The 72089-nt window shown below is 42.6% G+C and overlaps 1 protein-coding gene across 1 annotated transcript; it reads left to right on the top strand.

Moving 5' to 3' along the window:
• The first annotated feature begins 15485 nt into the window (after positions 1–15485).
• Positions 15486–52431, top strand: PKDCC (protein kinase domain containing, cytoplasmic). Its single transcript, XM_030447286.1, has 7 exons — positions 15486–16550; positions 30582–30704; positions 33641–33912; positions 37414–37493; positions 38370–38477; positions 48241–48414; positions 51152–52431. Exons 1-7 carry the CDS (start codon positions 15882–15884, stop codon positions 51235–51237), a joined length of 1512 nt encoding a protein of 503 aa, XP_030303146.1. The 5' UTR covers positions 15486–15881; the 3' UTR covers positions 51238–52431.
• The last annotated feature ends 19658 nt before the right edge of the window (positions 52432–72089 follow it).

Here is a 72089-nt window from a genome sequence, read left to right as displayed (position 1 = left end):
ACCCTTTAAATTGTCCTTTAAAAGTAATGGCATACTTCAAAGCTCCTTGTGGGGTTTAAGGGTTTTATTTGCCTAGGACAATGGCACACCTTCTGCAAAAAAGCTGTAATCCAAATCCTCAGCTTGGTTCTGCCAATTTGTCAGATGTTGACTGCTAAATTTGTGAAGGCTGCTTGATGTTGAGTGCTAAGTATGTGGCCTGCATGTATGTCTATCAACATGTTAGTCAGGAAATTAATATGGAGAGCCCCTGTATTCCTGATGTTTCTGCAAAGTTTGATACACAGCTCACATTTTGCGACTTCACTCATATATTATAAGCACATATAATGAATGCAAATCTAAGGAAAGATTATATTAAAAATAACTGCAAATGGAATAAACAGTCCACACATAAACACAATGCAGTCATACTTTAACCCTTCACCACAACTAGCTGTGAGAATAATAATTTGCCAACTTTTAAACAGGACTGTGAGCATGGACACCATTCAGAACTAGCTTTGCTTTCAGAGATTATGAAATAATGTGAAATTAATTGCAATTACGGTTCAAGGTTATTTGACATTGTGTTTTCCAGTACTATCCTAGTTCAGATACCTTTTCTTGTTGATTAATGTCTTACCCGAGAACACGTCCTTTTGCCTCTTGCCTTTAAGGAATTCCATATATTGCAAGTTGACTTACTGAAGAATGAACTTTTGATCAGTACTTTTATGGATAACAATATCAGCTTTTGAATAATTTAAATTCATTGAGGATACCTTTATAAAGTTACAATGGGTTTCTTTTAAATAATGGACTTATGGGATAGGGACCGTCTCCTTCCATGAGTCACACAGCATCTGGCTGGATGGACCCATAAGCTTTCAGGCTCCACAAACTATGTGGCTATATTAATTAGATGTGATTGCAAGATCTCAACTTCAACTCACACACAACTAGCTCTTACTGCTTATTAATTATGTGCTTTAAAGTTTTACTCTTGTAATACAAAAGTCATCCCTGGGAGAACATTGCTGAGCATGCTCGATGAAGGTACAATCTGCTCTTCTTTAAAATAAACCACGTATAAAGTTGCTTAAGTGTTCTTACAGAAGACTTCTGGTAGGATTAAAAGTGAACATAGAGCAATGGAAAAAATATTCTTCATTAGAAGGGGTTATATTTAAACCTCTCAATTGGACTGATATTTTTTTCCTTTTAACTCAAACTTGAGTCAGCTGTTGAATGGAGCTCATAGATAATTTCTTGTCAGGACCTATCAAAAAAACCTGAGGTCACTAAGGAATGTTGAGCATGAAATTTTCATTGCTTTCTGTATTGTGTTTTTACTGTGTCTAAAAAACAGAATTCACATATAAGTGTACTTAGCCACTTTCTAGGAGAATTAGTTTCATTTAAGCTCGTGGTCAGTAATGAGTCTGGAAACTAAACCATTAATTTTAATGCAGTAAGTGCATGTATACATTAAATTTTATTGCTTTGTCTGAATTTCAAAGGGTGAAAGTAGGGCAATTTCAGGCCAGTGTAAAATCGCAGGTGCCTGTACTTTAGTCTTAAGAAAGAGGAAGCTCTTAAGAAAGAAGAGCTCAGTGTTTCAAACTTCCAGTCCTGCATGTCACTGAAATAAATTTCAGTACTCTGTGTTACTGAAATAAACCAGAAAGGTCTCAGGAAAATTTGGATCAAGATTTTGGATTATATCATATATGTGTGAGGATCCTTTCACCTAAAGATCTGTCATCTGTAAAGTATTTGACAGACTTGACAGTGTCCTACCACTGCAATTAGTTACAACACAGATTTCAGGAGTCTTGAAACTTGCTACCCAAGCTAGATAAATGCAAAGATCTATTGAGCCAACTATAAATGCATTAAAGAAAGCATAATAATAAGAGCACAACTGAAGCCAAGAATATTTCCATGTTTTCAAAGGCTTCCAAACATTTTATAAGCCATATGATCATATGTGGAGTCAAGGCATCGCATTTCAAGTCCAAGTCAGACGTTCAGCTGTAACTTTGAATGTATGGTTTGGAATCAAACACAATATTTTCACATTACTTGAGTTTAGACTTTCTTTGTGTTTTTATGTTCCTGTTCAAAAGAAAGGAAATCCCCGATACCAAGACAAGTAATCTGTGTTCTGAGCCAATAAATCCTCAGGGAATTTGAAGCAGGTAGATTGTGAGAGGCCCTTTTAGGAGTCTGAAAAGCAATGGGTGACATTACATGGATCCTAATGAGAGCTGCAGGTGTTCAGCTTTTAGGACAAGGTCATTTCCCATGTGTTGGCACAATGACAAGGATAGAAGTTTGAATGGTTCTTCTGATTCACAACTCAGTAATATATACTCTTTAACTGAAAATGGCTGAAAATATACCTTTGGAATGCTCTCTGTGCCCTACACACTGCAGCCAAGTCTCAGCATCATTAAAATAATGGATGCAAATAAGAACCTGCTAGCCAGTAATAGACAACAGCTCCTTTCCCAACCCTCATCTTTTGGTTACATGCTTCATAGAGATCTTCTGTGTCTTCGTTGCCATTTTGACTGCAGGAAAAAACCAACAAACTGAACCAAATAGCAGTGCCAATGTATGCCTTTGTATTTAATTTTAACAAGAAAAATTATGCAGGTGGAGACCAGAGAGGCTGAGATGTCTCTTTCTGCCTTCTGGGAAAGCACAGCTTTGGCAACATGTTCAGCAGTGGGCCACACCTAAAACACCATCTGAAATCACCTAAACTTCCTTGCTTGTCTCTTGACCTCTGTTTGTAATGTCACAGCCAAATAATTCCATAAAAATTCCCTTGAATAAACATGCAAATAAGACCAAGTATTTAAGTTTCAAATGAATCGTCACTGAGGGTTCAAGCTGTCAATAGGACCAGCACAGGAAAATGTTTTTATTAGACCTGAAAGTCTTTAAGGGGATGTATGAGAAGAAAGGCTGGTATCAGGGGACCAGTAATCTAGAAGGCTTTTAATTCTGCTTTGCAAACATGAATGATTTTGAGTGCTGAATGAAGAAGCAAGCTACAGAACCATGTGTTTAAACTACAGCTGGCTGGAATACTATATGCCTGAAGGCAACATTTTTAAGTTCAAAGGTAAACATTTGGTTTTTTATAGAGAAAATTAGTTATACAGCATATTTGATTTAGTATACCGCTACCTAGTCCAACTTGTAATTGAAATGTATTAAAAAAATAACCCTACTTCCACTGACAGTATGCAGTTTCCTAGAGAGCCACATGCTTGCTAGTAAACATCACTCCTCTGAGCCAGGTCTAGAAGACAGAGGTCAGAACTTCTATAACTTAATATTTTTCAAGGCACCCTAAAGACTTCCTCTTACCTCCCCATGTAAATTGTTTACAGCCTGCTCCAAAGAGCAACTCCCTTGCAGGACTTTGACCATGCCTGTAAACTGATAAAAAACTTCTCCCTGGAAAGTTCCCCTGGTGAACCTTGCCATAATATTTTATTGTCTTTGATCCTAAGTGTATACACAGGGATCCTTTCTGGTGAAAATGCAGGCAATAAATAACACTGTGCAAGGAGAAGTCTATACATTAAACCTTATTAAGGAGTGATGGTGGCATTCCATAATTCCTCTTGCTGTTGGATTCAAAGGGTAAAGGGAGCTTTCTAATGCTGCTCCAAACACCAGCACACACTGATCCACAGAGCTGTTACATAGCTTTTGCATGTGATTTTGGACGTTTTAGTATGTCCTACTTAGATTTTGTTTCTTCTAATTGTGGGGGTTTTTGGTAAACTTTTTGAAAGTGAAGAAAACCTACACTGTACAATGCAGTATTGAGAGCCATGTGTTCCACAGTACAGAAAGATATGTTATGATTCTTATCTTTGTGAGATTGTGAAAAAATAGTTCTTTGTCCTCAAACTCATTTAAAAGTTATTTCATAAAGAACTTGAAACTATTATCAATATTTACAAAAGAAATGCTTGAGAGCTGAGTTATGTGTTTTGAAATTCACAGAAGGCTCAGTGCATTGAAGCAAAAATATACGTGATAGGAAGTATAGCTGACATTTTCCAAATATAAAAACCAGATGATGGAAGGTTTAATTTCTATGAATTGGAGCAGTAGCTGAGAGCCTACTAATCTCGCAGGAGCACTTTCAGCCCATTGGGGTGCTCAAAGAATATAACATTCTCAGCATTTCTGGAAAAGCAGTTGAGATCAATGTAGTTTTCCTAGGTTGAATGGTCATTCCAGTCTTTGACTTCAATTTGAGGACTAAAACATTTTTAAAGTTTAATTTTGGGATTTTTTTATTGTGGTGTTGTTGTTACTGTTGTTGTGGGGTTTTGAGTCTTTGAGGCTCAGCTGGCCTTGCAGAGCACTGGTGTACCTTTCCCCTAGGTCAGTCAGTCAGGGAATTTACTTTCCTAAAGCTGACATCAGCAGGTTGGCTTTTAAATCCACCTTCTGTGTTTTTAAGAGATAAGTGTGCCCCAGCTGCTGGAAATGTTTTTGCTGTATGTCACTGCTTCTTCTGTTCATCATTTAAGGAGGGACTAATTCTCAATTATCTTAGCACCTGAATAAACCCACCAGAGTACGGAATAATTTTGTAATAGTTTTTAATATATAGCTCATCATGAGTAGTTGTGATGGAGGGAATCCCATCTTGTACCATCCTGCCAGCGTACTGCAGAAGGGACAAAGGGAAAAAGTCTGGTCAGGCAGCACAGGGATTCAGGTATGTCTGTCTCCTGGATCACAGGGCAATCCTAAGGACCAGGTTACATGATGAAGTAGCAGTACAGAGCCTCAGCCTCTCCTCTTTCACAGAAGCCACCTACCCAGGGGTGGCTGAATCCCAAGTGCAGAGATAACTTTTTTCAGCCTTAAGCCAGGAGCCTATTTCTATCCTGTGCTCTGTACTTGCTGATGAGCTTAAGTAGCTCTTTTGTCATCCTCACAGTTGTCCTGACCCTCATCTGTAGTCAGTTCTCCCTCTTGGCATGCTCAGGCTCTTCCAGTGCATAATTTGAGGGTAAAAGTCCTCTGACTGACACTGTAAAGTTGGCTGTTGAGATGCCGAGGTGCCTCTTCTACGTTCATAGCCCCAAGAACATTTCTCTGGTCTTACTCACACCAGTGGCAATCAAAAGAAAGAGATCAATACTGAATCATGGTGGAGTTGGAATTAGGACCAGAAATACTAAGCACTATGTTGAGCAGTAATAACAGTCAAGGGTGTGAGCCCTGCACGTGCACAGTGATGCCCTGTTGTCCATGTATTTACTATTGCTGCAGGAATATTTATGTCTGAAAAGTCTCACTTAGGGTCCACATACAAAAATATTCAATTACCAAAAATAGTTATGTGAGTAGCTATGTATTCAATGAAACAAAAGAATTCTGAGCATGTGTTTTGAAAGACTAGCAGGTGGTTGGGTTTTTACACACAATACAGTGTTGATAGCATGTTTTTTCATCATGAATGTCCTAACCTGCTCATGCTGCCAGGGCTATACATTTCCTACACTATAACAACAGTTCATAAAAAAATATTCAGGCAAAAGACAAAGCAAACAAACACACACCTATTTTGTCATTATCAATTACACTCCAGAGACTTTAAACCTGTGCTTTAGCAGGCTTGTAGATGGCCTGACTGTTATGAAGATATGTCAAAAGGGCCATAGACTAGATGCATCAACCAGTGTCACTGAAGAAGGTGGTAGCCTGACTATCAAGTGCTAGTTTTCCCAGAAGTTTCTGACTCAGTGAATATACACTAAGACTGAGCTTTAAGCAGTAGATGGATGAGATCTAATCCATACATCTGGAAACAGCCTGTGTATCACAGAGAATATGTGCAGAGTGGGCTGCTCTTATATTTGTCCCATGTGTTTGCTTTTATTTGATTTTGTATTTGGGTGGGAAAGGGGAAGAGGAAATTCTCTGACATTTTCACATGCCTTTTTTTTAAACCAACTCTGAGAAACAATTCAAATATCTTGTCTATTCAAACAAGAGGCTGTAAAGAGGCCTGGCATCTTTTGTGGGTGCAGTCTTGGGTAGGAAGTACCACATTCCCATCTCTAGGAACCACTATTGCAATTAACCTGCCAGCGTCCTTGGAGGTGGATACCAAAGGCACAGGAATAAATTACAGATCCAGGCCTTCCTCTTTGGGAACAGCTAGGTCACAAGAAATCATCTTCTGAGGACAAAATACTTTGCTCCTAATCCTTTCCATTATTCTGTGATGTAGGAACAACTAGGTTCAGAAACCATCTTTCTGTACATCTTCAGTCTGGTCCCTGCATTTCTGATTTTAATCAAAAATTGTTTAGGCCCCTTAAAAAACTACTAGTGCTGCAAAGGATTTTATGGCCTGGCAAAATACCCACATCAGTGTTTTCTATAACCACGGATAAAGGCTCACAGCTCCTAAAGTTTTTCGAGGCTATGGAAACAGAGGAATAAAAAGAAAAACATTGGTGGTGATTAACTATGTATGGATTTAAAAATAAATGCCATCCTTTGGTAATTGTTCTGGGAGCCAGGAGAAAAGAAATTCCAGCTCTGGCCTTCTGGAAGGGGCTTGGTGGCTGCAGCTGGTCACTGAAGTGCTCAGAAGCCTGGAGGAGGAGGAAGAGGGCAGGGTTGAGAAAGTGCCATTTTCTCTGCTGGTGGAAGAGAAGCCAAAGTAATGACTCAGGGGACTTATTGCAAAGAGGGAAAAGGGGGTGTGCTGCAGGAAGAAGGCTCAGTGGTAAAGATGGGAAAGATAAGAAGACCAGGAGCAGAGCTTGCGCCCTATGGGCACAGGGAAGGCAGCAGCTGCACCTTCCAGGACACAGGGTCAGTGAGGCAGGCAGAGAAATGCCAAGGATCTGCCTCAGCAGTTTGACATCAAATACTTGAGTTATAGTCTTGCTGTAATGCTGCAGCTGCCCAGAGCCATGAGTTGCCCCATACTCTGACCCCTACTCTGACCAAACTCTGAAGTTTTTCTTTGGGTGGCATAGAGAAAAGTGATGCTGCTAATGGTAAAATATACCAATTTAAAACTCTCAATCCCAAGCCATTCAATGTTTGCATGACTGCACTGTATATTTGTGTGGTATCATACTTATTGCAAACATTACCTTGGTGCTACCTGAACATTTTGCTTCCCACAGTAACTCAGTAATCCATGGCCAGATAGGATTGTACCCCAAGCTCAGCAGCATATAGAGGATGCACCACTGCCCCATAATGTAGTTCCTTTATGACCTGATCCTTGGCAAAACCCCTGGTTACCTGTAGAGGGTGGCTAGACCCCTGCTGCTGAAGCTGTTCCTTCACTTCTGAGCAGGTTCTCACTTGACATCAATTCACAAATGAAGCCTAGTCACACCTGGAGCCCATCCCCCTGCATTAACTTTCAGATCATGGGAAAAAAAAAAAAAGAAAAAAAAAAAAGTAAGAATCCCAAGAGTGCCCACAAGCCATGAAGAGCTTGAATTGAACTACAGATGTGGGGAAAAGTCAAGCTGGTGTGATTCACTGAGAGGAGAGATCCCTGGATTCTCTCCTGGGTTAGGATCAGTGGGAAGTTATTTCCCTGTCACACTCTGACATCCTACTTTCCACTGAGACTGTGACACCTTCCAGTTCTTTTTGGGAACATAGCCCCCTGAGTGGCACTGGCACCCACCTACTCCTCCGGGGTCCTGATGCCAGGGACATGGGGCATTTCTAATGTAATATAAATCATCAGATGAAAGGAAGGATTTAAGAACAATTTGCTTGGTAGCTGGTACTTCAAAATACTTTACAAGTCATATCAAGAGGATTTTTAAAAATCTTTCTTTATGAGTCGCTTTATTTTCCAGAAGAGTATCCTTGGAAATGACCCACTGGTTAAAAACAAAACAGTAATAAATCTCTGAGAAAAACAATCATCTGAATTTCCATGAATGTCATTACCTTCAAAAGCCACTGGAGCCTGCACTGTGTTTGGGTGGCACAGTGACAGATTGGCACTGGTACTGCAGATGGAACAGTTGGAGCAGAGGGCTGGCAGCAATGAGAAAACACAAAGATACCATCAAACATCATCCACAGAGCTGGTAAGAACATTTGTCTGTGCACCAGACTCAAAGAAATCACTTGCCATGTGAGTTCAGTTCTGCTCCAGGTCATGATGCTACAGTTGACATCAAGGTGGTCCAGCAAGACATAGGCACACCTCGAGAGTGCAGCCAGTGGGGAGAAAAAGCCACAGAGCTAAACAACTCACCTAAACAAATCATCCAGAAGCTCAGTGTCAGGAAGGTCAGGCAGCTGCCAGTGCTTTTACCTTGTTAAGCACTAGATGATGCAACTATTATTTGCATATAGACATTTGCACCCCAGCTGTGCTGGTAGGTTTTGTTTTTTCAGGTGCCAGGCAGCACCCAGGAGCTTATGTTCTCAGACTAAGCTTGCTCAGACTAAGGACTTGAGGCTTGCTGCCATGTCACTCTCATCAGACCAAACACATAATTTTTGAAGTGCCTGTAAGAGGTGACCTAAAGCCATTGGCATGTCCTTAGGGAGGGATCAGCCATGGGAACTCACAGCAGCTTTTTCAAACAATTAGTAGAGTTCACAGGGATACTATGTATTGACAGCCTGATGGAGGGGACTGCCGTGTAGGAGTTCATTCTTTCCTCCTGGCATAACAAACTAGGGGAGCTGGGGAGCAACTGGGAGAAGTGGAAAGCGACTTGAGATGCTGGATGGCTGCACTCAAAAGTGTTGTGGTCAACACGTCCAGGTGGAGACCAGTGATGGGTAATGTTCCTCTGGGCTGGGACCACTGGTGTTTAACAGGGACAGTGAGATTGAGTGCCCCCTCAGAAATTTTACCAACACCAAGCAGTGCAGTGAGATCAACATGATGGAGGAAATGGAGGCCATCCAGAGGGACCTTAAAAATCTTGAGCAGTGGCCCTGTGCAACTACAAGAAGTTAAACAAAGCCAAGTACAGGGTCCTGCACATGGATCAGGGTGATCTCAAGCATAAATACAAGATGGGTGGAGAATGGATTGAGAAACAGCCCTGCAGAGAAAGACTTGTGGGCACTGGTTGACAAGAAGCTCAACATGAGCCAACAGTGTGAATTTGCAGCCCAGAAAGCCAACCATATCCTGGGCTGCATCAAAAGAAGCATGGCCATCAGGTCAAGGGAGAAGATTCTCTCCCTCAACTCTGCTCTCATAAGATCCCACTTGAAGTCCTGTGTCCAGTTCTGGAGTCATCAGTAGAGCAAGGATACACAACTCTTGGACAGAGTCCAGAGGAGGATCATAAAGATAATCAGAGGGCTGGAGCACCTCTGCTAGGAAGACACACTGAGACAGTTGGCATAGTTCTGCCTGGAGAAGAGGAGGCTCCAGGGAGACCTTGTAGTGGTGTTTCAGTACCTGAAGGGGCTACAGGAAAGCTGGGGAGGGACTTTTAAAAAGGACATATAGCAATAGGGAAAAGGGGAACAGTTTCAAACTGGAAGAGGTAGATTTAGATTAGGTATTAGGAAGAAATTCTCCCCTTTGATGGTAGTGAGACCCTGGCACTGGTTGCCCATAGAAGCTGTAGATGCCCCCTCTCTGAAAGTGTTCAAGGCCAGGCTGGATGGGGCTTTGAGCAGCCTGGTGTAGTGGGAAGTCTCCTGGTCCATGGCAGGGAGGGGGTTGGAACTAGATGATCTTTAAAGTTCCTTCCAACCCAAACCATTACGTGATTCTATGATTGGAAACATCAGCCTGTCCACAGCTTACCTTCCCCTCACCTTTGTAGAGATGTGGGATGGCCTCTGCCAGGAGTAGTGGGAGCACTGCTGTAAGATTTGAAGGCATGTTCCAAGCTGTCCTCATACTTCTGCACATAGTCCTGCCATTTTGTTACATTCTTCTGAAGTTGTTCCTGACCTAAGCTAAGTACTTTTCTACTGACATCAACATTTGACACTTCACTATTCACCCCCAGGTTATTAATAAAGTATCAAACAATATTGGTCTGCATCTGCTCTTTAGGGCACCTCATTATTAATCTCTTTCCCTACTAGAATTGGCCATTTATTCCATACTCATTTATAACCAGATTTTAATCCATGACAGGACTTTACCTCTCACTTTGTGGTTACCAAGTTTCCTTAACAGTTTCTTCTATGGGTGTTTATCAAAAGGCTTTTACATGTCCAAATAAATTACATCCTCTGGTTGTTCCTTACCCACTATTTTATTAACTCTTAAAAGTGTAAAAGGTCTGACTGGAAAGATTTATTCTTATAGCAGCTCTATTACTTTTTTTCCTGAGCTTGAGACTTGGTATTTCCCTGCAGATTGTAAAATATTTAGAGCAGCAGCTCCCTGCATCTTGTGGCTTGCAGCAGCAGCAGATATATTGCCAGTGTTTAATTAGAAATAAAAGTGAATGTAACACACCACTGACTTTCTCAGTTGCTTCTTTGTAATGAAGTTAAGCTAATGTAAAATTTCCATGAGCTTGTCTGTTTGTATAAATATTTACAGGGTCTTTATCACAGCAGAACCAGATTTACACACACATTAATGGAGCTCTCCTTGTAACTCCTCTCTGATAGATGGAAGCTTTAATCCTAACTGCCTGAAGAATCAGGACACACTGACATCTGGCACATAAACCCCAAACTCTTAGGCTTTGAGAATACAGTTTAAAACAGGAGATAAAACACCTTCACCCACTTAGAGATGCTGTATTCACCAAAAGAAAAAAAATATGCAAGGATCATCACAATTCACAAATGTAATAAAAAAGGCACAGTGCCCCAGCATCTCCTCCCAAGTTCCCTAAGCCCCTTTTTCCCTTTGGAAAAATGCAGAGCACCACAGGTAGTCCAAGCCTTTCCTTTTTCCCAGACTGTCTGTGCTTGCAGGTTTTTGCTGGCTCTGCTAGTGACCATTTATTTTGGACTCACACCACACATCCAATGTTTCATTATGCATTTTTTGCTCCAGCCTGAACTAATACAATTGGCTGCATCTCAGCTTGCTTCAAATATATGAGGGAGTGGATTTCCTGAGAGAAAAAGAAAAAAAAATCTTGCTTAAAGTAGAAAGCACTACAAAGATTTTTCATGTAAAAGAAAACTTACAAAAAGCTACAAAATATGGCTACAAAATATACATGTGTAAGAGCTCACCACCAGCCCGATTATCCCTGAGGAAAAAGAAGGTTTCCACTCTGCCCTGAAAGCTGACAAGACCTTGGCAAAGCAGGGAATGACAGAGAGGTTGGATATGGAGAAGCCCTCAGTGAAAAAGGCATGGAGAACGTGGACTCGGGTTTTCAAGGGACTTCTGGCCTCATGGCTGAGGCTGAGCTTTCCAAAAAAACCTCTCCTTCCACACAAGCAGCCAGAACAGGTGGCCAGGAATTTAAAAGATTATTAAATCCTTTCAAAATAAATTAACTCCTAAGTGTCAAATGGGAGCGATGTGAGCACAGAGGACTTCTGCAAGAACATATTTCACCAGCAGAAGCTCCAGAACATCCATAAACATGTTTCCAGTTGATGTTTTTAAGTGAGATCTTGAAAATGTGGAGTTCGTTTTGGGAGGCCTTGATTTGAAATTCCCTGAGACCAAAGGTGGGACTCACTTGAAGATGCCTGCTTGTGGGTCTAAAATCAGGGATAGCTGTGTTTAGCTTGGCAAATTTCATTGACTCCCTGTGCCACTGGATGAGCACAGAGGGGGATCAAGAGCACAGGGTCTTGATGTTGCTCCGGGGTGGGTTTGGATGCAAACTCCCAAACCTCTTTCCCACTGCTCATTTCTGAAACACAAGCTTTGCCTCCGGGACGGCCATCGCTCCTGCAGCCAACAGCACGATTTCCCCAAGGTACAGTCAATATATTGCCACGACCTTAATCTTTTTTTTTTTTTTTTTTTTTTTTTTTTTTTTTTTTTTTTCCCGTGTTTGATCCCTCAGCTTTAGCAATATTGATAGAAATAGGGACTGTGAAGATCAAATAAAGAGCAGCCTGTTGCATATGAAAAAATACCCTTCGGTCCTCAGTCTCTCCACGGTGATTCAGCTTTTCCAACTGCGCTGCCGAGATAAAAGGCTCGCATGTGAGCAGAAGTGTTACCAACGTCTGTAATGTTTTCAGCGCACCGTCTTGAAAAAAAAAAGAAAACAAAAAAACAACCAACAAAAAAACCAACAACAACAACAACAAAAAATAACCCATAACCAAAAACCAAAACCAATTTTGGCTGCGGGAGCAGATGTGGTCTACTCCTAAATCTCCTTCAGCGACGGGGAGACCGGGGGGTCCGGGTGGAAGTACAGGAATTTTTTTGCTCCGTTTTCACGCCTACACGGGCTGTTTGCTGTTCGCCACAGCTCATGTGTTTACGTTAGTCGGTAGTTGTGTTTGTGCACCCGTGTTGGTTTTCCTGGCAGCACGCTGCAAGGAGGCTGGCAGCCGCTTCTCGCCCGGCCGGGCCGGGCTGCACAGAGCCGGGCCGCCCGCCCGCCTCGCCCCGGCACCCCCGCCCTAATCAGTGGCAGACCTCGGGCGCGGGGTAATTAGAAACATGGAAGGGTCTTTCTGTCTTTTGAAATCTGTCTCTCAACATCAAAGTGTTCCGCGCAAGTCGTCTTCCAGAGGTCGGCTCTCATATCTAAATGAGTGATGTATTTCATGGTATCTGTCGGGAGGGATATAATGAAGAAAACCGGCTCTGAGATGGGGCATGATGTGAAAAACAGGTGGCCCATTTTAATGGGTTGCGGAGCATCTGTTTTGCAGTCCGGTTGTGTACCCGTGAACCGCGCAAACAAGGCGGGCGCGTTGCTTCCGCAGGCGTGCAACATCCGCGGCTCCAGGCGCTGCCCGAACCGAAGCGGCGCGTTTCTGGGGAGATGGAAAGGAGAAGGCAGAAGAAGCGCTGCCCTCCTTAAATCCCTGCTTCTTCACGGTGACAAGCAAAACCCGACATCCCCCCAACCCCCCTCATTTCTCTGTAGACCCTTTCCTTCCCCTCCTGCAAGAAACGCGGACACTGCCTCCACCTCGCGGAGATGCACCCATCCCCCTCCCCAAACACACCCTCTCCCCCAAAGCATCCAGGGGGGCAAGGTGCCGTGCGATGTACTTGCCAATGCAAGCTTCCCCCTCTCTCCCCTCTGACCCTCAGCCTGCCCCAGGGCTCCCTTCACCATCCCTCTACTCCCCCCGCATTCCCCCCTTCCCCCTCGGGGACCCTCCACTATCGTGGCGGGCACGGCCCAACGGAGGAACCGGCTTCCCCCTCCAAGAGGCCGATGGCCTCAGGTCGCCCCCGGTTTGGCCCGTAAGAAATATTCCGCTGAGATCACACCACTTTGCTGGTAACATTTCCAGCGCCTCCTCCTCCCTAGGCTTGCGCAACGGTCCGACTTTATTCTGACTCCATCAGTGCAGTAATAGAAAGTGTTGGCTAACATCAAGCAAGCCATAAATCCAGCCGTGCCTGCGCGTTTCAAGTGCTCACGGTCAAATCACCGTGATTTCCCCGGGGGCGGGGGGGGGGGGGGCGCGCAGCGCGGCGGGCTCGGGAAGCGCGCACTGGATAACGCTTCTGCGGTGACTTGACCGCACTGTGCGACAGAAAATGACCGGCTGGATACCGGGGTCTCCTCGGGAGCTCTCTGCCTTGCCGGGGGGAGGTCTGGTGCTTTCAGATCTACCAGCCCTACTGTGGAACGGCAATCCGAGCAAGGGTGTGGGGGGGAAACCCCCTTCAAAGGGTGAGGGCTCTAGGTGTCCCTACAGCTTTGGAGACACATTTCATATCGTCATGATCTCGCTTTGCTAAAAAAGTTATCCCTGCCTGCACCCCTGTCCTGATATACACCCGTGAAATCCCACTAAGCACAGCAGGAACAGGGGCTGGCTCGGGAAGTTGGCAACAAAACTGGCCGGGCACAGCTGAAAGTCTGCTGCTCCCCCTAGATAAGAACAGAAATTATTTTTTTGGGGGGGGAAGGCCCTCAATCCCCACAAAACTCTAAAACCAAAAAGACCGATGCCCACTGCCAACCCCCTCCAGAGGAAAGAAAAAAAAAAAAAAAAAAAAAAAGACAACGAAACTCAAGAACCAATCCCCCAGGATTCAAAATTTATAAAAGCTGCTCAACGCCCAAGACGAAGTTCCCTCCCACCCCCGCCGGCGGGGCAAGTGGCACCGCCCCGGCGGGCGTAGCGGGATCCGCGCCGGGGAGCGGAGCGGCTGCGCAGCAATGCGCAGCGGGGCTGAGGAGTATGTTGCGCCTTGGAGCCTGCTGCTCCGCCGGGCACAACCCTCCTCCCTGTGTTATTTTTATTTTAATTTGTGGTTACGCACCCCCCGTTATTTTTATGTGGTGCTTAGTGCCAGGCTGCAGGAGGCCCACGGAGAAGAGGTGTCCGGTGCAGGGCCATGGGTGTGCTGTGCGGCCGGTGGCTGCGGAGGGCTCTCGAGGGACAGTGACAGTAAGGGTGGCTGGGGGAGGCGATGAGTATCCCACAGCTCCTCCGGAGGCTGCTCTCACTGTCCGGCCCCCGACCACTGGCCCGTGGGTCCGGGCTCTGGTGATGAGCTACTCCGACCTCCGCTTTTTGCCGGCGCTGGAAGAAGCGCTGACAATTCCAACAGGCTGGCTCCCAGGAGCCGCCCGTGATTCCTCTTTCTTTTATTTTCTTTCTTTCTTTTAGTTTTTATTTATTTATTTATTTAGTCCGTGTGTCCGATGTATATTACCGAAATAGCTCGTCCCTTTCCCTTATTGGAAATGATTTCCCGCTTCTATCGTGGTGAACTTTGCCTCGTCTGACTCTTTACGGCTATTCTCTTGTTGATGGGCTTTCCTTTGTGGAAGTTTCGCGGGCTGATTGTATTTGTTAATTAGTTGCTAACAGCATCGTAATGCGGGCTTGATGGATAGCCATGTCTTTAGCACTCACCCCTGCAAGTCACATTTCCAACAGGGTAGAGGCTACCCCATGCCGAGACTGTGATTTGTGTCTGCAGTCTCGTGTGCGGGACACGCACCCCCAGCCCCCTCCGCCGCTTCCCTGCCTAGCCCTCCTCCGCTCCAGCGCTGGGACAGAGAATGACATCGGTAACCCCTCTCCTTTTTGTGGCTACGTGGGTGTTTGTGTTTCCCCCTCGACCTCTCCCCGCGGCTGCCGAGAACAGAGCATCCCGCACAAATCGCGAACACGGGTGGGAAGGACCACAGGCGCATAGTTTCCCCCCTCCCCTGGCGGCAGCACCACTGACCCTGTCCCCCCCGCCCCGCAGCCCCAGCCACGGGAACAGCGGAGCCCATCGGAGGGGTCCGCCCGCTCGCTCCGCCCCGCCCCGCGCCTTCCCCGCCGGGGGCTCGGCCGAGCCTGGGAGATGTAGTCCCGGCTCCCGGGCTGGCCGGCGGGGCTTCGGCGGGGGACTACGTTTCCCAGGCCCCCCTGCTGCTCGCCCGGGCCGCGGGAAGGGCTGGGCTGTCAATCAGTGCGCGTCGGCGGGGGCAGCGAGCCGGGGTTCCCCCCCCCGCCCTCCTTCGCGTCCTGATAATAATAAGTGCTTCAGAGGCTTAAAAGCAGGGAGGCAAGTGTCATGCGGGTGCGTCGTAAGGGGCTGACCTCCGGCTGAGCTCCGGGGTCCGCTCTGCTGCCGGCTCAGCCCGGGGGAAAAAAAAAAAAAGGGGGGGGGAAAAAGAAAAAAAGGAAAAAAAAAAAAAAAAAAAAAAAAGAAAAGAAAAAAGAAGAAGGCAAAAAGCTTCGGAGCTGTTTCCCGAGGAAGGGGCAAGAGGAGAAAGGCTGGACAAGCCGGCAGCGAAGTGGCGATGAGGCGCAGGAAGACGGCGGTAGCGGTCAGCTGCTGCCTTGCCTTCCTCTTGGGCACCCTACTCAACCTCCTCTTCATCCCCGGCTCCGAGCAACCGCCGCCGCCCCACGACGGGGCGCCCCCATCCCCACCCGGCGCCCCCTTCGACCCCCCGGAGGAGGAGGGCGGCGGCGGCCGGGCCGCCTTGGCGCGGCAGATCCGCGAACGCTACGAGGAGGTGCTGCGCTACCGGCAGCACCGGGCGGCGGCGGCGGGGCGGCGGCCGCTGCGGCCACGGGAGCGGCGCCTGATGGACCTGGCGCCGCCCCGCACCTCGGCGGAGCAGCCGCGGCCGCGGGGCCGAGCGGTGGCGGCGGAGGAGGCGGCGGGGCCGCGGGCTGGCGCCTCGGCCGAGCTTTCGCTGGAGCCGCCGCTGCTGGGCTGTCGCGACATCCGCAATGTCAGCGGGGTGCAGTACTTGGGCTCGGGGTACACGAAGGCGGTCTACAAGGCGGTTCTCAACCGCACGCTGTCCGTGGCGCTGAAGGCGGTGGATTTCGGCGGGCACGACATCGCCCACTGCGTGCGGCAGTTCTCCGTCCTGGGAGACTGCTACCGCCTGGCCGCCTACAAGATCGTCAAGGAGATGATCCTGCTGCAGCGGCTGCGCCACGCCAACGTCCTACAGGTACGCGCGGTCCCGCGCGGGTGGGCGCGGAGCTCCGTCACGGCGAGACGGGTGGGTCGCGCCGGGTGTTCGCCGCGTTCTGGGCCCCGCTGCGGCCAACCTGTCGGCGCTACCGCCGCCTGGCCGAGGGTGAGCGGGGGGAGCTGACGTTGCCAGTGCCGTGGAGCTCCCGAGGGTTTTTACTCCCTCTCTTTGGGGAGCTGCAGCCCCGTCCAGAGGTGCGGGGGGGGCCGGCGGTTCTTACACAGGGGTCCCTGCGGGCATGGCGGCTCCTAAGCCCCCCGGTCCCACCGCGGCTCCCCGGGGAGGCTGAAGGCGCGCCGATGGGCGCTTTCCTCTGGCAGCCGCGTACCATCAACAGTGTTAACCCCCGCCGGCAAGTGATTCTCCTGGCCCGGGACAAGGCGGAGGGAGTGTGCGGCATGTGGGGCATTGCCCTCGGCCCCCCGGTTCAGGGTTGACCTGACCGTGGTCCTCCCGCTGTGGCTGGCTTTGCGGCTTGCTTTCTGATCGTTCTTCGTAAATAACAGAGGTGATGAAGGGGTCGAGGGAGAGGGTTTAGGGAGGACTGGGGGATTGCTGCGGGCACCCTGGAGAGACGGAGGCAGAGGGGGCACAGGCGGGCGCGGGCGCAGTCTCTTGGACGGCGGTGTGTGGGGCACGGTCAGCCCCTAGCACCCGGGTCAGCCCCCGCAGAAATCCCGGGGGGACGGGCCGAGGGTTAGTCCTGTGAATCAGTGCGCTCACACCGCCACACTTGCCAGGAGAGCTGTGTAGTAGGACTGTTACACATCAGCATGACTCTCAACGGGTCCATTTGGATGTAAATGCTGGTATGGAAATTCCTATTGCGTTTCGCATTGCATGAGCGTTGCAGTAGAATAAAAAATGAACATTAGACCAGACGGTCTCACAGTAGGTGCTTTTTGAACTGAATCGAGTAAAGGAGTTTTGTGTTTCTGCAGCAGCAGCAGCAGCCGCAGGAGTACCAGCTCCCACACGAGAACTTCAGATCCTAGCGATCAAAGCTCTCGAGTTTCTGTTCAAAGAAAGGGTAATCATGATTTATCCACGACAAGAAAGTAGATATTAAAATTCCTTCCTTCCTTCCTTCCTTCCTTCCTTCCTTCCTTCCTTCCTTCCTTCCTTCCTTCCTTCCTTCCTTCCTTCCTTCCTTCCTTCCTTCCTTCCTTCCTTCCTTCCTTCCTTCCTTCCTTCCTTCCTTCCTTCCTTCCTTCCTTCCCTTTTCTTTCCCCAGTGGTGCCAACTGTAATAAATAAGGAGAACATCATCCAGCAGGTTACAAAGAGTTGTGCTCCTAGTGAAGATGTTTCTCTTCTTGTTGCTGTGATGGATTCTTGTTTGGAAACCCCTGCTTGGGTGCAGCCATCCTTAGTGATTGAGTTGACAGCAGGAGATACACCCTAAAGTTGTAAATGCGGAGGGGATTTCCCAACCCCGCCTCGTTTTTCTTGCTCTAGTGGAAGCGAACTGGCCAGGTTGATCTCGAGGCGTGCGTTTTTAAATTGGCAAATAATTTCGGTAGGCACTAGTGTTTCTTTCCAGTGTTACTCGTATGTCGTTTTCTGCTCTGTAAACATTAATCCGTAAATAGATCGCTCAGCCCACTAAATGGATTTACTACGTTGTCTGTGAAGGGTCCCCAGCAGCAGCCGGTGATATTTCCGCGTGTGTGGGCAGGGACCCTCCGGCCGCGGGCGGGCAGCGCTGCTGGATCTGCCCAGAGCACCGCTGCCTCTGCAGCACACCTTAGGGTAGCCACAGTAATTCACTTCTCCCTGTTGTGGTGTCAGGTGGAGTCTGGAGGGGGTAGCAAAGGCGAGGTGTGGGGTGTCCTTTGGCGAGGGGAGTCGGGGCTGGAGCAGCCGGATGAGGGACAGGCGCTTCCACTGGTGCCGAGAGGAGAAACGCACCCAGCCCCCGTGCTGGGAAAATGCTCTCATGGGCAAAAATCCCTCCTGTTAATTAGAGTTACATATTTACATGCCACCCAATTAAAAAATAGTTTACACTTAAATCGGAACCATGTTATTTTCGGTTTCGTTCAGATTTTGTCGTCGCGCTTTCTTTTGTCTGTCCTCCCGGCTCCATCAGCCGCTGGCAGAGCTGCCGGGCTGAGAGCAGAAGAGCCCTGAGCCCCCATCAGCATCGACCTTTTTGTTTAACATATTTCATTCTAGAGTCGAACAGGGCGAGGTTACTGCGGCGAGAATGAGGGCTAATGTTTGATAGAACATTACCTTGAAAGGAGACTATAAAAATCGACCTGACAGGCTTTATCTAGGCACGGTCGGGGCAGTTCTGTGGGCCAGGAATAGATCTGTGGTGTCACGCTGGAGTCGTAAAACCGGTACAGAAAATGGGCACCAGCCACCAACATGAAATTTATTGATTATGTCTCTATTACAATCTCAAAGGCAGTGGGATCTATCGACGTCAAGACTCATTTTTAACTTGTTTTCATCGGAAGCCGGCCCAGAGCTTAGAAATTCACTGTCCAGGGGTTGCAGCCGAGGGAGAGGAAATCGGTTCAAAAACCAACATCTCCTCCCTTCTCTTCTGGTTTTTGACAGGCGCTTTAGCTTCCAACACAGCAATCGGAAACATACTGCTTACAGATGCCACAGGCACTGCGACACACACTGGGGCAGCAAAGGCTTTCCTTGCCTTTCTTCCTTTTTTTTTTTTTTTTTTTTTTCCCCTCCTCTTTTTCCTGGGGCTCCTTTTTTCCCCTCACTCCCTACCCTGCTGTGGCTCCCAAATACGAGCCGGCTGCTATATATAGCTGGAAGGACATGTCACCCTCTTGCCACCCTGCTGTGCTGGGGGAGGGCAGGGCTGGCGGGCAGCCTGCAGCAGCCCTGGCTCCGGGCAGGACGAGGGGTGCCGATGGTGTTTGGGACAGTGTGGGGACGTTTTTTTTTTGTTTGTTTTTGTTTTTTTCCCTTGTGGGGAGGGATTAAACAAACCTGGGACCTGTCCACTCGGGCCACCGTGGGCACGTGGCCCGCGTGGATGGGTCCCCTGCTCTGGTCAGGGGCTATTCGGGGTGAATGAATTCTATTTTGTTGGCAATAAAAGGTTCCATGTAGGTTCAGTCCTAGGAAAGGGGGTTTTCCTGTAAATCTCTGGCAGCTGACAGCCTGAAGTGTAGTTTGTAAGATAACAGGCTTGTTCTTTACTGTCTCAGCAGTTCCCATTCTGGCCTGTCTCTTGTCAAAATCAGCTTTTTTTTTTTTTTTGCCTTTTTTTTTTCTTCTTTTTTGCCTTTTTTTTTTCCAGCCATCCTCTTTAAAGACTTGATTATTGTACAATATATGATAGAGGGGAAAAGAGCTCTTCCCAGAAGGTACTGCTGCCTTCAGACAACATGTTGACATATCCACCGTGCTCTCCACTGAGGGAAGGAGCCAGATGTGTCAGCTTCAGCAGATGTGGCAAATCGTCTATCAAAAGAAATGTGGAAAACGAGCAAGAGGGAGGGTGTTTTCACATCAGCCGAGGCTGAGGTGAAGGCAGCTTGCCCTCATATTTTTATTTCCACACTCTGCCTGCCACTTTTACACCCGTGGCAGTGCCAGCGCTGGGCCACCACTCCCCTTGTCCCTGCAGCTCACCAGGGCTGCCTGAGGGGCTCCCTGGGCCACTGGGAAGGGCAGGTGCAGGCTGCAGTGGAAATATATTTGCTTTGGAGTGGGGAGTAGAGGGGTAGTTCATTAAAGTTGATTTTATAATGAAGGGCACTGGGGAAGAGGGGGAACTGCGACACTGATTTATTGTAACAGCGGATTTAGTGGCCCGCTAATTGCTTTGCAGTCGTTCTGTGTCAAATGCGGTGCCTGATCTCTTCCTTTCCCTCCGTGCTGCGGTTTCTTTTCTTGCAAAGTTCAAATGCTGCTGTCTGAATCCTGCCTTTCTGTGCGTTTTAGTGGGGAAGATGATTTAGTGAGCTTTAATTCCTCCCTGCCCGTATTTGAGGAAGAAAAGAAAATCAAACCATTTGCAGCTAATTTCAAACAATGGGCGCGATTGTAAAGACACAAAGGCAATGTTTGATTTACTGTAATAATGTAATTATAACCCTGTAGTATCAGAATTAAGGGTGTTGCCATTCATGGGCATAAGCCGTTCTTTGGAGGAATTTTTTTTAGTATTTTAATTTTTTTTTTTCATTGCTGAAACTGAAAGGAAGGGAAGGTTTGGAAGGTTTGAAAGCACAGATGTTTGGAAAAGTGCAAGTTTATTTCTGTGACAGCTATTTATCAGCACTTCTAGTGTGAGTTCACAATGATTCATTCACCAAAGAGCCACCGCTTTCTTCAAAAGAAGCACAAAAGCTCAAGGAAAAGGATTGGCTTTGTCTGAAGCCTGTGGAAGACACCAGCTGCTAACAGAACCACTGGTTTGCTGACTGCCCAGACAAGGCTGTTTCATTTGGCTGATTTAGCTTTAATGTAAAGTTAAAGCACAAAGATGAAACACTGAGATGGGATCAGTGCTAGGAAACCTCACCGTCCAAGTTGTCTTGGATATGAACCAATTAATATAGAAACTGCTGTCAGTTAGCTCTAGTGTATTTGTTACTTATTTTGTTTCACATGGCTGTGATTAGAGAGAATATTTATCACTTTCAAAATTCATTGAATAAAATAGTGCTGAAAATAATACATCACTGGATGCTCACAGGTTCAGTAGACTTAAGATGTGCTAGGCTGTGGTGATACTTTTAAATACCTAATTTTAAATAAGATTTTCTTTTCTCTACATGGGGTAATTAACAGGCCATTCACACTGATGGTTTCCCTATGCATATGTGCTGCCAGCAGGATAGGGAAATTTTAATTTTAATGTGAGAATTAAAATAGTAAAGGTTTGTATACAGTTTGTTGATTCCAAGTGGTAGCAGACAGCCTTCCCAAGCCTGAAGAGAGTCAATATACAATTAATTTCCAGTGTAAATACACTTGCACAGGGAATGTGTGGACTCTAGAAGGTCTGGTCCCTCCCCATCCTTCTGTGATGAATTCATTGTTGTCTACAGAGCAAGGAGAGAGGAAGGGGAGATTACTCCATGGTGGAAACGGCTCATCAGAGCCCTTTTCCCAGTTGCCAGCAGGTGGGCGTTGAGTCCTCTTTGTGGTGTAGATGATGCAGGATTCCCAGCAACAAGCCTTGGTCTGCAGTTGGGTGGAGTTTGGCCATGATAACTTTGGGAGCTGCTAGCCTGAGAAGGGTGCTGGGATTGCTGATACCAGCTGCTTCGTGGCTGTGCAGAGAATTTGTAATTGTGAATCTTCGGTAGAGCAGTAGAGGTTCACAACTCTTGGAAGCAAACCTTTTAGAATCAAGTGCCTAGTGAGAATTAACCTTCCATGTTGGAACTGGGGGTGTCTGGAGTCTGACCATGTGCTTCACTTGCAGCCATCAGTGGGGCTTGCTGCAAGTAGGAGGGTTGGTTGGGAATTTTTTCTAATGCTTTTCTAGAGTAGCTCAGTTGAGCTGCTCTTGGGACTGATTGGCTCAAGATGAATGAGACCACCACACACAGTGAAAGGCCAGGCTGACAAAATCTGTTTAGCAGTGTTAGGATAAGAGGAACTTAAGATAGCCTGCCAAATCTTTGTGGGGTGGCAGCAGAGGCTCACCCAGCTCGCTCACCACCTTGTTCCTCTGGTAAAGCTGCCACCACCACTACCCAGCGAGCAGATACGGAGCTGATTCTTTGTCCCAGTCCCTCCACGGCTTGAGGTTGCCATAGGTGCACCTTGCAGGACACGAGGTGTCCAAGTCACTTGGGCTCGATACAGGGTGTCTGCACTGGACATTGATGTGGGTGGAGAGAAAAAGTGGAGGCAGTGCCACCTACTGCTGGCTTGGCGGAGACAGCTCGGTGCTGGTAACAGATGTCCCCTCAGCTCCTAGGAGCTCCGGGTGGAGTGAAGAAGGGCAGAGAGAGCAGACAGATGCGGTTTGGCGAGGAAAGAAGAATTACACAAAGTGCTTCTTTATTGCGAGACTGTTTCCCAAAAGACCCAGATGTTATCCTGCACTTTTAAGAGTGAAGAAAGGATCTGTTAACAAGAACTCCAGAGCTGCTGGAAGCCCAGAGCTGATACAATTGCAGACCAGCTCTAACTGTTCGTGTCACTGGAAGGCAGGCAGTACATCTCGATGCTGATGTTTCCATATGAATTTTTTCCCACTGGGTTGCATGGGATGGAAAGAGGGTGTTCAGATTGTAAAGCCATTGGCAGGACCAGCTTTCCATAAGGAACATGCCATCACATAAGTTAAAAGGGCTACGTGGTCCATCCTTTCAAAAGCAGTGTTCATAAAACTAATCCCTGTCATTTGTTGAATGATTTCTATGGTTGCTTTCTATGGTTGCTTCTCAATTTTATGTGCCATGTAAATCATTCCAGAAGACTCTGTTTTGAATTTCTGTCTCCTTTATGAGAGCTGACTTGCTACCTCACCCAGTTTCCTTTAGGGGAGCCAAGCATTGCTCCTTCTGCACAGCATCTCAGGGAGATCAGTGGTCACCACGGGATGCTGTGGATGATCAAGTTCTCCTTTGCTGCTTGCCTTTTTTCATAGGAATAACTATGAGTGAACAAGGCCACCCCACCCTGTGAATAACCTGGCCTGGGAATTAGTTATGAGTGGGGCAGAATTGCAAGGGGAAGCACATGTTTTTTAGAGTTTCTTTCTTCTATCCCCCTTGCCAAATGTGAAAAAGAGGTAAACCTCTCTTCTCCCTGTCACCCAGTGATAGCATACATGGGAATGGTTCAAAGCTGTGCCAGGGGAGGTTTGGACTAGACATTAGCAAGCATTTCTTTACTGAGAGGGATGTGAAACACTGGAGCAGGCTTCCTAGAGAGATGGTTGATGCTCCAGGCCTGTCAGTGTTTAAGAGGCATTTGGGCAAAGCCCATAACAATGTGCTTAACTTTTGGTCAGCCCTGAAGTGGTCAGGCCATTGTGCCAGATGATTGTTGTTGGTCCCTTCCAACTGAAATTACTGTATTCTGTCATATCCTTGAGTTGCAGTGGGGTGGTTTGACTTTTGCACGTGCTCCGTCTTATTGCAGTCCAATTTTGGGAATGTTGGTAGGGCTGTGGTGGCTAGATAAGGAGGCAGGAGATGACCCCTGGAAAGGAAAGGGCTTCCAGAGCCGTCCTACTTTGGTCCTCTGCTTTCCATACAGACTCAGAGAGAGCTGGTGAACTTGGATGTGAGCTGGCTCACACTTAGAAGTGTTTCATCCTTGGTTTATGAAGTGTTAGTGTCAGATACACAAGCTGGATTTTTTTAAAGGTCTTTTCAATGGATTTTTGTGCCAACATAGTTGTCTGATATTTCAGATCAGTGCCTTGTGGCATCTAACTCCTATTGCAGTTTTTAATTTCTGTGATGGCTGTGAAAAACTTGACAAGAACTAGTTCTTAAAGGAACTAGACTAATACTAATATTGACTGTAGACTTTCTTTAAAGACAATGTTATTTTTTGTCACACTCTGCTGAACCACTCAGTTTAGGTAGTAGACACCGAATATGGATGTTTTATATTATTTTAGACTGAATGTGGAACAACATAGTTTGGAAGAGTTGCTTTTTTTCTTGGACCATATATGTAGCTACAGATAGACTCAAGCTTATTTTAAACCTCACCATGATAAAGTACACATTGATATGGCTCAGATACCTAAGAAAGAAGAACTATACAAATGGGTCTAATGAATCCAAGTCAAGCTTTTCCAACCATGCAATGCTCAGGGGTTGATAGTTTTGTGGTGCAAAATCATGTTATAACAAAGGGTTAATCTGGCAGTGCAGTGGAGCTGAATGCAGTCCTGGGGCTGGAGGTCAGGGGAGCTTCTGGTCTTGCAATTTACAAGATAATGAACTTCGCCTCCACTGATACCAGCCTGTTCCCATTGAAATCATGGCTGTATGAGGGATCTATTTGTCTTCACTAGAAGGCTTTACAAGAGTAGGCTACTTATGTGACTAAATATTTGAAGGGTTGGGCCTTGAGCTTTTGCAGTGCAATGCAAATTCAAAGAGCTTGAAATGTTTTTAGTAGAAGAATTTTCCACTTCAGAGTATAAGGAAAGCAGGGGGAGTAAGAGGAAGATAACACTACCAAATCATAAGATTACAGCAAAAATAATGTGTCAGAGCAGCAGGTATATATGGATATGCATATGCATATAAAGTACATGGAGATATATCTGTGGAACTCTGTGGATACTCTGACTGATACACTTAGATATAAATACGTGTGTGCTTCTAAATAACACGTTCCAATTTTTCTATTAATGAACTTCCATTTTTAGTAACAGTTCCAGGTATGAGATTCTTGTACTTTCTACCTCTTCTGGAGTTTAGTACAAATTGTAATAATGTATTTGTAAATAAAAGCCTAGGCAGAGCTGTGAATTCAGGGTTTAATATTTGAATTATGCACTGCTTGCTTTCGGTTCCAGCATCCAGCAGCAGAGGAAATCCTGCCTCATAGCTGTCAGCACACAGTTCTTAAAGGTTCTGCGTGGTGCTGTGAATGCCCCACAGGAAAGTCTTTTTCCAGTGAAGCTCAGCACTTAGAGGGGCTTGTTTGTTAGATTTCAATGAGGAAAATCAATTCACTTCTCCTGCATCATCTCTGTATCCTGTAGAAGGAAGGATGATGTTAGATTGGTCTTTATTATCTCCCTTCTTCCAGGTAGATACATGTTAGAGGTTTGCAGATGTTTTTGGGCTGAGTAGGTGTGGCAATATAAAAATTATTTTAATATATTTGTGTATTAAAACATACAGGTACAGTATTATGTGTACATAATATATTGAAACATACACATACATGTTGTATCTATATAAACACATATGTACTTGGGTGTATTATGCATTTATATTTACAAATTAAGATACCATCAGCAATGAAGGAGAATTAAAACCTGAGATCTGACTAGATCTTGGTGACATGAATGTCTCAAATCATGTGCTGCTAAATCAGAGCAGTGTCAGGCACTGCTCTATGTTCTTGCTCTCCCAGGGCCTGTCCCAGTTCTTCAGGAATGAAAGGTGAATCCAAGATTTGGTTGCATAAAAATATTATGTTCACTTTGATAGCAATAAAGAGTCAAAAGATTTTAAAATGTGCTGTTTTGGTTTTGACATGTAGCGGCTCAAAGGGCTCATCAAATAGCTACCAGTGTCAGTGGGAGCTTTTTATTTCCCCTGGGCACCAAGTCACTGCAAAATACAATCTTGACACAGCCAGTTTTGATTAAGTAACTCTTTGTCCATGTAGTTTTGAAATGAAGGGCTGTGGCAAGCATTGATTACTATTGCTCTCCATAAAAGGATGTTTTGTTTTTTTTTTTAATGGTCCTTTTCTATTGAGGGCAGCAGTTAGGCTTGCTGTAATTAGTTTAGGTGAATCAAAATTGAGAAAAGAATTAGGTTTCTGGAAATTACTTCTGCTGTAATGCAATCGAGTGTGCCACTTGTATTACAGCAGGAAATTTTGTTAACTTTAAGTTATTTTTCCTGTAAATCTCATGTTTGTTAAAGAAAGAAGGAGGAAATTTCCAGCTTTCATGGTTGTAGAATTGTGAACATTAAGAGTAAAACCTAGCAAGACACAGAGGAAGATCCACAGTGAAGTGTAATTTTATGGAAATTACATGATATTTGTTGAGGGGGTTTTGCTCTCCAGTAGCTGGGGCAGTGGGATAGAGCCTGGCTGGGGCAGGGAGATGGCTGGTCCTACCCTTCCCGACTGAGCAACCTCTGTAAATGAAGTGTAACACTTTGGTGGGGGTTCTGGCTTGACGTTTATTTTTCCAAAAATCCAGCTAGGGTCCCTACGCTAATGCAGGAGGGCCTGTTTGCTCAGACTTACCCTGCTGATGACAGCTTAATAAGCTCTTTTATTTTGTGTTTTTATTCAGTAAGCTTGTCAGCTTTTGTGTAGGAGCTGACCTCTGCTTTAGCCCTTCAAACCCCTCTCCTCCTCCTGGCCCCTGCCCCAGCTCCTCTGAAAGGGGCACCTCTGTCCCCATAATTTGTACTAAAAGGAAACTATAAAGGGAGGTGAACTGACTGGCTGGAGGGACATGGGCTCCTGCAAAGCAGTGTAATTTGCTGGGCTGACTCCGTATGCCCAGAGTACCTTAAAGCTCTTGAAGTCAACAGGAGTTTTGGGTCTGTAACAACTGATGCAGGACTGAGTTTTTATGACTGAGGAAACCCAAACAGGGAGGGAAGTATTCGGTAAACAGGGCTATTCCAGATGAATTATGGCACACAATGTGAGAACAGGTCAACATGTCATATCTGGCGTACGTTTTTCTTAACAGACAGAAAGGCATCCCAAAATTGTGACTGTTTGCTATTAGGTTCTACACAATGGTATATTGGGGTGGCATTTAAACACAGTGAGTCGAGATAGCAAAAAGATGTGGGATTGTATTTCTTTCCATTCATTTAATTGGAACCATGCTGAAAAGACGTATGAAAACCATCACTTTTCAGTGTATCTAAAGTGTAGCTTTGCGATGAACAATGTCCAACCTAATAGAATTTTAGATAGAGGAGATGTTTTGGCTCATCTTTTGCTTCCAGCTATATTCAGTTTTCCCGTGTGGTTTTTTTTCTTGTTACTGTATGCATCCAGCTCCATTTCTTACTTCACTGTCTGGGAATACAAACCATATTGTCTCATTTGAGACCTTAAAATGGATTGGAGAAAACCAAAAAGGGTGGGGAAAAAAGTAATTTGGATAGTACCTCTATTACTTGTTATTTCTGTCTTAATAAGTCAGCTTCTTAAACAAAAGGCCTAAGAATTACTGTCTTGGAATCTTTTGCATCTACGTGTGTTCTGTATTTTGTAACATCTGTGTGGTGGGTGGTGGTTCATCAGGAGAGGATGAATGTAACCATTCTAGATGCTTAACTGACTGTTTGGGACATGCCCAGTTTGTAATCATGGTAATTGCACATACAAATATGGCTGTGTAATTATATGTGCATTTTTGCATTTAGTTTCAGGAGTTCATTTAGAAAAGTATAAATGTGGCCCAATAACTCCTTTGTATCTCAGACTCCTGTGCTTTTAAAACTCTATATAATTATGTAATAACACTGCATCTGGAGAGATTTCACTAAAGTACACTAAAGTAAGAGCAATAAAGAGCTCAGGTTAGATTATATATTTTTTTTTTTAGTTGGGCCTATGCTAAGTTGCTCAGTATATGTTTTTCAGCTTGTAGCATTGATCAAGTTCAGCAGCACTTGTGCAAGAAAATTTTCTTGTGAAAATAAAGAGCAATTTATGTAAACCCCAAACTGAATCAGGTAATTTAAGCTTTCTCAATGAGTGGAGCAATAGGATGGACATTAATATGGTAAAATATAATCTGAATTCTCTCATGGCTCAGGCGGTGAAGACTTTTGCCAAGGTACAAATTGAATGCTAACATGAAAGAATTACTTATGAGGAAAGTTCCAGCTCCCTGAGAACAAATATAAATCATTATTATTACTATTGGCATTCATGGATTGAGATGAAACAGATACAAATAGATACTGTATTTAATTTCTACTTAGGTGTTCATAGGCACGTAAATAAGCAGTAAGACTAATTTCTCTTTTTTTGTGTGTGAAGAGATGCATATATTATATTTTTCTACTCAAATGAATATATAATCATTGCTTGTCTTCTCTATTTCTTTTCCTGAAAGGGTTTTCACAAATGTTGAGGCTGTCTAGTGCAGGCTGCTACTTTTATGTATTCACTGGTACTGTGTGTGACCTAGCAGTTACTGTGATGCTGTCACTTCCCAGTCTGTGTTGCTTGCTGAGTTCCCTTATGGCTTTTTTCCCCACTGGATAGTATTACTGTGCTAAGGACAGGCATTGAACTCTGCAGATGATGCAGAAGTATGTGTTAGATTTTAACATCAGAAGTGCAGGTTTTCAAACCTTCTGATCTTCCTCCTGAGTCTGTCCCCACACAACAGACATGAAATGTGTAGTAGGAACTGCGGAATCCAGCTCGTGTCTAAGAAGAGATATATCTTGCATTAAATATTTTCATTGAATTTCATTTTTTGCTCGTTTGGAAGTGTGGAACAGAATTGTGCTGATGTGATCCTCTAAAATATTTCACAGCACACAGAGATTTAACACCTGCCAATAAGCGGCACAAAAATGGTGTCACAGATGACAAGGAACAAACCCAAGTCCCACCTGAATGTCTCTAGATTAGGAAATGGTTTTGGTTTCAATATTTGTCATTGTTGTGTCACTAAAGAGAAAGGTCCCTTTTCGTATTTCATATGTTCATATCTGCATCTATCACAAATTCACTGTTGTGCATTGATGCCAAAATCTTTTCAGCATGCTTTAAAATAAAATCTCCTAGCTCTTTTTTGTTTGGGTTAATGTCTGTGTTTAAGCAGCTGTTTTGAAATACTGTGCCGTTTTTACACCAAAAAGAAAAACAGTTTACTTCTTTTACATTTTTGGCACCCTTTTTTCTTTTAAATGTAGACAGCTACAGTCAGAGCTGGCAGAACAGCTCATAACAAGCCCTGTGTTTGCTGACTTTAGCCTGGTCTTTGCCTTTTGGTCTGGGAGGGTCACAAGGCATAAGAATGTGCTTGGTATTTGGATCTGCTCTCAGCAGCTGTGTCCAGCCTCAACCCCCTCCCTCCAGCTCCCTCCATCGGTGGCACTCACTGCTCTGGCTCTCTGCTTCCCTGGTGAGTTAGGGATTGTCCCTAACATCCACAGCATCCCTTCTGCTCTGGATGAACCTGGTTTCTTCTGCAGGGCCATATCTGAGTGCCCTCAGCTCAGGGGAGAGCCTTGTCAGCTTCCCTGAACTTTTTACAACTAAAAGGTTAGAAAAGTCAAATTAGTCCAGCCAAGGCGGTAGAGGAATAGCAGCAGGGTTTTTTTTTAAAGTTGCATTTTACACATACCCTTTTACTCTGTGGTTTATTTGACCAGGGGCAGAGATTAGATTTAATTTTATTTCATGTGTATGCTGTTCTGGCTGGAAAGTTGTGATCAGATCCCTATCAGGCTCATTTAATTGCCTCTCTGCCAGGGCTTGGCAGGGAGTTTGTAAAAGCCTGTCCCCCAGCCTTGTCAGATGTTGCCCCACTCCATATAAAGCAAGGCATCACTTCTCCATGGTCTTGAAGTATTCTTCTTGTGCAATTATTTGTGCAAGTGAAAAATTAATCATTCAAATGGCCTTTATAAAAGCAAATACAAGGAGCTGGCTTATAGCCGAAATTGCAATTTAAATGCTTTTAAAATTAAGAAGCTACTGGCAGATAGTATTTTGGAGTATTTGCCATTCTTTAACAATACCACACACACACATCCGTCAGGTACAGCGAGAGGAAATTTCTGGCTGGGAAAAGATAAGTTTTGGTGCTTCAGTTGCTTTTCAGGCTCCCAAGTGGTTGAAGTACATGTTGCCATGAAATTCACAAGCAGTAGTTCTGTGGGAAATGTCACTATAAGCTATTTTGTGATGTCTTTTAAGGAGAGAGTCACTCCTGTTTAGCCAGGTATTGGATAGGCTGAACCTAATTGTCCTGAGATAGATTTCTCTTTCTGCATTCACAGATATTTTAATTTATTTTTTTCTCTTAAATATCTACTGATATAAGATCCTAAGCAGAGGGTTATGCTAGGGACACTTCGTGTGTTGTGTGATGCCCACAGGAGGCTCTGCTAGGTAATTTGGGAGTTTCAGGGTAGTACTTTGCAAATGAGAGGATGCAAAAGCTATTGAGGGGTGATGTCAGGGCAATGCAATTTGTAGAGCTCAGAGCCTCGTAAGAAATGTTCATTTTGCACCTTGTTCACAGAGAAACCTGAAAGCATACCAAGATATGTTACACTGATACTGCTTGGCTGTAATATTATTATTGTTGTTGTTCTATTATTATTAAGTTTTGTTTTAAATTTTTCCCCAGCTCTATGGCTATTGTTACCAGGATAGCAATGACATCCCAGACACTCTGACAACCATCACTGAACTAGGCTCGCCTTTAGAGATGATTCAGCTTTTGCAGACTTCTTGGGAAGACAGATTTCGAGTGAGTAACAACTGTTTTAAAAGGATGTATAATGAGTGATGAATACAAAATAACATCAAGCATGAAATAGGGGTTATGTACTATGCAGTGCAATTCACATTTATTAAATGTTTGCTTTGCATATGACTGTGATTATGGCTTGATTTAGAAACAACATTTAGCGCTCCTTTTCTGCAGCACTGAAGATAATGTGCTATTTTCTCTGTTGATGTTATCTAATTGTAGCCAGTTATGGTTTTTACATATCTTCAAACGTTTCTTATGAGTTAAAGCTTGAGGCCCAGAATTTTTGGCATTGAGCATTGTGCTCTGCAACTGGGATTTAAACAATAGGAGGATGTTACATTTCTCTCCTGATCCTTATCGTAGGTTGTTTTTATAGCTGTTTTCTACTGTTTCCTGTTCTGTCTTTTACTGAGGGAAGAGTTAAATAAATGTACACAAATCTCAATCCTGGGTTGTTCACCACAATGGCAATTTACCAGGAGCATGAAGGTCACACTAGATTTGTCCAAAATGAAGCCAGACTGCAGCAATGCTTTGATCAAGACAGTGCTGCCTCTCTCAGTGTATACTGAGATGTGTAGTGGGCTGAGGTTAGTTCCCTAAGATTCTGGGAGGCAGAAGCAGTCTTCTTCTAAACCATTTTGGATTATGTGGCTACAGCTGTACCAGGAAATCAGAAGTGCTCATGACTGATCTGAGAGATGAACCAGCAAGGTGCAGCTCACATCTGTGCTATTGAATTCCTGTATATGGCTGCATGCAGGATGCCTGTCAGGAATGGTTCCTAGGCCAGGATGGAAGAGCAGCCTTTGTCCCTGTCAGACCAGGGCCACAGACCGTGCTAGGCAGAGTGGGATTCAGTTTCTGTGCCCAGGAATGTTCTCTGGCACAGTTTATTCTACTGATAGAGATGGGAGCAAGTGTGTTCCCTGCACGAAGGTTCAACTCCCTTGTCCTGAAAGAAGTATGGTTTTAATTAGCTGTAGAGGTGCTTGTCACATCTCCTGAAATATAGGATCTGTCCTTGGTTCATCTCATCCAAGGAGTGCAAATAACTGATTCCAATAGCAACTATATAAAAAGTAAATGACCAACAGGTAAGTTAGATTATGGTTAATAAATGGAGAAGTTTCTTTCCAGCATGAATATTCCTGAGCGAGTGGTTGTGAAGGGAAATAAAGGAGAATTGGGTGAAGGTGCTGGGCTAATTCAGAGGTGGAATTACTGATTAAACATTTTTGTGACCACTGCAGTGACACTTTGGGTAACATCATGCCTGTTAGCTTGTCTAGGATGCAACAGGAAATAAAATCATACCATCTTGATAGACAGCACTTGTTTGTGGTCCAGTTCTGCAGATGGCAGATGCACAAATATTTGACCTTGCTTCTGCAAATAATAATTTTCTTGTGTGAAAGATCAGTGGTACTGAGCTTTTGCTGGTGTGCTCACAGCTTGTCATACACATGGGATGTGCAGGCATACCCTGGCCTGGGGCAGCTGCCACTGGGGCTCAGCCTGGTCAGTGCCAGAGCAGTGGTGTCTTGGCATGCCAGACAAGGAGGTGACTTCAGGTGGCAGCCTTTGTTTTTATTCATGTTAAAATTCTGGGTTTGTTGGCAATTGAAAATATGTGTAATATAGTTTAGTTTGGGCTTGATGTACCTTTTCTATATGGCATTCTGTGGGAGGGCACATGGGTGAGCCCTGTGTCCTTCCAGAGAGAGGAAAGGGAGGTCATGTCTGGCATACCATAACCAGGCCTGTGTGAATCTACATCTGCAGGCATTTCTACGTGAACTGTGGTCCCCTGTCAGTAGGATAAAAATGTTCTAGTCTAGCCAAGAAGGAAAATTATGATAATAGTTGGAGATATTCCTTATGTCCTGTAGGTCTGCGAGGGATAGCATCAGACATGCTCAGCTTTCTTACAAAGAACACATTTAGGTGCTCCCTTGAGGATGCTGTTTATGGCCCAAGATTGAATTTGGGTTTGACTGTTACTTCAATGCATGTGGCCTTAACAGTGTATTTTAACAGAAAACAAAGATACTACAGAAGGCTTGCTAGACTAAGACCTGTTATTAATTTAATGCATAGAATAAAGATTCCAGTTTTTAACTGTGTTCATATTAATGTTGGGTTTGCCTTAATGTGTTGCATAGTGGACTCTAAAGGAATGCATGAATTAAAACCATTACTTTGGTAAGGGGGCTGAGTTCAGTGTTGGAGTTTAATGTCTAGTTACTCAGGTTTTTAACCTCAACTGACAAGTTCAGTGTCATCCAGAGCTCCTATCCAGCCTCAAAGTGGCACATGTGGGTCCACCACGGTAGACAGACATAAATGCTTATCTTGAGGCATGGTGAAGAGTTACAGAGGAGCTGTGGAGCTGGGATTTTGCTTCCTTCTACCCAGAAAAAGGCAAACATAAGAGGAGCCGGTGCAAAGAAATTGTAAAAGCAGTCCAAAAGCAGTATCGGTAGGGAGGTGACACTGTCTGCAGCTGGAGGATGATCTGACAGGATCGGACACAGGATGATCTGGCCAAAACTTCCAGATCTGGAGTTTGTAGAGGAGCAGAATCAGACTGTGGTGAAGGCCTGTGCATAATGTATTATTAAAAGTTTAATGCTTTTTTATTTTTTTTTTTAGTGTTAGAATAGCAACAATAAGCTTTGCTTCAAGAGTAGTGTGGGAAAGCACTAGTAAAGCAGCTTATTTTTGTTTCAAGTCTCTATGGGTTTTACAATCAACTATGTTAATCCTTTGAAAAATACCTCAGTTGTAACACTAGATTTTGAAGATAAGTTATGCTTATATTAAGTAATACATTTATGAATATATCTTCAGCTAAAGTGGTTTCATCTGTAAAGTTTATGCTGAGAAAATAACACATACAGCACATAACCCATATTTTTTCACTTCAGATATGTCTCAGCTTAGTTCGGCTCCTGCATTATTTGGCTCACTCACCTCTGGGCTCGGTGACGTTGCTGGATTTTCGCCCCCGGCAGTTTGTGATTGTGGATGGGGAACTGAAGGTGACGGATCTGGATGATGCCAGCATCGAGGAGAGCACTTGCACCAGTAACAGTGACTGCTTCATGGAATTCCCTGCAAGGAACTTCACTCTGCCCTGCTCTGTTGAGGGACGGTGTCAGAGTATGAATGAAAAGAGGAATCTCTACAACGCCTACAGGTACATGATCAGATAAGGTAAAAGAGACTTGAAAGTGGGGAAAATGTCTCTAGCATCCTTATAATTATTTACAACAAGGAGCACGCATTGTCTTAGAACCGTTACCCAAGAGTAAATGAAGTCATGAATAATTGCTTCTTTTGTGAAAATATGTAGCATTTATAACTTTGGAAGTGTTGTGCATACTTCGAGTGTGATTCATCACTTTTAGTTGGTATTTTGGTCTCATTCCACTGAGTAGAGATTTTCATAGGAGCGAAGTGCCTGTGGAGGTAGGGGCCAGTTGGCTCTGTGGTGAGACTATTCAGGCTGCTTCTTTTTGGTGTGAGTTAGGAGGGGTCATTGCATGTTCACCTCCAGATGAGGAGAGGGCTGGCTTCAGAGTAAGTTAGAACTCCTCTCTCATCCTGTGCTCCAGCTTGATGCACCCTGTCCCCTCTAGAGCTTGTCCAGTGGGGTGATAATAGTCCCTGGTGCAGCCACAGGGCCACAGAGAGACCTGAAGCGTAATGCCAAGCCTTTGAAGGCAAAGGTTTGGCATTTCACTCCCATTCCAGCCCTGGCAGGTGACAGGGGCCTGGCTCCAAGTGCTGCTGCTGCTTTGTGGCAGCACTGTGCCCATGATGGGGCACACATAGATGATTGGCCACACCATCCCAGTTGGCCACATTTGTAGGAAGCATTCAGCCAACGCATCTGTTTTGAATTTAAGGGTTTCTCCAGATTTCTGTTGGAGTCCTCGTAGGCAATGGCTTTGTGTTTGTCATCATGACTCTTCCCATTGATCATCGCTCCCCTCAGAGGACTGTGCAGGCTGTTGGGGAAGCAGTGTTGCTGCTGTTGCTCAGTGCCAGGCTTCTGCTGCTGCCACCACTCTGGCTGATGGATGCTGCCGGGGTGGGTGGCTGCCTTGTCTCATCCAGATAAGGGGATTCAAAGCAACGCCATAATGTTGCGCTCATTTCTTTGGCTTCTCCCAAGTACCATGCCATTCACTGCCTGCCAGACCACAGCGAGGAGAGGCTGCTCCAAAGAGAGTCTTCTGCTTTGGTCCCAGGGCGCTCACCAGCATGTGTCTTGCATTAGCTGACCACACTCAAATGGGCCGCACCACATGACAGCCATCTGCAGCGCCGCAGCACGGCTTTTTAGCGCGTCCTGCAAAATTTTCTGTTTTCCATTTACTTGGCTTAAACATCCTGCTTAGCTTGCTAGCTTTTGGTTAAGACCATTTGACTGGCCCGGCTAGGAATCCTATCCATCTTGGTCTTAAGTGGGGAGGTGTCTGTGGTGTGGTGGGCTTGTGGCAGGTTGTTGGTCTTGCTGAAGGGGGGAGCTGTCTTTTTTTATTATAGTTCTTAATATTGCCTTTGAACACCACACCAGTGTGTGACACACAATGCCACAGTGCTCTCAGCTCCTGCTTTTGCTTAATTTGGTGGAGACAGTAGATTCATGCTATAGTAGGCTGTGACCACCTATGGTAGGACACTAGCAACAAACTCTGTGCTCTTGTCTTGGAAAACTAAATCTTCAGTTCCTTAGGTAGAGGCTCCTAAATTTGGTATTTTCATGGATGCACTCTGTTGCTGTAAGGTTAGGGATTGCCTTCAAGAAAGGGTTGCTGGTGCTTTTTAGGTAGAGTCAAAAAGTAGCAATGTCAAACAGTGCATAAACCCCTGGTAATTTAAAAATGCAGCAGTCTCTAGCCTTGGAAGTGCAATTAGCCTGTCTCGTTGGTTTCTTTATGAGGTCAATAATTAAAGGAGAGAAAACATTTTGGAAAAATCTAAAGGCTTGTCTTGATTTTCAGATGGTTACCTTCTGTCACAAATGTGCCTCTGTGGGCTTTCCTTCAAATGAGCAACAATTTTTGAAGTGCTGGACAGTTATAAAAGGAAGGATAGTAATATTCTGAACTTTTAAGCAATGGCTGATATGAATTCTCCATCACCGACAATTCTTAAATTTAGATCAGATATTTCTCAAAAGGGGAAAAAAAAGGCTATAGGAACAAATGTAACAAGGTATCTGACAAGCTGTGTTAGGCAGATCACAAGGAATGCCACTGCCCTGGAATCAATGAATAACATACTAATTTGTCAGAATTTCACATATGGGTGTTTGCATTAGAGCAAGTAATATATTTATATAGCCATGGAAAAACAATAACGTCTGTGACTCACATCCATCCAGTGTTTAGCAAAACAAATGACAGCTACTGAATTTTTGCAAAAAATATGCAGAATCAGTTGTACTGTGCATATGGATAATCTCTGAGCAGAAAAAAAGGTAAATTTAACCAAATTATTAATTGCAAACTTGATTTTTGTGTATATTTGTATTGGCTGTTTCATACTGATTTTTAAGAAAACCCACCTGGGGATAATATCACTTACTGTATTTAAATGTATTAATAATATAAACACTCTTTTAAATGAGTATAAATACATAATGAATAAGAAAATAGTGTTTTTGTAAGGGATAAAAAAGTGAGTTAAAATCTCAAGGAAGTATTCATTGTGTAAGTGGGATGTGTCATCTCAGTAATACCTGTGTCTATGATCAATTTTTGACACAATTTTTTAATTTGTGTTGTGCTAGACATCTGCTAGACTCCCTCCTGAGCATGAGTCCCTGGAGGTTTCTGTTTGACAGCATGGTCTCTGTACATGAAAAACTTCATAGGTTAGATGCAAAGCAGGGCAGTTTCCCAGTTGTGTTTCTGTTCTGCTCATTACCTAATATTTATGCCTGATCTTATTGTCAGATCCAGAGCTGTCCGTCTCCATCTTAGGTTGCTATGATACTGAGTTTGCAATGAGTAGTAATGTTGGCAGAGAATAGAAATATAAAGAAACAATGTGAAAATTAAGTGTACCTCAAATGATGGTAAAAGCGTATTCCTTGTTCTCTTGTAATTAAAAAGGAGAATATACATCCATTGATGAATACCTGTATGAATGCATTTTTATTTTAGATAAATGATGAGAACAGAGAAGACGTTCTGAATTGCAGTGGCATTAAAACAATAAAAAAGAGGCTTTCTCCTGGCAAGTCATGTGCAAGTCTAAGAAAAGGGTAGAAAAGGAAACCATAGCCCATTATTTGAAATGAGCATAAATGGGATTTGTGCACTTTCAGGGATTGAAAGAAGCAACCCCAAGACTTCTGGGGTTGATGGCATCCTTTTTATTTGTTAAAGTACAGACAGCTTTGCAAATAGTCACAATCCATGGGGCTTCACAGCAGAGTTCTGTATTAATGGAACATTTGCATGTAGTTACAAGGCAGCCTTGTGTATAACAGCGTGCTCCAGGTATGCCAGACAGCTGTGCTAATAGTTTCAGCTATATATTTATTTGACTAAAGAATAGGATGATATTTCCTGAATAGGTCAGTGTTAGTTGTAGGAATTTTATTCCTTATGTTGTTCAGTAGTTACCAGACATTTGTAAACTCTCCAAGTATTTTTCATTGTGGGTTACTTTTCCATTGCAGGTTTTTTTTTACGTATCTTCTCCCACACAGTGCACCATCCTCATTGAGACCATTGCTGGATAAGATAGTCAATGCAACAGGTAATTGCAATGAACATGGTAATGCCCAGTATTGCCTTTTATAGTGTGAAAGCTATGTTAGAGGTGGGGAGGAGACTGCTTTTAAGTTGACTGCAATGGAACCAGATTGTTTTCATACCCAGGATAATATTTCCACATACAGAGAGGGCAAGAATGGCCCTATATACCAGAGAAATCTCAGCCTGAGGTACTATCTTGTCTTCAGAAGGTGTTTACTCTCTCCTGACACCTCAGCGCTATGTGAGCTGCATCAGAACGCATTCCCTTGTGGGATCTGGAGGAGCCTGTCTCCAACAATTCCCTCTGGCAAGGAGAACTTCAATAATAAAACCAGGATACTTCCCTATTGCCAGTGGTACCAGTGGTGCCTTAATACCTCAGAAGCCAGAGGCAACTGACATTACTATAGAACTTTACTAATTATCAAGGTAGTGCCTTTGGGACAAGAGTAGGTCCACGTGCCTATAGATCTGATTTGAGGGTTTTCAGTACATTGTTCTAGGGATTTTTAACCTTGTACTCTGCTTGTTCATCAGGGAAGTTAATAATGCTGAGCTGTAGCTAATTAAGAAGCAATTCCTTAAGTTTTCCCTGTATTGGCTGAGGTTTGTCCCTTGTTGGGGAGCTTACCACAGTGTTTTCTGCCTGCAGGCCTGGGGTTCCCAGCTGGATGAGCCAGCCTTTGAGATGCCTGGCTGTGGTTAGGTATGGCACCTAATCTGTAGTAAGTCATGGACTTCATGTCCTCATCACAACGCTGTAATAGAGCAGGACAATGCTGGGCTCTGATGCTTAGGGATTTATGCAAATGCAACCTTGTGTTGTTCTGTGTAGGTAGCTTCTCATCTAACTCATTCTTTCTTTGTGCTTTTAAAGGTGAGCTTCACTGGGGAATAGATGAGACAGCTGCTCAGCTAGAGAGAGTTTTGAATCTGTATAAGAGTGGAGAGTACCTACAGAATACGACTCGGATGCCAAAAACTGGTAAAGTAGTCTTTCATGAAACTTAAAACCAGAGACTCAGCTTATCTTTTATTTGAGGTTTGAAAGGGCAAACGTGCAGAAAATTTGGGAAAACAAGCTCAGTGGCCCTTGGAATCATGCACATGTTAATATGTTGTCTGCTTTTTGCTTTTTGAGGCCCTTCTCATTAAATGAGGTAGCTGGGCATTCATAGGTATGAGCAGTCTGTATCAGGGATACAGAAATCCAACAGTGTTACCCTCTATAGCAGATTTGTGGAAAATGTTTTTCATCACACCTCTGTACTTCTCAGCTGTTGCAGTATGAGAACCTCCTCAAACACACATTGCTATTAACCCTCCATGGATTTCCTGGGACTTACAGGAATTTTTTGCAATGTAAGCACTTTTAGATTGGAAGAATAAAACTCCTGCTTGCTTTGCAAGAGAAAAATAATAGGTCCTTCAGGTTCTGCTAGCAAGAGGATACAAAAAGGGGAAAAAAGGACAGAATGAAAACAAAGGTGCATCATAGCATCTCTTTCATAAAATCTCTGCAGCACCACAGGTATATAAAATGCTGTGCAAGCAGCTGTGATATGGGGGGGCCTCAAATTCTTTCAGGAAGGATAGTTTTTGGAATTATGCACATCAAAGAAGATTATGTATGATGGAAATTACTGTTAAATCTAACAGTTGAAAAAGTTGTTTTGCAAATTATTTTTGTGTACGTACAATATTCATGTCAAACTGTCAACATAATTGCCTGCACGTTGATAGGAAAATTATGGCTTTGCTGCAAAAGCTCAGTAAAGAGGGAAAGATGGGTTCTAAATGAAGATGAATGTTGGCACAGAGGGTTTGGAAGTTCAGAGAAGCATTTGCTCTGTGACAGACTCAGGAGCCAAACTCACTCCTGTCCTAGCACTGTTAACCTGAAAGGGCTGTGACACTAGGGGTGAATTTGACCCAGTTATCAGAATAATTCACTATTTATTTTGTTGTAAAATTGGCAGGAAAATTATTGCAGGTGTTCATTTAACTTTCTAATTTTGAGCTTTTCATCACAATCTGTGCTGAGTGATGCCTGTCAACACAACAAAATTATTTTCAGCAGTACAATCAATAGTACAAATGTGTCCTTTGTTGAAGAAGTGCCAGGAGGGCTAAAGCTGTGAATGCTGGTTGATTCCAGATTTAACTGCTGTATCAGGACAAGATGAAGTTCTTAATTTTAGAGGGCTGTGCATGTTTATAAAGAATCTCAGGGAGAGAAGCTTAGGACTGCAATAGTAAATGTAACAATACAGGTTTCTACTGTATATTCTCCATGAATATTTGGATACTGTAATAATTACACACTTTTGTGCTAGTTTAGTCCTGTAGAGTCCTGGATAATTTAACCCAGAATCCACTGCCCATGCTCATTGTTAGTAATGCCCTTCTGTGCAAGAAGCCCTTTTTATTGGAAGGGCACTGCTCGTGGACTTAAACACTCTACAGCATGAGCAGAGCTGTTAAAAATCCCTGAGTGTTTTGTGTCACATATTTGGTCAGTCTACGTTAAAGACCATGAGTGTAATGCTGAATTCCTTGATAGGAAAATGTTCTCAACCAATGGTAAGCCTGAGGAATCAGAGATCTTAGTGGAAATTGCACTTAGATGAGATGTGTTTTCAGACTCAGCTGCCATGTCTTTAAGATGTGCAGGCCTATTTCTTGTTTGTTCTAAGGCTACTTTAGCCAAACAGAAAAGAGGTTGTAATTTATTTCTATTTTAAGGCTTCCTTTCCTTGCCAGAAGAGTTTGAAGAAGTCATGTCACGAGGTGAAAATGTGCCTACCTACCCATTCATATCACTTTCATTCCAAACATATTCCTTCCTCAGCTGGTATTTGACTGGTAATACCATGCTTGGTTTTTAATGTTCTCAGTCCAGAGATCATGGAATTAGAAATAATTAACTAGAAATTTTCCAGAGATTATGGAATGAGCAATTCTGTGGTATGGTGGAGTTGCAGGAGAGGGTGACAGTGGTGCTGGGAGGGACTGATGTACAAGTGACCCTCCTCTTCCTGCTGCAGGGTGTTCCCTGATGAGCTGCTGTCCTGACTGCTGAAACCAGGGATGAACAGCTCAGGAGATCAAATGTTTTGTGTAATTCTAGGTGGGTAGTAGAGGAGGAGACAGTGTGAAAAGGGAGAACTGCAATACCATCTCAAGCTGTTAGCTGAGGCTCTGTTTTGGCCCCGTTAGGGGTCTAGGATGACACCATGTTACTCTGAAAGCAAAATATTGTGGTTTTTTGGTTTTTTTTTTTAAACCCTTCTGTCTTGCTCTACAGCATAATGAAACTTCAGAGTCAGTGTTTTCCAACCCAGGGCTAGGGTAAGATAAAACTAGAGATGATGGTTTGGTTCTCAGGCCAGATCAGAGTTAATCAGAGCTTTGCATCTGTACCTACAAGATCAGGTAGGCACAAGCTCACATTGATTTTGCTCCAGATGATGGAAATTTCCCAAGGTGACCTGGCTCCCAGGATTTTTACTCTTTCAAACAGTAGAAATGACAAGAATTAACAATGCCAGTCTCCTCTGGCATCCAAAAGGTTATGACAAAATCAGGTATTTCTGGTGTGTGATTTATTTTGAAATCCTACAAGCAGAACAAGAGAAGAATTCAGGTTCAAGAATTGCAAGATTTTGTTTCATATCTTTTTTTTTAAAGACACCACAGAAGATTTAGGTAACAGTGCTTCAGATTTTATCTTAGTTGTTAAAGCTTTGAATCTTCTGTTGCCTTGGACAGAGTGTTGTAAAATTGTACTAGGAAAGAAGAGATCATGATCTTGGGCAGTTATCTAAGGCCATAACTAAAACATAAACTTTGAGGAAGAAGTCTGTTATCTATCTGAACCTATGCTTTTAAAAGGAAGACCTCCTATGAATACCGTGAAGTGAGAAAGGTGATACTGATAATCAGTAGGGAAGTGACACGAAGGAAGTTCTTGTCAACCCGAGTGTTCCCATAAATAAAGTTTAACAAGATGACGTAGTCATATTACAGAAGGTCTTGGATATTAAGCTTTCACTGTGCTTCAGTTGTAAAAGATTTTATAGTGCTGTAAATTATATTATGCTCTGGACTTTGCTTTAGTGTCTTAGAGAAACAGAGTAGAGGAGCAGGAGACATTTGATAGCTGTGTATGTGTTCTGTGATCATAAATCACACTACTGTTAATGTTGATACAGGAACATTACAGTGTTTAAAACAACACCATGAACAAATACTTTTATACTGCATTGACTGTTGGTCTCTCTTGCTGGAATCCAGAAGAATGTGAATTAAAATGGAAACCGTGTATTTCTTCTGACATACATTATCTAAAAATGATGGAATTTTTCCATTAATTATCCAGATTAAGAGGGATATAAAAAAATACCTGCTAACATTCATCATTATAGTCCTACCCCAGTATCAACATTTTTATTACTTCAATCAAGTGACACTGATTTGTACCAACTGGGTGTCTGGCCCTTGAGCTAAGCCCCAGCCCTTCAGTTAACTCAGAATTTACTCAGAAATGCGTGAAATCAGCTAACACTAGTAAATCCCATAGCTTTGTTATTCATTAAAGCTAATAGCTGACCTATTATTAGGCCTGAGGGTGTGCAAACCCACAGAAAGGCATAATTAGCTGCTGTCATTCCTTGAAAGTACATTCTTAATGCTAAAAAAGCTGAAAGGCTGGACTTAAAGCAAAATGTTTTCCTTTGTCTTAAGACGATTTGGCAGGATTATGCTGTATGTAAACATTTACAGTGCAACAGTGTTTTGAAAAAATATTCTGCAGGATCTCTATAGCAACCTGCTTAGGAAATGGTAAATCCACCCAAGAATTACTGAAATCGAGCAGGGAGGTGGTGTGTGTTTGTGCATATGTGTATGTCCATGAGAGAAATCTTGCAGGATTGCTTGAATATTGAGGCAGTTTGTGTATGCTAGAGCAGGCCAGAAGGCAAAGGCTGAAAGTGCCCTGCTGAAGGGGCTTTGAGGCTAAGCTGGGTACGTACCACAGCCCAGATTTCAGCTTTATCTGGCACTTGTGTATTTGCTGTTCCTTTCCAAGGGCTGTCAAGGCTGTTCTGTGGTCAGCTGAGAGGGAAAGGTACACGGGGCTGGGAGCACAAAGTCTCCCTCTGTGCCCTGCCTTGCACAGTGGACTTTTGCATTGGCAGCCTGGCAGTCCCAGCCTGCAGACAAATACAAGAGCAGTTTGCTTTGCAGTCCCACTCAAGTGCTAGAGATCCAGTGGAGCAGCATGTGAATGCTCCTTGCTGCTGAGCTGCAGGGAGACCATTTGGTTGTTGCTCACAGGTGTCTCAGCTGTTGTGCAAGCCAAATGCCCTGTTCACTGAGCAACACCTTCTGCTCTTGCTAAACTCCTCCAGGTCCAACTTGGCAACTTACAGTGAAATCCTTTCTGCTGATGGGTTAGGTCCTCAGCCCTTTGAGGAATCATAGAGTAGTTTTGGTTGGAAAAGACTTTGAAGATCATAAAGTCCAACTATTAACCTATTATACTCCCAAGTCCACCACTAAACCATGTCCCTCAGTGCTAGATCTGGACACCTTTTAAATACCTCCAGGAGTGGTGACCCCCCTGACTTCCCTGGGGAAGAACACTGAAGAAGTCACTGAATGTCTTCTACAAATCTAGTAAGCATCTCTCTTTAAGCTTAAATACCCCACAGGGGTGACCCTGCACAACATTTGGCTTGTCCATCATCAGCATCGCTGTTGGTTATGAGGGGGTGGGCCAGATGCAGATCACTAGCATCTGTGGCACCAGTTTGGGCTGGTTGCTCTGTGGTGTGCCCCACAGAGGTGGCCAAGGATGCTGAGGGGCTCAGTGGCCACAGCCCAGTGAGTGGCCCTGGGATGTGGGGCAGGAGGCAGGAAAACCAGTCCAGCTGTGTTCTGTTAATTGGAATAAAATGGAAGGGAACATGTCGTTCTTCTCCTTCTTTATTTGTGTTTCTGTGACAGCCTGCATACCGATTTAAATATGGCTCTACTGTGAGCACAATAGAATGATATAAAAAGAGGCAAGCCTGACTCTGCTTCCAGCCTGCACGTGGGAAGCAGCCAAAGGATGGAAATACTCACCAGAGAAGCAGGGCTATCTCCTGGGCTGACGGCAATCCCCTGTCCTGCCAGGCCTGTCCTTCCAAACAGTTGGGATTAATCAAAAATGATTGAAAGCAGAGGCATGTGGGATACGCCTAGCATGTCGTTTTCTCAGACATACCAAAAAATAGCTTTCCATAGCACAACTCTGCATGCGGCTTTGCGAGGCTTGTTGTCAGAAGCATGTTTAAATGTGGGGTATTGAAGCATGAGGAAAATTTCAGCACAAAATGAAGCATACTAAAAACATAAGTGTGTTATTGTCTATTTAAGATCCAATTCTGTTCTCCCTAAGCTCCCTGGGAATCGGTGGGGACTGTTTGTTGAGCAGAACGCTGCTCAATACCACTCTTTGCTGAGATTGGCAAGATCAGTCTCTTTCTGCTTACTTGTAAGCAAAGCAATTAAAAGCAAATCCAGATTTGACTGCTGGTGTTCCTCTTGAGAGTGAAGGAAAAGAGGAGGGAGGAAAAGGAGCAGTGTGATTTCTCTCTCAAGGATGAACATTGCTGCGTCTGTGTCATTGACCCATGCTGTATTGGCAGGTGATAACTAGAAAAGAAAACTGGGCAAATTTCCAACGAGTAGCTGTAGTTGGTAGTAAAAATGCAATCTGGCTGCTGTGGCTGAAATAAATGGTCATTAGGACTGATTAAAGTCAGATTTAGGGTGATTCAAACAAGCTAAAAGGGGGAAACCACAGGCGGTTTCACATAGTTTATTATATACTTGTGGAGTTATTTATATGATTCAGTCTAGTACAGTGCAAATGGGTATGTTTATAGATTGTAGTCAGCTTTTTGCTGGAAAAACTTTAGGAGATTTTAAAGCACTGACTTCCTTTGTAGAAGAAAGTGATGCTGCAAGATTGCTCTTAAATACTCCTCTCTTACCTGTGACGAGAAGGTGCTTGGATTGACTATCATTGTGGCTGCTGTGACAGCTGGCTCGTGCTGTAAGGAACTTCTCAGAAGATTTTTGGCCTGGTTGAAAGAGAGTATTTTGATTGACCAGAGCAAACTTGTAAAAATATTTTAAACCTATTAAAAAAAATCACAAACCAAAACTTCTGAGGATTGCCTAGTTTCAGCATAGCAAGGTATTTCGAAGTTTCAAAATGTTTATAGACAAGGACAAATGTTTCCTAGTGGGATTTATTTGTAGAAATGTGAGCAGCAAATCAGATTGCATATGCTAAGCTGGAGTAAATCTGTCATAAGTGACAGCAAGATCAGGCCTACTGCATTATGTTTATTTGCTTCAATCCTCACAAAATTGGTAGATGGAAAAAAGGATTCTTTTTCCGTTGTGATACCAGTAGAAGTGTCTTGCATTTATTTGATCCATTTCTTGCCATTACCTTGATTGGCTTTATGTATTTTGTGTCAAGCTACGTGTATGTACGCAAAAGTGTAAATTTATGGCTGCATTTATAGTATTAGGCAAGTATTTATTGGTTTTAAACACCATTAGTCTGGAAATCGACCAGAACTTTGACCTTTTTATGATGTGATTTACTGCTGTGAGCCTTCAAATTCCATGGACTCCATTTAAGCAAGTTTCAGGTCTCGGCAGGACAAAAAAAAAAAAAAAAAGAGCTAGGGCTCAGTCTTTAAACCAGTGGGATTTTGCTAAATCGAGCAGATAACTACTCTGCTGTGACCAGGATGATCATGTAAAGGCATAGGGGAAGCCCAGCTCTTCTGTATTGTGGGGCTAATGGGGTGGAAGCAGGAGCTGGACGTGCCTGCCAGTGCTGCAGCACATCTTGACAGAGGAGCATCCTTCAGAAGCATCCTTCTAGTTTGTGTGAGAGGAGTGCATTTTTTCACAACTTGCACAAATAAGGTCTAAGGGGTCAGCTCCCTAGTTTGTCACTCTATAAACAAGAAATTCCAGGGATATTTGCCTTCACTGTGCAAATGGGGAAGGCATCTACCTTGCTCTGCTTGAGATAAGTGCCTTTTGGAGAAAAATGTGTTTTCTTGAGTCCAGTGCTCAGTCAGTGGTGCATGACGAACTGATCATTTCTGATTGTAATAGTTCAAGAAGAAATCCCAGGTTGGTTTCCTAGGACAATGGGAGCATCTGGCTGGTTTGGGAACACTGAATCATAGAGTGGTTTGGATTGGAAAGGAGCTTAAAGATCATCTTGTTCTAAGGCAGTTCTAGACCTTCTTTGTGTGAGTCATGGTGTTGCGTACCTGTTATACTACCCTGTTGTCACTGGTGCAGTACTCTGGAGTTGGCTTTCTTCAGGTAGGAACTGGCAGGGAGCAGCAAGGAGAAGAAGGACAGCAATGGGGCTCTGTCACCCTAAGCACTGGTGTGGAGGTTTCCATCCTCTCTGCTACCCACAAGCCAGGACCTTACCATCACCATTGCAATTGTTGCTGGACCAACTCTGTTGATTAATATGTCCAAGCTGCCCAAATGATTTACTAAGCTTGATCACGTTGGAACAAGTCAATGTAAAGGGAGAGCTTTGTCTCCTACCTCTGCTAGAGCCTAAGGTCACATAAATCACTGCTGCTCTTTTGAAATCTGTTTACATGAGCAGAAAGCCTAAGCCCTGACAGCTGTGACAGGAACAGCATTGAGAAGAAAGTAAGTGCCATAGACACGGGAACAGGCATATGTGTGTGCAGGAGATCCTCCAGCCTTGCCTGGAGAAAAGTACATGACATGACACGAGGCTTCTCTGCTTAGTGCCCTGACAGTGTGCTGAGGGATGCTGCAGCTCCCTCCTGGCCCTGGTGTGAAGCCTGGCCAGCTCCAGTGGTGCCTGCAGGAAGGGTTGGGTGACAGTCCCTGCTGACATGGAGAATCAGGCAAATGCTGCATCTGCTGCTGCTCCATGAACTGCTGTCATTCTGAGAATGTCCTCTGAGGCATCAGATTGGTGCAGTGCAGTGTTAGGGGCACCAGTGCAGCTGTGCAAAAGAAATTTGTGCGTAGGAACATGTTCTGTCTGGTCAGCACAGCACACAGACTGATACGGAAAGTTGTAGGTAAGGGAAAATCAATATTTTTGCATCTCATTTGCACACACCGTTTTACTGACTTTGGCCATAAGGTACAAATCAATACTCAGCAGTTACCATGCTGGATAGTATTCAGTTATATTTCATTACTGTAACACTGCATAGGTGATACAGAAATTAGGAAAAAAAAAAAAAAAAAAAGGGGGACTTCACCTGTCCAGCCTGTAGCAGTTTGATTTATGCTCTTTCTTCAGAAGAAACGTATACACATTTTTGATGGAGACAAGACTATTTGCAATGTGAAACTATGTTTTGATTTGTTTTGTTTTTCTTTCATGGGCACGAATCTGCATTTTCTGAATTAATTAAAACTTTTTTCCCTTCAAGTAGAGTGGGATCAGCTCTGATTCTGGTTTTCGTGAATATTTCTTACAATACTTTAATGAGCCAGGCTTTAAAAAGGAATGCATTTACTGGATTTGTTTTCCACTGTTTCAGACCGTGTGGTGTGAATGAGCACTCATAGATTTATACTTCTTTTCCTCAGTTAAAATACTGGCAGTTTAGAGTAGCAGACTCAATCGCCTCTGACTTGGTGGTGTTCGTACAACGTGCTGCTTGAAATATCAGGCTGAATCTGCAGTGTCAGGCAGAAAATGCCTGAACCGAAGTGACTTAAGAATAGGCTGTGAGTCAGGGCCGGCAGCTCTGGTTTCCATAATAGATACAATTAGAAGAAATACAGAATGTTATTTATTTCTTTGAATAGGATGCAGGGGGGAGAGACAGGGGGGGAACCGCCAATTTGTGCGTCTGGACGCTAAATAGAAATGTTTATAAATGATTAGTTGAATTTGCTGATGCATTCATTAGAGAAACCCCCATCAGTGGCTGGGAAAGTGAGAGGAGCTGTGAACAGAGAACAAGAGGCAGCTCATAAAGGCAAGTGAGACTGAACGGCAGCCAAGGGAGAGGAGTGATCGGCAGGGCAGCGCGGAGGCGCTGGGCGAGGACCACGCTGACATGCTCCCTCTACTTTATTTTTTTTCTTCTCCTCGGAGGCCCATCAAGCAACTCCCTTTTTGTGCTAATCTGAGCAAGCAGAAAAGAGTTTGCTTAATTAAAAGCCTGTCTTTTCTTCCTCCTCTAAAGCAGCTGGAGGAAAATAGCATGCTTCTCTGAGGGAGAGGGAGGGCTGGGAACGCCTGGTCAGGTCTCACCCCAACAATCCTGCTCACTGTTTAAAACTAGGACAGTGAGTCAGTTCATTCAAGTGGATGCTGTTTATTCAATGGGACATTCTTCCTGTAAAACTCCTAATAAAACCAAAGCCTTGCCTACGCAGTGGGGAAGGGGAAAGGGTTTTGTGCACTGACTGTTTATTTACAGATGCTTTCTGAAGAAAAAGGTGAGAAGAAAGGAGGAAAGAATAGGAAAGCAAGGTGCAGAGCTATAAACACATCTGTCAGTAAACTGGGGCAGGAATAGACCAGCTTGTCACCTTTTCCATCATACATCCTGCTTCTAAGCTTCTACAATAAACCTTGCCTGTTAAAACCAAGCAGTTTGCTAGAGCTTTCAAAACAATTGTTTTGCTGTGGTTCTTCGCAGAGTACAGACGGGTACCTGAAGCTTTTATTCCTGATGAGAACTACAGATGCTGGCCATCTTACCATCACAAGGGCTGCCTCCTCTCTGTGTTTGATGTCAACGAAGCCATTGAGATCTGTGACAGCTACTCACAGTGCAAAGCTTTTGTCTTAACAAACCAGACAACTTGGACAGGTAGGTCATGATGCTGCTGAGCAGAAACAGCATCTGAATCACACATTCTGGACACTTGGGGTGTTTTAATGCAGTTTGGGGAGCATGCTGCACCAAGCTGTGGGAGTGACCAGCAGCAGCTAGAAGTTTCTGAAGCTCCAGCAGAGGTGGTTTGGTTTTTGGTGAGGTTATTCTGTGACTGCTGTCAGGGGAACAGGAACTGCTGGTGGGCTCAAAGGAGGTGGCACCAGAGGGCTACAGTACATGGACCATGGACTGGAGGATCTGAAATTTTATTCTGAAATGCAGGAGCAAAAACAACAACAAAAGCCTGTGACCTCTTTCTGCAGTTAAATGTGCAGGACGTGGTCCAACATCTGGATTTAAATAAATCTTTCCAATCCATATGGTTGTGGTTTGACACAAAACCAAACAGGTTCTCCCATGCATCTAGCTGGGACTTCCCCACTGGTGTTGGAGATGCCCTGCTGCTGGTGGGAACACTGTGCTTCTAGCAGTAGGGCTTTGGCTGAAGAACAGCAAGGAGAGAGGGTTTAAAACTGGTAGAAGTAGAGCTTCCAGGGGAAAATCCCATTTGCTACCACAACTCATTTTCTTGTCTAACAGAATACACTTGTATTCTGGAAATACATCTTCTGAAAGATCTGTGGGCCTGGCAGTGCCTGTGTGGTTCCCCTGAAGACAGGCAGCCGGTGCCGACTGACATCAAGTGGAGAATTGGCCCTGGCTCACTGCTCCTGCACCAGACTTGTGCCTATTTCAGGCATTTCCAGAGCTATCTGAAATGTAAATGTTACAAAATCTCTGCTAAAAATCTCCAGTAGCTGCAGCTTGGGAGTGGCTCAAAGTCACAGCCATCTCCTAACCTTCTGCCCCATCCCTGAGTGCCCAGGAGGGCTGAATGCCCCCAGGGCTGAGCTTGGGCAGCTCAGTGGGCAGCATTCCCCTGGGCAAAGTGCTTGGAGGGTAAACAAAAAAGATGTTTGTGTGTGTAAGGTGCCATGAACCAAATCCACGTTCTTCTGTAGTCTTTCTTTAAAATAACCCCTTCCCTCAAGTTGGTGAGTTTTCTTCTGTCCCTGCCTCCAATTGCCATTTTTTGCTAGGGCCAGGTCAGTTTCCCTGCTCCATGTCTTTGAGAGGAAGATTGGCTGGTGCTAGCCACTCCTTGGGACAGCTGATTGATGTCCTTGCTCAGCCACAGGCTTCAATGTGAGCTTCTTTGGGCTCAAGATACTCAACGTTTTGTCTGTACATCTAACATCACAACTTGTCTTAAACTGAAAGTTGAAATTTACCCTCTGGTAAATTTCTTCTTGGGTGCTTTCAGTTGTGCTTAGCTGAGGAACATAAATATACACCCAAGCCAGGCTTATGTACATGTCCAACTGGTCCCCATCTCTGAAAGCATCACCTACCAGTAGAAACTTGAGGCAGTTCATATGTTTCAGAGTGGTTTAGGCAGTGTACTTCCATCACTTTCTGCACTTCCTGTGCTTCTGAGAGGTTTGAACAGAAACACCCATGGAACCTAGAAAAAAACTTAAAAAAATTGTATTAAGCTTGCATGAAGCTAACTGGTGACTACTAGGTCATCATGTCAGGCTATTTCTAGTCAGATTATTGAAGCTAATCGATGTACTAAAAAATAATTGTTATGTCACAGAGAAATTCATAGAAAGTTTAGAGCTGCTCCTGTCTCAGATTATAATATTGAAAGCAAATGAGACATTAGCACTATTTATAATCTTGTTTACTTTTACCTTGTTTCCTGATCCATAAGCAACTGAGTCCTTGAAATCTGCAGCATGGAAACTTTGTTGGTGTTGAGGCATCCTGTTTGCTGTGTGATAGTTTTTAAGAAAGTAATGTTATGGGAGCCCTCTAGATAGGCAGGCTGGGAGTAAAGAGCACTTGATTTTCTGAAGTTCAGAGAGAGGGAAGGCAGGAGGTGAATGGCTGTGGAAAATCTCTCTGTGGCCCCTGGTCCGAGGCAAGGCAATGGCAGTGCTGGTCTGCAGGTACTTACTGTGAGGGAGGGATGTAGATGCCAGGTCAGTAACCATTGGAAGATACAGGAACTGCTGTGGCTTCCACAAATAACATGGAGTGAAACCTGACCAAATTCAGCCCCTGCTGCCCTCTGATGTGTGTGTGGCAGGTGCTTTGCACTGGCCAGGCTGTTAGGGCTTGCTGGTACTTTTTGTGTAAGAAGTAGAAAACTCAATCCAACTTGTTTAAAACCCAGAGCTATGAAGTGATCCGTCAGAGCTATTTCAGAGAAAGTCACATTTAACATACATTGCACTGATCAGGTCTGCAGGCAAAGGTGCAGTCGAGTGAATGTCCTGAACTCAAAGCCGTTTTTTTATCAGTGAGAGAGTCTTTAAATACTCTTTTTTAAGATAATTCAAAATTTGTACTAAAATCTTCTGACCATTCCTTCGCTTTCCGTGTTGTCTTTGAGCAGCCATATGTTGACCATAATTAGGTAAAACTAAACATACTGAAAATAGTGGAGATTCATTGTCACCTTAGACAAAAACATTTCAACTTTATACGAGGTATAAAGAAAGTTTCATTCTTTCTTTTTAGGAAAGTGTTCAGGCTTGGGTTGCCTGGAGGATGCATAGTTTGAAGGAGAATTTGAAACATCAATATTTTAAAGTTTGCAACCTGTTGCTCATCACTTCTAATTATTTTTTCCCCTACCTTTGCCTTTTCCTATCTGATGCAGGTCGGCAGCTTGTCTTCTTTAAGATGGCCTCGACTCATATCATGCCTGATCCTGACAAGATAACATATGTGAAGGTGACAGACTGACAGCTAAAGTGGCTCAGTCTGACGTGGGAGTGACCAGAGCTGTTTGTGTATAAATATAGGCAGCTGTTAGGTATAAGGTGGCTGTGTCCAGAGAGATAATTGCACTATTACTCATTCTAATCTATAGAGTGCTAAACAAAACTTTAAAGAAATAACCTGCATGACCAGGATGAATGTGCAATAAAACAACATTTTGAAAATGTGACAAGTCTTTTTGAAGAAAAACAAAGTGAAATAGAAGATATGATACACTGTTAGGGTTTAATTTTGGTTGTCAATCAGCTGGCAGCTCTGGCTTTTCTAACCAAGGTTAGCATAATGTTTCTGACCCGCGCGTGTGTGCGCAGGGATGAAAGCTGATCATTTCTATGGAAAGTCTGTATCCTCCGTGCTGATATTTATTTGGGCACGTACAATCACAACAGAGTAACTGAAGCATAGAAGTTTGTAAGCTGAATAGCAAACGTTTCTGAAGACAATCAGCATTTGTGTTAAAGCTATCAAATATGCGATGCCGGCATATTTGTCAAAAGGGAGGAACTGGTTATGTTTAGAATTGTAAGACTGTAGCTAATTTTAATTTTGCTTCCAATGTTATCATAAAGTTTCAGTTTTAATTTAAAAGTGCCATTTCGTAGGTCTAGCAAATCACATAAGCATATGAATAGTCCCACTGAAACCATGGGGACCTAGCCAAGTGCCGAGTGCTTTGCTGAATAGGGATAGGCCTAAGCATATGCTTACAATTAAGCCTATGCTTAAGACTTTTGTTGAATCAAGTTTGAATTGTTCAGGAAGCCACATCTTTGACAGACTGGCAAAGCAATCCAGCTGGTGGAACAGTACTAGTTTAATGACTATCTTGCAGTTACTCATGTATTTTATTGTCAAATCCTTGGTTTCCTAAGGCACTGCTTCCTAATTCTTAGAGTGAATGAAGTAAATGACCTTAATAATGGCAAATGATTGCTCGCCTTAATTCTATATAAAATGCATTTTACAGGCATGGTGTGTCTAGAGAATTTGCTTTCAGTGAAAGCAATAAAGTAAATGCTAAAGTGACCAATGTCATACTGTTTTGTAGTTTGTACAGTAAGGAAAAAAAATGAGATTTGTTTCTCAAATTGTTTATTTTTGTAAAAAAAAAACAAAACAACAAATAATAAAAAGTTAATTACAATTTCTTTCATACTTGATTGTTTGGTTTTTTTCTGTTCCAAAGAAATAACTATATCCAGTGACATAATATGTTGTATGTAAACATAAGCCTGGAATATTTTTTTCAGGGAAGAGATGAGGTTGTTCCATTGGCTTCCAGTGAGGAGTGTGTTCCTGGGCGTATACAGTGGCTTTGTCTACTTGCCTGCCTGTTGCAAAGCAAGTGACTATTGGAAGACAAGGCTGGAGCAGCCTTTCTTTCTCTGTAGTTTGAGTCACATCAGGACCAGTATTTTATTGTTTGGAAGCATTGTGCGTGAGAGCAGAACCTCAAGGAATTACTTGTTGTGCTTTAATGGGGATTTTTTTGCAAGCAGGGTCTGAGAAGGAGAGCCAGGGAGGCCATGACTAGTGCTCACACCCTGTGTCACTGTGCAAAAGAGAGATGGTGCCACCATCAGCAATGGCTCTTGTCTCACCATGGTTTCTCTGAGGTCACTGATACCCTAACAACTTATGGCAATTGACTCAAAATGACATTCTGTAAGGGCTGTAACTCACAAATTATCAAACTCTCAGCCGTAATAGCTCAGCTGATTGTGTCACTGTGCACTTAGGAACCCATCAATCATGCTGTGGTAATAAACAAACACTACAGATTCTTTTAAAATTGCTACATAAATCATGCCAACACATACTACACAGTTCATTGAAGTGATATGGGTTGTTGGCACTGAGGTGCTGGTATGTATTTTGAAAGTCTTTAACCTCCTGTGATTACCTTACCATTAAGCACTGTATACCACTCCTAAAATGCTCAACATTTAAAAACAATGTGAACTGTTAAATTCTCTAGTAGCATTCCAAGGCAAAAAAACCCCAAACAAGCTCAACATTTAAAAAGAAAAAAACTAGAGGTAATTCTTTAAAGCTGTAGGCAGGTAACTTAGAATAATTTCATTCCATCACTTTCAGTGCATTGGAGAAAAAAAGCCTATTAAGTCAGGAATTGTTTATCCCTGGAATGAAATAAACTTGCCAAACTAATTTATATCAGCTTTTTCAAACAGAGATCAAGTAAGCAAGAAAGAAACAGAGCCGTGAGCCAAGAAGATGGATTCTAGATTTCAGCAGTAATCAACTTTATACAGGCAGTTTTATAACCCTTTGAGAGTAAGGCTTTCCAACGGAAATGCTGATTAAAATCTTAATAAGAGAGGCGTGATACTACAATAAGTTTATTTAATAGCTGTAATAAGCACTGGCAAAAGTCTGAATTTATGAGAAGAAAGTGTCTTTGGCAGCAATGGGTCTGATTCAGCAAAATGCCTGGCTGGTGCTTGTGGTATGGAAACCCTTGAGAAGCCACAGAGGAGGAAGCAAGGCACAAAGTGGGCTGGCAGGTCTGGGCTGGTCAGCCTGGGAGCTGCTCAATGTTTCCTGTGAAAAAGGCATTTCTATCTGTTTCCCCCCTCCCCCAAAATTTTGACTGCTTTTTACATTTCCTGGCTTCTTCCAGCCACAAGGTAGAAATGTGAAAGAAGACACCCACAGGGCTTTAAAGGAGTGATGTCTGTGTGCGTGCACGCACATGTGTGTATGTGTATGTGTATTTATGTATATGTCACACTGAACAGGGGAGCTTATTTCCTCAGTGAAAAACCAATTGGCTGTGCACAAAATGAAGTGCTAAACAGGATGTTGAGTTCATCTGGAGAAGTGAGAGCTGTGCAAAGCAGTGGGTGCTGGTGCTCTGCAAGGAGCTGTGCTGAGCGGTCAGTCCCATCCAGCATCGCTGCATTGCCCTGGCCAGGCTGGGGCTCAGAGCTCTTCCCAGGGCTGCTACCCATCTCTGTGACCATTTGGTGAAGGGGTGTCACTGGCCCCCACACTGGGAACAGACTCCAGACAGCCAAACAAGCACTGTTTGGCAACACCTCTAACCTGAGGTGTTGTAGTGGGGACACTCTGGGAGCTTTGGACTTTGCCTAGATCAAAAAGCCTCTATTTTTATGTATCATAACTGATCCTATCGTTTTTCCTCTGGTCATTTTTCAAAGCTTGCTCCTGAACTTTAATACATATTTTTAAATGGAAAGCTGAGGTCTCATGTAGTCAGCTCCAGAAACTGGTTGCTAAAACTCAGAAAACATCTAAGAGAAAACTGTGATGAAATCAGTGTCACCACCATGAGCATTCATCAGCCTGAGAGAAAGCCTGAAAACCAGTTGTCCCTGTTGCCAGCTGAGGAGCTTGGGTAAGTTCATATAGAGAGTGAGGGGGGTTGGATAGGCAGTGAGGCACTGGTGAAAAACACCAGAGAGATGTTCTTGCTACAGGAGTTCAGTGTAAGTACAGCTATTCCAGTTCTTTACCTGGCCTCTCCACACTTACTCGGGGATTTTGATTTGTACTTCTGTGAGCCATGACCACCAAGTTTCCTGGAAGATTTGTGAGAGGAATGTCAGAGTGAGGTGCAGGGAGGACAACAGCTCCAAATGAAGGTCTTCCTGCCAGTTGTGTGGTTACCACTGAGGACCGCTGCCCATGGTTGGTGCCCAGTGAAGACTTTGTCCCTGCCTCTGAAAATTACTTTTATCGACTTGTAACACAATACGTGTAAGTCAGTGTCACCTTGTGTTCATACCAGGTGAGCAGAGGAGTAGGCTTAGTGACTAACCTGTCACTCCTAGACAAGCATCCTGAAAAACTTGCCTACCCACATGGATTCTCTGCTATGGTTATGGGGAGCAGGGCCCCAGCAGCTCCCCATGGGACTGTCCTGCACAGCTGCTCTCCCACAGCCCACTGGGGACACGCAGGAGGTGTGTGTTGCAAGGAAGGTTGGAGAGGCAAAATAGGTACAGTTATTTCACTTCTACTGGTGCTGCCCCATTTAAAGCCCTCTGTCTTCCTGTTATTTAAGAATGAAAAAGATGCTCTTGTTGATAGTAATTTAGATCAGGCAAATGATTTAGAGGGTTTGTAATTTGAAGCATATGGAAGGTGATAGTGAACATCCAAAGCAGCCTGTCAGGAAGAAATGTATGAACACAGGGATGTTCAAACTTGAGTAGGGAGAGCCTTTTCTTGTATTACTTAACACTAACTTATTTGAAGACTAACTAAAACCTACTACTGAGGAAAAAAAGAAAAAAAACACACACTAGAAAAAATGAAGTGCAAAGACTGTTCACAAGTTTTTTTTTCCAGGAAAACATATCTCTAACCTTTTCATCTAAATGTGAAACTGTTGAACTGTTGAAAGAAGTCAAACAGATTCAGTTTAGAAAAGACTCAACTGAAGTTTTCATCAATCAACTGCAGAAAGAAGAAAATAAGGCTTAAAGAAGAAGAGGAAGATACGTGAAAAGCAGGCAGTATATAAAGACTTTATAATCATACTCAATGTTTTTTTGAGATGTGATCATTTGACTTTTTTTAAGAAAACTTTTTTTTTTTTTCCTCTCTGAGTTTTAAGCAGGAGTGAGACATGTCTGGCTGACTTAGGCTGACTGCCTCTGAGAGCTCCCAGGGCACGTAGTGTTCATATCCTTCCTTCAACACAGACGTGGACCTTGGCATTTTAACTCTAATGAGTAAGTTGCTTGTGAGTAAGTACAAGTGATTTTTTTTTTTTTTGAGTTGACAGGGATGCATTTTAAAAATGTGAAGGAAATGAAATTTATCCCTTCCCTTTGTAGTTGCATACAGCCAACAATTGCCTTATGTCTAATAGGTGCCTGACTTCCCCATCCAAACTGAGGGAAAATATAATTCACTAGGAGCCACCCTTGTTATGAAACTATCTTTGATGTTGAGCCAGAGGGCAAACAACATATTTATTAGAAATTGTGGCTTGTAAACAAAAAATCCTGGCTAACCACAGTTTTTCAGCAAATGACTGAGGCTCAGAAGGAAGACTAAACTATCTGGTGGCTACTTGAAATTACATATCCAGAATCTGATCTTACTTAGCTTGATTTTACCAGTTTAAGTCAGTTAATCCTTGATTTATGTTCACAAAACTCAGAATCTAACTCAGGTTAGATTTTAAAGTAGCTGTGGAGCTTAATAAAACACGCTTTTTGGACCTAAATATTTTGGCCATGTAAGTTAGGAAAACCACACTGATTTTCTCATAGTTATATGAGCACACACACACACAGAGTGTGCGTGTGAACATGCGGAAGCTTTAGCAAGACACAGCAAAGTAAGACAAATTATTTAATAAAAACTTTCTTGAGAAAGAATATGAGTTCTACACATTTACACCCACTTTTTAACAGGTATAATGCCGTTCTTATTTATCATCCTTTTGCTGACTTCAAGTATGCCCTAAGAACAATTTCCAGTTTTCAACAGTACAGGTACCTGGCATGTATGAAGATAATAGTACACACTGGTATTCATGAATTGCAGCTTTCTATAAATACACCAGAAGGAATGTTGAGCAGCCAGTCAAACAGATGACCAGGAGCACAGTGGCACTACCAGAAGTCAGCATACTTAATGTTTTATACAGGACCTTGGCTTTTTGTGAGTTCATGACCTATCAAAACCTTAAGTGAGTGGACTCAAGCTGTTGTTCAGTGTGGTCACTACTATTTCTATATCCTTTACCATCCTGGCTTCTAGTCCCAAGAGTGACAAATCTGAAGCCTGTTTGAAGAATGGAAACATTTCACTTAAATATCATCTTTTCATCTGTATGTGGCTCTGATTTCTTATTCATTATATAATTCAGATAAAAGACAGCTCTTTAGGAGAGAAAATACTACAGGGCAAAAAATTATGCCCACTTTGTAATACAGGCAATGAATTTGCAAACAGGCTCTGCACAGTCTACCTGGAGAGTTGAAAAGTTTAATAGCTTAGACTGTGGGTCAAGGTGGCAGATGTGAAAAGATATCCCTACTTTGCTGCTGTATGCTGCAATATACAGTCCATGACCTATAATCATACTGATACACAGTCCTAGAATCTTGTATTTACGTGAGAACAAACTCTTGGCTTCTTTTTACTAACTACTAAAGAATATGAATAAAAGAGACTTTTTTAAGTGTAATAATAATCTTGCAATTCAGAAACCACTGTAGTTGTGGTGCAACTGATTCTGCACAGCTTCTTTGTAGTAGGAACCAATGAGCAAGAGTAGGTGACTAAAGTCAACAAATTCCAAAGCAGATGCTGATGCTAAACAAAAATATCACAGGATGGCATGTATATCTCATTTTAAAAGCAGTAGGAAAGGGACATGAGACCTGTATGGTAAAAAAGGTGCAAGAAAAACAGAGATACAATTTATATAATAAACATACGTACAATTTGGGGAAAACCAAATATGCAACAGCAAAAATGCCACCCTAAATCTTAGGAACAGATTAACTCTTACCTCTCTGAAATCACCTCATTGACTTCAGAGTTTCTTTGGTACCCTTTGCAATTTATTTCTGTCCAAATTTGGACAGTATTCCAATTCTAGCTCAGAGTTGGTGTGACAAGGAGATTGCAGCAATGCAGTGACTGCTCAGCCAGCCTTGGTTCTTGCACCACATTGCAGTCCCCTCACCGAAGTTGCATAGTTGCAAAGTTTCCTCCAGCTTGCTTGGAATAAATTCCTTAACTACTGGTATTCCTTGTAAAAACTACTGTGGAGTGCTGACAAAATGCACCTTTCTCCTGTGATGAGTTAAAGCACCCTCCAATGCCATCTAGTGATGCTGATAGAATCTTTTTCAATCTGGTGCATTCCAAGTAACTTCTATGCATACTGTGATCCTTCTGCTTTCAGAGCAACCCCAGAACAATTTTTATTCAACTGATTTCAGAAGTTTTTTTCTAATTTACTCAGTTAATTTACTATGCTATTAGTATATCACATTTGTGTTCCTTCTGTATTGTTTGGCAATGTAAGAGGCCTCTGAATTTGCTCCAGCTGTCATCTGGGAAGGAAAGTTATTTGGTGCCACATTCTACCACAGGACTGAGTCAAGCTGGCTGTTCAGTGCCTTCCAAGGAGCATTCAGCTCACCTTAAAGCAGAGCTCCGAATGCAGAAAAATACTAATAATTATAAAAACTGCACATTATTCATTGTAGCAAACCAAATATGAATGGCATCAGATTTCTGTTGCCATGTACTCTTGGAGATGTTGAGACTGATAAGGTTTCATACAGCCACAGAAAATCTGGGGAGCGGAACACAGAGGGGATGAAGGAGGGAATGGCAAATTTGCTGTGTTTAATGTATTGGACACCATCTGTATTTTATTCAAATAGGGTTATATATTTTGTGAAAATAAAAACCAGCCTCATGAGTCAGTGTGTGCAAGGCAGTCACTTGAATATCTATAATGGGAAACATGTTTTAGGTTGGAAGTTGCAAAGGGAAATCAAATGTTTGAAGTGTCAAAGTTGGAAAAATATAAAATACGCCTGACACCGTAGCCATTGAAGCCAAAATGAATAAATCATCATCTCAGGAAAGAAAACCCCACCAAGCTCTTGGCTATAACCTTCATTTTCCTACACTCAAATAAAATTACATACAACCTGATAATTTAACCAGACTTGTCAATAAGAACCGATGGCTTCAACAGACACTATCACTTCATGCTTCAGTGTAGACTTCAGAAGCATCCAGTGTATTATCCAAGAAATAAATTTAATGTCAAACTTTTCTCTTTAAGTTGATAGATAGAAGAACCTTATACAGCGGAGCTGATGTAAAATATGTCCTATTGCAGAACAGGGGAGTGAAATGAAATTAATGCCAGCTTAGTAGTTTATTCCCTATGTACAGCTTTTCCTGAGCAGTTATGGAAGAAGTATTTTAATATCTTTCTAAGTAGGGCAAGCATGACTTCCAAGAAGGAATTCGAGAGAAACTTTGAGGTTACAAGAATAGGAGCCTGAGTTTACACTCCAATTTCTGTTAGAGTCTTGGTATTGAATTTGGTAAAGTATTAAGCCTTTTTCTCTTCATGTCAGGCTCTGTCAGAAATGTGATTTGCAAACATAATAGCACCTATCTGTGCCTGTTTGGGGAAAGTTATTGGGACACAGTATTTTCTGGCTTTGTCTGCATCAAGGTTTTATTCAGAGGAAATGAAGTATCCCAACAGGGAGATGAGAATGCTGCCTTGTTAGATGTGTAATAATTTTGGTAATCTAAGGGCTTTCATTTAGTGTTCAAGATTCATACATCCCTATTTATTTATTTGTCAGAAGGGAATAGTCCTTGGAAACTGCAAATCAACGTCTCATTTTTATTTGCTGAAAATAACCTAGCTGGTCTCTTGCTTGCTAAAAATAGATCAGTTGGTCAGAAGCCCCTGCTGTGCATAACCTGAGCTGAATGCAGCAGTGAGGAAAAGAGTGATCGGGACTCGATTCTGCATCCTGAATCCCTTTCCCTCTGGCCCTAGGTATGTGTTGCAAATTACTTTCCTTACTTGTTTGGGCTCTGAACAGTTCTTAGAAGACTGCAGCACTCCTGGGGAGTTGCCAGAGTGTTCCACCACCTCCACCCTATCTAATTTCCTTCTCTGTGCCAGCTGTGACCCATAATGAGCAGTGCAGCTTCTCAGCCAGGGTTTTATGCTATAAGAATGCCCCAGTTTCACCATGTGAATTGCTTCTAGAGGTAAGTTGGGCTTCTCCTTAATGATGCCAGGTGAGCAAACTGGGCAGACAACAGAAACTCCAGTACCTTCCCCCACTAAGCAGCATTTAGCTTTCTAAAGGTCATGTTGGCTTTCAAAGGATCATGTAAAGTGGGGTGTCCAAAATGGTGATCACGCTGCAAGTCTGTCACCCAGACAACTTTCATCTGCTCCAAAATTACCCTGATGGGTCAGACCAAAAAGTCAGTCAGCTCAGCTACAAATGTCTGACAGTGGTCAGCAGCTGACCCCAAGAGAAGGAACAAGCACAGACCTGACACTTCTGACACGCTTCTCTGTCAAGGAGCAGTTCAGGATTTCCACAAGGTTAAATTATGAATCCAAGTCCAGTCATTATCTACAAGAGGGTTGTTTCAGCTGTGGCAGGACCAATCTTGGCAGCTGTGGCAGGACCAATCTCTCCTACTTTGGAAATAAACTCAACTTTGGCTTGGTGCATATACAGCAGCAGGAAATTGTTATTCTGTAACTGAGTGCTTTTCTATTGCCATGATATCTTAATTAAATCTACAAATGGAACACGTCTTTGGTATTTTCAGTAATTTTTTTTCCTCTGTGAATTACTTTCAATATTTGTTTGTTCATCAGCCAGAAATGTGGTCCAAGGGAAGCTGGAAACAATGCTCAAGAAGTTAGAATCTTGATATTAGCACATACAGTCCACATAAGGCCATTAAAAATATGTATTTAGTGAAACCCCATCCTCCATAAAGAAGGCAGAGCTTTTCGTCGTCCTTGAAGAGTAATGCAAACCTCTAGCAATTGACAATATTGCTACATTTAGATTAGAATTTTTTATTATTCACCTCTTGAACAGTTTTCTGAATCAGTTTCTGATTTTTCTGGGCATAGTTTGTAAAAACAACAGAAGGAAATTCAGTGCTATCTAATCCTGTAGTGTGGGATCTCTAATATCAGTTGCTGAGTTCTGGTTCACAATTACCATGTTGAATGGATGTATTATAGGCTGAACTAATTCAGAAATTATGGTCGGGTAACTGAACACTGAATTTGGGCTATTTACTTCGAATGACTGTGGGTATGAAATATATGTCTATTTTTTTACAATGTTGCTGTTAATTTCACTGTCGGAATTCAAGTCTTAAATCATGTCCAAACTATCTCTTTTGAGGTCACCTGTTAATCAAATGTACCAACTAGAAGACATTTATATGCATGAAATTGTTTTCCAATTTCCAATTACTCTTAATACGATAAACCTGAAAAGCCCAGTGATCAAAGGTATTAATTATTCTGTTTCATACACTGAATGCCCTTGCTGTAAATGAACGTAAGGGATCTGATCCTCTTTTCAATCTGCACAAAGATTTTGCAAATGATTCCTTATCTCCAGATGTCTAAATTTCAAAGAAACAGTTATCCAGCTTTCTGGTAACCGTAGAAGAACAAAATACAGATGGCTAAGGAATTGGACAAGCTGGTTCCCTTACTCTTTAGAACAATTTATGTCCTATCTCTAAAACAGAAGAAAAACTGCAAGAGTGCAAAACAGAGAGGAAAAAGAGAAGCCTGCCTATTTTCCTTAAACTGTTCAGCTGACTCATGAAAATCAATTCAGAAAGCTTACTGCTGTCACAGGAGGTGCTTGAGAGGCAAAGGAGGCTTAAAACATTTACAGTATAGCTATTTTAACTTGCCTTTCTTACTCTTTTTCGTTTCTTGCTCTCTCTAATGTTACACTACCATTCATATTATAGCAGTTGTATGTAAACTGATGGCTTAAGTCTGTTTTTTCATGAAAAAGCCAGATTTCCACTGCCAACCCATCCTTTCTGAACTGGGCTGCAGAATGAAGGCTTCTCATAGAGAGCCTTTGCTCTCTGGCTAGTCCTAGTCCAATAGAAACAAAGCCATTGACTTCAGCATGCTGCTTGTGTGAATAAGGCCTGTAAGATACAGCCTGTACATTCCAAACTGCCTCTTTTTTGTGCTATTCACACCAGGGATTAATATCTGTGGGATGCTTTTGTGAAGCCTTCACCCTTCTGCCCTTCTACGGTCTAGCAGTAGTTGTAGCTTCCAGGATGCAGCTATATTTTTTTATCCATACTGCCCCTCTGTAGAGCAGCACTTCAGTTTAGCATGCAGAACCTGAATTTTTTCTTCCACTCTGCAATTTAAAGTCCCCAATTGCCTTTCTTGGAATACTGTTGGAAGGGCTGAAAGCCAGTGCTTTTCAGTTCCTGAAAACTGGTTCCTGCTGCCAGTTGGTATGTTCCTACTCTCTGTCAAAGCTTCAAAATTAGAGAATGGCAGTGCCTGTGGAATACAAGCTGTACATTAGCTCACCTAAGAAATGATGCATTGAATAATCATTGTTCCCTATTGCAAAATGTCATTTTTCCATTCAAACTGCTTGAAGCAGTACAAAGAATACATTTGCATAAACCATTTGTCAGAAACAGAAGACTCTTTGTGAAGAACTATTAAGAAACCACATAATCTACTTTTCTGTTCTTATGCAAGTTCCAGGGAGAACACAGAGGCCCTTTGTAAACAGAATCTAAATACAAGTGCGGGGTATGTTTTTTCTGCAATCAAGATTCCATAAATAATAAAATTGGAGTTCAAAACCAGAAGTACCTGAAATTGTTAAATGTAATGTAAATGATTTCCTGGCAGTATTTGAGATTCAGAAAGTTTAACACTATTAATAACCATACTATTTTTACCGTGCTGAACTCCCCATCCCTGGTTCTGCTTAAAAAAACCCCCTGCAATTAATGTGCAGTACAAATTTTGGTATCTCCAGTTCCTGGGGAAAAGCATATTTATAATACATCAGGGGAAGTTGATCCTGCAAATTGAGTTGTGGGTTTTAATAGCCTTCATAATTCATTGCTGTCTCAATGATTTTCTGCTTTTATTGCCGGTCTGAGCCCTTTTGTCTAGATAGGTGGCCTTGAAGGTTGCTTTTTTTTTTTTATTATACCACCTTTCCTCCTTAATGTTTCATTGCCCTTCTGCAGTAACTGATCTCGTGCACACTTAAAGAGGCCCTCCACCACCTCCGTGATCACACAGTTTGGAATAAGTAAGCCAGATAAGTCAAGGCAAACAAAGCCCAAGTGTGGCACACTGAGCAGCCAAAGAGATTACTGCTCATGCGATTAACATCTTTTCATGCCCCTTCTTCCACCGCAAGATGGTCTTGTTTCCTTTTCACTGGACAACACAGTTCAAGTATTTACTTGTTGCATTTCCCCCCAGTGAATCACTGGGGCGTTTCTGCCGTTCCCTGGAAGCCCTCCTGTGCCTGGCTCTGCTGCAGCGGGGAGGCTCAGGAGCAGTCACTGCTCAGTAGGGAAGCACTGGCAAAAAGCTCTGCATGTGTTACGCTAGGCAGACTTGGCAGAGAGCATGTGAATGTAATTGCTTTTTGTTTTATTAATGGATAACTCCTTGTTGGAAATGAAATATGAAACCTTTGCAGATAACGCATGCCCTCAGCACACCGTGGCCATCATTTGGGTTAGCAAAAATGCAGCCAGTTACCTGCAATTATTATCAACCAAAGTCATATGGACTAATTATATATCACCTTTAATCCCAGTGTATCAGTCTCCTGCCAGCATTTATTTACATTGGCCAGTCACACGAGGTGCTGAGTGCCTCCTGATACCAGGCAAAGTCAAGGTGCCCCCATGTTTCCTGGGGCAGCGCTGGGCCTGGCTGGAAGCCCCACAGCGCTGTTTTACATGAGCATGTTTTTCCAGCAGATTACATTCCAGAATTCAAATAGAAAATAAATGGATTGATAAAGTTAAAAAAAGAAAAGGAAAAGGGTAGGAACCACCAAACTCAGGAGGCCTAGTTTGAATTACCCGCATTTAAATGATTCTATAATGATGTTTTGTAATTGCACAGTTCTAGATTCAAAACAGGTCCTACACAAAAAATACCTCAGAGATGCCAGTTGCACTGGAGGCTAAGCCCAGGCTTAAGCAGACAAAAATATGCCTCACTACTCACCTTTATAGTTAATGACACCAAATAGCACACATCGAGCAAGAGGAACTGACATCTCTTTCCTCAGAAGCTATAGGTAATGCTAATGATTCAATTCTGCAAATGTCCTCCCCTGACTGAAAATTCATTTAGTAGGTTCACAGATGGTTGGTGTTTGCTTTTCACAATGTTTGTGTGATCAGACTGTACTGGCTCAAATATTTGCAGAAAGTGGATTACTGGAAAACACGAGGAAACACATTTCAGCATAAACATTTAATGATTCCTTCCGGATGTATTCGTTCACACATTCTGTGCAGAAAGAGACAAATTGAGCCGAGGTCTTTTGGCCAATCTCCTTATAAGCAGCACAACCAAAACACATCTTATCAGTGACTCCAGCCAAAATTTAAAAGTGTATCTGGTTAAATGGTCTGAGTTGTGACTGATTTGCATGTATTGAGAAAAGAGGCAAATTTCATCAAAAAAACTCTTATGGGCTTGCTGCTGCCCTGACTGAGGCTGAAGGTGATTCTTCATCAGGGGTTTCTCACTCCAGGATGAAGGATGCACCCCATACCTGCCTCCATCTCTGTTCCCTGCCCTCTGCACTCCCTGGCCCTGCTCTTTCCACTGGTGGGGTGTGACAACTGAGAAGAGATTTAAAATGATCCACCAGCCTCCTTTACCAAAGCAACAAAACAAAACAAATCAGAACAGTATTTGGTGGGAAAAGGAAGTATTTAACTTTAGCTGAAGTTCAATCATACTCAAGACTCTATCCATGCTGAATAGAAAGCATGGAAAATAATCAATTTTAAAATATTCACAATACATTGATGGCAATACCAATTATTTTTTGTGATAGTGTGTTGATTATTAATTTCTTTATCTCATATATTGTTTTTAAGACATAAAAAAGAGGTATTTACCTTGTGCCCTTTTGTTTTTTAACAGCAGATGAGTTTTAGGCACTCATTTTCTTATCATCATACCCCTGTTTTGAACTCTGATACATAGCAACTCATTCAATACCAGTCAACAAAGTTGGTTTGATAACTGATGGTGCAGGCAGAGAACTGAACAATTTAGTCTGAAGTAAAAGTATATCCCATGTACCTGTTCTGCTTGTCTATTGATCCAAGAGCTTGAAAACAGCTCTGCACTGTAGGCAAATTATTTACTTTTGGTAAGTAGCAACATAGAGCTTACAGTCCAGGGATCCAATAATTAGCATCCTTGCTGGAATGCAGAAGGGTGCAAGGTAATAATGGTTTAATACTTTTAATCTATGAGGCTGGGATGGAGTGGGTGCCTTCAAACAGGGGGCTGTCCTGTGGTGGTGTGCAAGCTTTATATTGGAAAAGGACATGTGGCTCAAAGGTCTCTTCTTTATTCAGTGTTCATGAAATACACTGACTGGGTGTCAGAGCACTCACTTTCCAATAGAGTAGAATTTTGTTCCATTTTTAAATTGTTTCCTAACTGCTGTTTTCTGACTGCCTCTGGGAAGTCCTGGCAAGAATACAAGTTTTCTGCTAGATCCCTAAACTGATAGCTCTCACATGGGCTTCTGGGCTGAGATTTTTGAAGTCATTATTGCAGCCAGATAATAACTGTCACCTGTATTCAGCAGGAGTCCATCCCTAAGCTCTTCCAAAAATCTCAACCTTTCCACTGAAGTAAAAATTTGGGGTTCTGAATGGCCTTGAGGAAATTACTAACTGTGCATAACAATGGGTAAAGGGCAAGCTTATGCACACTGTGTGCACTATTGCTCTTCTGATTGCAGAAACATGGCATTGGTGGAAAAGAATTTGGGCATTCAGCTGGAAAACTTGATCCTCAATATTTTACTAAAAATAAATGATTGGTCTTTAAAGACAAAGAAGAAAACAGTATGAAAGTAATTCTTACGTCTAAAGCATGTCCCTATATGTCCCTTTTCAGGGATTTTCTTCTGATCTTTACATGCCCCATATTTATATTGATTTAAAACTGTACCTGCATATTACTCCTTCCATAATTTGGACATATATTTGTACTGAGAAAATTAATTGCTAGAAAGCAAACATTCCAAATGTCTGATGTATTTTGTGGCATGCTCCAGAGAGGGGTGATTAATATGTTCCCCAAATGCAAGACATTCTGGCAAACAGAACAGCAATCTTTGCCATTCAGAACACCTTGTGGGTGCACAGAGTTTTTTGCAGAATGGAGGCCTGCTCAGAGCCATGAGTTGTAGTGAGCTCTCGCATCTGTTCTCTCTTTCTAGTCTGACTTATGTCCAAAATAAGGTGCTGGCAGTCAGCAAGTTGCAGTGTCTCTTGCAGAAGCACTAACTTGTTAGCTGAGTGATGACTCCAGACTCAGCATTCCCTCAGCTCTCACTTGTGACAGTGATTGCCAAAGCCAGTGCTGAACCAGATAAGGTGGGAGGAACAAGCACAAAGTACTCCTTTGGATTCCTTTTGAATTTTTTAACACTGACACATCATATGGCCTTATGTTTGTTAGATAGCCCAAGGCCATGTGTTTGCTAAGAATGCAGAGTCATTATTTCTCACCCTCTGTTTGCAAGCATGAAATTAAAATTTCATCTGCTGTGCCAGAATTTAAGTTTTTTACTTCAGTAGCAATCAGAATAACTAAAATGGCCTTTTATCAGGCTAGTGGAAGGTAAGTTCAGCAGAGCTGCTGTAATTTTCAGGAGAGACTGGGCATCTCCCAAGCTTAAAAAGGAGGATGAGAAGGGGAAGCAGCAGTTGTCACCATGCTTTGGCACAAAGGGAGGGAGTGTGATCTGCTGGAGACACCTCTGTTCAGGGAAGCCATTTCTTAGGTGTTTCTCGAGGGGCTGCGGGGGGACCCAAACCAGCCTGTTCAGCTGGTGTTGCAGATGAAGGCTTGGGAAAAAACAACCCACCCTGAATGAAATCTAAGGCAGTTAGAAGCATCACAGAAAAGTGGTAGATATGTTTATTTGGCAAGAGTTCATTTTAATAGTCCCAAGACACACATGATATTTAGTATCTAAAGAAAAGAGTTACTGCCAGATGTAGCAGCATCACCTTGATTGTAGGGCATCCTTTCTACTGGCAAAATTTACTACTTTTCCAGTCACTGATCTGGTAATCCTTTTCAAATTCATGTGAGTCTTATTAAACGTTGGGTAATATGTGACCCCATCAAGTGAATGCAGAGTCCACTTGGGAGACTTTTGTTCTATTCAAACCTTTGTTGACAATTCAGTGAGCTCTGCTATGGGCTGCTGGGGGGTGGGCAGCCCGGGCTGAGCAGCGCTTTGATTGATTTGCTCAATAGGAACGAAAATATTCCTGAAACTCTTGAGATCACTCAACTCTTCCTGCCAGACTTCCATGAAATATAACATGCAATCAATTTAGCTTACAGCCAAATTCTCCCCTTTCAGCCCTCTCTTTCCTTTGGTGTGTCAGCAAAGATAAATGAAAGAAGCAATAAGGGGTACAAACAGCAGTAGCAACGAAAGCAGCAATTGCTTGTGCAGGGGGGGACTAGTGGTGCCAGGCCAGAGCAGAACCCACAACAACTTGACCAAACACAGGAATGAATGAAAGGTCCTTTTGAAAGGGCAAAAGAAAGACCGCGTTGACCTCTCAGCAGAAAGAGGAAACTTCAAAGGGTTTACAACAGTTAAAAGACCTACTTACACACAGCAAAAAGTACTTGGGTTGGATGCTAACACGGTGAAACTAAACCTCACAGTAAGAGATACAGCAGAATGTAGAGTAGGGGTAGCATATTTTCCACTAGTGACTGGGAAAATGTCAAAAAAGGCTAATTCTGTCAGTTTGGTGTTAGGCATAGGGTTCTTTTTAAAGATGTAGATGTGAGGAAAACTGAAATTTAGACAAAACTAACAGGCTTTGGAAAAGACAGGCATATGTTTGCTTTTCATTTTTCTCACCAAGAAATGTTCTCATCACATGCTTCTTTTAGAAACATTTGGCAGTTCCTTCAGTGTGACAGAAACTATGTTTGAGGAAGTCAGAACTAATGAAGTGGGGTATTTAAATAGAAAGCTTCTGAATGACCCGAGTGTTGCATATGATTTACGAAGACTGTACTGAAAAGGAGAAAGAAGTGCAAATTGCCTGAGATAGTTTCTTTCTGCTGTTTTTTGTCATCTGAGGTTAATTTTTTTTTTTCTTGCTTGATACAGCTTGGAAGGTATTTGATCACACAGATAATTTTGAACAAGAGAGAGGGTCTCTGGCTTCAGTGAGACAGTTTGTGTCTGGGGTTAAGCGAGTACCTAAGACCTTTTGCTAGACAGTGGCCTTGCAGGGCTCTGTCTCTGAATTCCAAGGATTTGAGAGCAAGTAACTCAGAGCACTTCAATGAACAAAGACTTTCCTCTCTAATCTACTCTAGTTGGGATAGATAAGACCTCAAATGGAATCTACTGCAAGACTAGATTACACATTAAGATAAGCATAATATGATAAGGACCAACTGACACAGCTTCTGTAAGGGCAAATCACGCTGCTCTATCTTTGAAGAATTCCTTAATTCCTTGAAAAAGTGTATAAGGTAAGAGAAGAAATTTATCTTCTGAACATAATTTACACAGAATTTCAAAAGGCTTGAGACAAGGCCCTGTGTGAGAGGCTTTGAAAGAAAATAAATAGCAAGTCATGTTGCCAACCTACAAGATGCTTGGAATTCATAGCATTTAACTTTCAATGTTATATTAAGAGAGCAATGAGAAAATGTGCTGGGCTTCTCTTTATTACTTGAATTATTTGGGGGAAATAAACTGACTGTAGTCTGTGACAAAATATTTTGGATTGGAAACAACTAAGGAGGACCATTAGACACTCCTAGAAATACTTGTATTCATCCAAATCATTCATTCTTCCATCCGTCTATCAGCATCCTGGCAGCTCTAATGAAAAGTACTGTGTTAGAAAATATAATAATAAACTTCTCATTACTGTTATGGAATTTGATCTAATATGATTCCCTGAGGAAACAGATATGATTCATTATGAGTATTATAGCTTAATGAATATGCCTTTCCAAAATAAACTAACAAAGAGAAGCATTAGAGAAATACTTTACAGAAGTAGTATCTCACTGTAATAATGATTTAATAGAAGACTGTGAATGGTACATTTGCAATTGCATCACAGTTTAGTTTTGGATGCCTCACCAGAAATCGACATGCTATGCATAGAAAGCATTTGGAGAAGAAGAACAAAACCAATAAAAGTTATGTGGAGCTTTACATGAATTACTATTTTGACTATGGGCATTTGACATCCAAAAACAAGGTTAACAAAATGTCAAGCAAATTACACTTTTATAATTTAACACTTTGAGTGCCTTCACTGCAATTTGTGGGTTTCTTATGCACTTAAAACAAGCGTATGCTTACCAGATGCAGGGTCTGTCCTTCCAAGCATGAAAGATGGGAACCCATTTTCATGAGAGCCATTGACTTTTTTTTTTTTTTTCCAGTTTCCTTCTAAACTTTTTACAAAATAGTCCATCAATCCCTTTATCCACAGCCCATGAGCTGGAAATGACTGGCTTCAGTGAGACTAAAATGTGATTTCAAACACAAAGTAATGAATGGGAATGAGAATAGTACCCACCTGTTCCTCCTTTGACTCACCATTTAAACATAACAAGGCATCTGATTAAACTCAGGTGAGATGCATTCAGGATATTTAAACTAAAGGAAATGCTACTTGCTGAGTCTGCAGAAGAGCTTCTAAGTTTTAGGACAATTCCTTATTTTTCTCCAACAAAATTCAAAATTATATAATTATATAGCCTTCTGATTACTGAGGATGCTACCTTTTTTTTTTTCTTTTTTTCTTTTTTTGTTTCTTCTTTTTGTTGTTTTTTTTTCCCCATCAAACGTAGAAAGGTATCTTCTCTAAATCTACATATGTGGAAAAATCCCATCCTTAAATATGTTACCAATGACATCAATTCCATAATATCATTTAGAAGAACTTTGTCCTATAGTCAGTAATTCAGGGCAATTCATATTCTGATCTTACTCATAAGTGAGATCATATGTTTGGACTAAATATCAGTTTGCAAATCACCATTTTCCCCGAGTGTAGTAGGTATCAAAATTCAGGATAACTAAGACATTAATACAATAATTATTTATTTTATTTATTTATTGGGTTGGTTTCATTTGTCTTTAAATATATCAAACCAATAAAGTGAGATTAATCTGTAAGGTAAGACTTTTTAAGTGCCTTATTTTTAACTACTGTATCCATATTAGATAGGATAAGAAAATAAGTAGCTATTACCTTCTTTTCTGCCTTGATGAGCTGTTGTTTTGATGCTTTTAAGTGGACAGGAATACATGGTACGTGCTTCAGCCTGTTGACTCCCAGTCACTGATTATTCTTATGTGGATAGCTGCAGTAGCATGAAGATTGATTGCAGTGGCTCATGGGCAGCAGCTGCCATTTACAAACGCCAGCCAGTGCTTCTCCTGGGGATTTGTGATACAACACAGAAATAAGCCAGAGAATTACTTCTATTAACTGAATACTTGCCTTTCTGTTCTTATTTTGCACTCACACTCTGTGTCCCCACAATAATGTTTTTTACAGTGCTAGCCAGTTTCAAGAGAATTTGATGGGGGCAACTGAAATTTAAAAGGCAATGAAGTTCTTAAAAAAGTTCTGAAATGTGGCATCAAAATAAGTGATTGATTAGGAGAGAGAGAAAGAAGTTTTTGAAGTGTTCTGTCTAACAGAGAGGATGACACATCTACTTATTATCTATCAAGGAAACTATACAACTGAGAAATCTAAATGCTCCATAAAAAGGAATCTATACAACCAAGATATTTTATTTCAAACAGGACATATTTCTGCCAGCTTTGCTCTCAGTGAATACTATCTACTGCTGACTTACTCCATTGGTTTATATCAGATTACTCATGGAGTAAAGAGCTAATCAGCAGGACAAAGAAATGCTGCCAAGTTTTTGAATTTTATCACAAAGTCTTGTGATATTTGCTTTTCTCTGTGCCCCAGCTTCTGGAAAAAGGGAAGTTCATGAGAATCTAAGCTTCCATTAGAGCGACTTCTTAGCCTTTCAGGATGTGGATGGAAGTTGAAAATATAAAGCAAATTACCTCAGGGTGTCAAGAAACGCGAAGTCAAATATAAATATTTTTCTTTCTTGAGACATTTTCATAATGTCTCATAATTTTCCAGTGTCAGTGATGAATAGAAGTGTCAGAAATTCTTCCTGAACTTTAAAATGCTACAGGTTGACTTCAGCAAAGATGAAATATAGACTTTTAGTTTTCTGCTTGAAGAGATGTATCAGCATAAACAATATGTAGGGCTGAAAGAGCAACAAAAAGTACTATTACGGGTTGAGCAGAAATATGGCCCTTCATCTATAACAATTGCCAGAACTATTAATCTCCTTTTTGGGATCAGATTGCTTAAACTACAGCAGTTTCCTTAGCAAGTACATGTGTCTCTCCACTCATTCAAGTGAAGTGTTATATGGGTTTCCTGAAGATAGTTTTATAAAACTTGGTGTTTCAGTGAGAGATGGACAAGAAGACTGAGAAGCTACAAGGAGTTAAAACCAAGGACATATCTTATATATATGGCCGGAGAATAATAAAATGGCAAAGCAATTATGGGAGAAGGGATCCAGAGCCTTTTCAGCTCTTTGGTTTTTGGGAATATGTATTCAAATTGTATAACAAGTAGGACTGCATCAGACAAAATTTACCCACCAAGTGGGGTGGAAACTGATAAAAACAAACCATGTCACCCTGAATTTGGCTGTTTAAATGGATAACACAGCCTTCTAATCCTATGCAAACTAGTTCTGACTTGCTAAATAATTCACTATTTTTTTTATAGTCTTCTTTTTCTGGACTCCAGCTCCTCATGAAGTTAAGAGGATCCACTAAATTTTAAGAAACAATGTAATGAATTGCAGCAGTCTAAGGAACTTCAGACCAAGCCATCAGGAGTAATGGCCCAACAGA

The sequence above is a fragment of the Calypte anna genome, chromosome 3, assembly GCF_003957555.1.
Source record: "Calypte anna isolate BGI_N300 chromosome 3, bCalAnn1_v1.p, whole genome shotgun sequence".
Taxonomy (NCBI): Eukaryota; Metazoa; Chordata; class Aves; order Apodiformes; family Trochilidae; genus Calypte; species Calypte anna.
Note: the sequence above shows the minus strand (reverse complement) of the source record. Positions and strands in the feature narration are given on the sequence as shown.

Coding starts and splice junctions, on each gene's coding strand:
- PKDCC (XM_030447286.1), top strand. CDS start 15,882: ATGAGGCGCAGGAAGACGGCGGTAGCGGTCAGCTGCTGCCTTGCCTTC. Junction 30,705..33,640: donor CTTGGGAAGACAGATTTCGA/GTGAGTAACAAC, acceptor TTTTCACTTCAG/ATATGTCTCAGCTTAGTTCG. Junction 38,478..48,240: donor GACTCGGATGCCAAAAACTG/GTAAAGTAGTCT, acceptor GGTTCTTCGCAG/AGTACAGACGGGTACCTGAA.